At 41.8% G+C, this 72,089-nt stretch overlaps 3 protein-coding genes and 1 long non-coding RNA gene across 4 annotated transcripts; 2 read left to right on the top strand and 2 right to left on the bottom strand.

The window, feature by feature from the left end:
- Positions 1-22,634: 22,634 nt before the first annotated feature.
- c1qtnf12 (C1q and TNF related 12) lies at positions 22,635-52,812 on the bottom strand. The gene is made up of 8 exons (XM_049581437.1): positions 51,678-52,812; positions 33,897-34,001; positions 33,607-33,718; positions 33,237-33,421; positions 30,888-30,996; positions 29,397-29,490; positions 25,553-25,631; positions 22,635-25,463 (listed from the first exon to the last, which is right to left on the bottom strand). The coding sequence occupies exons 1-8, from the start codon at positions 51,855-51,857 to the stop codon at positions 25,365-25,367; spliced, it is 963 nt and encodes a 320-aa protein (XP_049437394.1). The 5' UTR covers positions 51,858-52,812; the 3' UTR covers positions 22,635-25,364.
- Positions 52,813-55,382: 2,570 nt separating this feature from the next.
- Positions 55,383-56,129, top strand: LOC125891888 (uncharacterized). Its single transcript, XR_007449663.1, has 3 exons — positions 55,383-55,568; positions 55,777-55,815; positions 56,029-56,129. It is a non-coding gene; the product is annotated as an uncharacterized LOC125891888 (long non-coding RNA).
- Positions 56,130-56,229: 100 nt separating this feature from the next.
- Positions 56,230-59,932, bottom strand: LOC125891834 (uncharacterized). Its single transcript, XM_049581385.1, has 3 exons — positions 56,795-59,932; positions 56,556-56,704; positions 56,230-56,350 (listed from the first exon to the last, which is right to left on the bottom strand). Exons 1-2 carry the CDS (start codon positions 58,859-58,861, stop codon positions 56,675-56,677), a joined length of 2,097 nt encoding a protein of 698 aa, XP_049437342.1. The 5' UTR covers positions 58,862-59,932; the 3' UTR covers positions 56,230-56,350; positions 56,556-56,674.
- Positions 59,933-60,117: 185 nt separating this feature from the next.
- Positions 60,118-70,733, top strand: sdf4 (stromal cell derived factor 4). Its single transcript, XM_049581425.1, has 7 exons — positions 60,118-60,397; positions 61,766-62,082; positions 63,744-63,880; positions 64,056-64,169; positions 64,283-64,441; positions 68,013-68,188; positions 69,237-70,733. The coding sequence occupies exons 2-7, from the start codon at positions 61,772-61,774 to the stop codon at positions 69,411-69,413; spliced, it is 1,074 nt and encodes a 357-aa protein (XP_049437382.1). The 5' UTR covers positions 60,118-60,397; positions 61,766-61,771; the 3' UTR covers positions 69,414-70,733.
- Positions 70,734-72,089: the final 1,356 nt, after the last annotated feature.

Genomic DNA, 72,089 nt, shown 5'->3' with positions numbered 1-72,089 from the left:
TTTGTGACGTGTGAACAAACCAGGAAATTATGAAGTTTCCCGGCGCTAAACTTAGGCCATGGTAACTTGGAGACGACACATCGTAAAGGCATGGATATTCTTCTCAGTGCTGAATCAGATCTGCCTCCAGGGCCTGGGTCCAAACGCAATGCGCTCCCCGTGATCATGTGGATGCCGCCATCGTTGTTGTTGCTTGCTGGCTTGTCCTCCTCACATTTCTTCCGTCCTCCTGCGTGCTGACGTGGGATGTATCCCGCCTCTCATTGGCTAATGCTCTTTGTAAGTCGTGTCAGACTTCTCCAGTTTTCTAGCATGCCAGATACCCAGTCCCAGTCGCAGACGAGGGGGCGGCTTCCTCATAGGCTTGTTCACACATGAGGACTTGTCATGGCAGACTATCTGCCAACTCACCTCCGGCCCAAGGTGGCTCTCAAGATCCTCTGTGACGTCAAAATCGGGGTGAAAATCGTGTAATGTGAACTAGGCTTTAAAGATACTTTCAGTGACTGCCTGGTGAACATAGTAAAGTATTTAGTAGCTAACGAACCAGGAATTTTCCCAAGGAGTTGGTGGAGCCCAAATGCAGAGCTAAAAGAGGCTGACTGATGGACTTGTATTCACTAGGTAGTCTTGCGTGACCAGCCTCCCTTACTTCGGAATGGGAGTCTGAGGACATTCGTCTTTTGTTTTGTAATAGAAATGAATGGGGATATCCAGACCACGTGACCGCATTGCCATAGGTACGGCATGTAAACGTCTGCTGTAAATCCTTAATTTCTCCAATCTTGTGGACGTTGCAGCTCTGCAATATAGCTGAATCAAATGAAATCATATGCATTTTAATCTCTTCTTGCGATGCACTGAACACTTCCTTTTCTGTTGTACTACGGACAACAATTCGGGGAACAGCAATTCCGGTGTAGGTGGGTGTAAGGCCAAGCTAATCAGCTGTTGGTCGAGGAAGTACGGAAGTCCACGGATTTGGATCCAATCACATCACTGCCACTGGGAGCCAGCGCTAGTTCTATTACAACTTTCCTATGGGAATGTCCACAGACGACAGAGTCAGCCAGCGTGCTGACGTCATCGGTGTCTGTGTAAGAGACTGCTCACTAGGTAGCCAGGAGCACAACTCCGAATAAATAATTGTGTCTCCATTACTGCTGGATTTAAATGATCAACTTCAAAGGTGATATGTCAATGTTGGGTTAACAACTTGTTTCAGATGCCCCCTAGTGGCCCAAAATCATCAGTTACTGCAAGTTCAAGTTGGCATGAGGCCTCTTTGTGTTTCCCTGGACAACACCGACATGGACTACGGTGCTAAAAAGACCAGAACTTCGGAAGATTTGCACTTGATTTGACTTACTTAGACTGCTGAAGCCTTATACTGTATTGTTTTCAAATAAAGGGAGGAATGAAGCTGAAAATACACCAGTGCCAGCATGGCGCAGCACGTCATGTGACAAGTGTCAAGTGCAGGTTGTTAACCAACGACCACATAAAGCTATTACTACTTTTACAGAAAGATCCGTCTTCCACCTCTGCATTAGTTTAAACTCATGTGTGGACATCCTTAAAAAAAGCTGATTTCTTCTTTTCTCCTGGAGACCCGATCTTCAGTATTCCGACTCACCAGGCAATATTTATTTGGTCATAGTCTTTATAATGTCAGGACTGTGAGTCGTTCAGCTAGGGACACTTCTTGACCTCAACAACTCTCCTCACCCAGTCTTCGTCACACACGAGACACAGCAACAGCTAAAGAATTCTCTTTGCATCAATGTTGAAGAGAGGAGTCAAGCTGCAATAGGAGCCGAGAGAAAGAGCTGCTACGGGAACGGGTATGTGCAAGTAGAAAACAAGTGGTGGGAAAGTGCATTTATTTCCAGGGGTGGCGAGGCTGGAAATAGGATAGTGCCTTGAAGGGCCGTGCATCTAAAAGGACCAAAATATTTTCTGCAATAATCAAAACTCCAATGGAAAAATCCAACTGACTTTTTGATATGGGAATCGGGGTGAAGCTAACATCTGCCTCGGCCTACGGAAAAACATCCATGACAGATAGTAACATTATTCTTAATATGATTGTAATTTGTTTTCCAGAATTCTATCAACATGATGACAGTTATCACGTTCAGTCTCGTGTATGTCACTCTTCTGGCCGGTGCCCAGGTGATTGCTCACGCCCACGGAGTGCGAGTGAGAGCAATAGTAAGGCTACTGGGGTCACCAGTAACAAGCCTTACATACAAATCTTTAAACACAGGCCTTTGTGGGAGTTACAAATGTGCTCTGTTAATTTCTGATCAGGTGTATTAGAGTTCCACAGCTGTCAGGACGTTTATTCAATACAACACAACCATGTGCCACATGAAAATCAGATTATATTGACAACGCTCCCCGCCAACCACTCCTCAAGCGCCACATGCGTCCTGAGCTTGTCTACATGACATGTTGCAGCATTGTTCTTGTTGCTGTTTCTGCCCCTGGAACTAAGTGAGGAAACATAGCAAGAGGCGGGCTCGTGCATACCATTATCTCACAAAGCACTCATTACAGGAGTATCTCCCATATCCTCTATACCAGCAAAACATGTCACCTCACGCTCTACGCCTCATCCTGAACACCGCAGCAGTCAAACCCAACACCTCTTTGGCACTCGGCTCCACTCAAACCATGACTCACTTGAGTGAAATGCCTCAAACATTACAGTTGCCAAATTATGAAGTGAACAAAAATGTATGCACGGGGCTTGGCCTCCTCTTCCTGTAAGTGCAGGGAGGGGGTTGGTTGACGCAGCCATTTGCAACCCCACCTGCAGGCCCCCCTTTCATCCAAACAAACACTCATGTTTTGCCACCATACATCATGAGTACATATGTTTTATTTACTGCCAACACCCAACCAATAAAAGTGAGGTAATACTCTGCCGATGAGAACATTAAATTACAGTTATAATCGCTTGAATTCATTATGTGGGCTCTGCGCAACATGCTCCAATACTGATTAGTGCGTTTACACCTGATCCCAGTACTTATGTTTGTGAAAATCACCACATTATCTGCCTTTACATTTTGTTGAATTATCTGAGTGCATGTAAATGAGGCATACTTCTTTTACAAAGGTAATTACATGTTCAGTGACTCCACGTCTGGATCAGCGAAAGTATGGATGCATCCTACCCTGAGATTTATCCATAGCTGCTCTGTAATTACCGCACAGCTCCTATAAGGAAAAAAAAAATCCATTGCATCATGTTAAGGTTAAAACCTGTGATCGCCCTGATAAGCAGCTGCAATTAGCTACAGCACGGTGCTGCAAGATGGAAACAATTTAGCAGTTCCTGGACTTCGGTTAAATTAAATCAACTGTTGGAGGAAGCCCATTAGGTATTTGTTTATCAGGCCGTCATCTTGAGGTATGTCCCGAGAGTACCTTATCCCAAAAACCGGTGTCACAATCGGAGCATCACAGCAGACTGGAGCGGGGCTCAGGAGAGATGGGCTTGTCAGCAGCTGTTTCAGTCCGTCGCACAGTGTGGAAAAGCTCTGTCATGGCCTACCTAATGGTAATTGTTTGGAGCGGTGAGAGTCCACCGTCCTGTCTGCATCCTGGTATCTGAGAGGTTTGGAGTGGTGGTGGAGAGGAAGGGTGGGTTGTTAGAGGGGAGATACTTCTCTTAGATTACTAATTTTTCCATTTTTATTCATTTGATGAAAACAAGTTCATGCTCTGGATATATTTTTGAAACAGGGGCAAGTAAGGGACTGTATGAAAATTATCAGAGGGGAGGTGGAGGTCAGAGAAGGGGCAGAGTGATGCACGGCAGAGGAGGAAAATAGGAAAAATGGAAATATAAAACAAAGTACGGGTAACTGAAAATTTTTACTTAATAACAGAACTTGACTAAATGTTCTTATTATATCGCACCACTAATGAACATTTTCTTTTTGCTAAAGGGAGGGAGGTCTAATTTTCTGTTCAGTATATGGGTATTGAGTTGGGAAATTTGGAAAAAATGCATGATGGAAAGGACCGATGGCACAACGTGATCGAACCTCTACTTGGGTCCGGCAGCCTTTTGGGTTGTACCTTGATGCAGGGATCAGCCGTTAGGTTTAGGCAACAAAACTTCACGGTAAGGGTTAGGAAAAGATCACGGTTGACATAAATCACGTCAGTCGACTCACGTGACATGACAAAATAACTGAACACTGACTTTAAGTTTCACCCAGGACACAAACACTAATCTCCTGGGTCAAAGTCCTGTGCTTGATGGACATGCCTCCCCCCCAACTTGCCCTAACAGGACTTTCTTGCTCTTTATACTACGTCTGTTGCGCTGTCTAATAATGACACAGATGGGTTTACATTGGAGTTGGTTGAAGGCATGATGCGTATCATTAAGATGCCAAAGCAATAGGGCTGCAACTAACAATTATTTTTTTAATTATTTTTTATTATTTTTATCATTATTTGTTGACTAATCTGTCAATTATTTCTTCGATTAGTCGACTAATCATTTCATCGAAAAATGTGTTAAAATGTTGAAAAATGTCAGTCTGTCGTTCCCAAATCCCAAAATTATGTCATCTAATGTCTTGTTTCATACTCACGCCAAAGGGTTTTAGTTCACCGTCATGGGAGAGTGTGTAAAGCTGCCAATATCTGAACGTAAGAAGCTGTGATAAGATTATTTTGGGGTACTGTTATAGTACCTTTCCATGAAAAATGACTCAAACCGATTAGTCGACTACTAAAATAGTCACCGATTATTTTAATAGTCGATTAGTCATCGATTAGTCAACTAATTGCTGCAGCCCTATGAAGCAAGCAGTGTTTTTTTGACGCCCTTGCTCTTAGAACTGATTTTAAGATTTTATTGATTACTAACAAAGCCCTGGAAGTTACACGACAGATCTTTTATTGCCTGATATTCCATCTCGCACCCTGAGATCCTCAGATGCATCTCTTCTTGTTGTACGGAGGACTAGATTAACTCCAAGAGGTGACAGAGCCTTTGCAGTCAGAGCTCCATGACTTTGAATGACCTGACTGAGGAGATCAGGGCTGCAAATTCTGTCTCATCTTTTAAATCACCTCTGAAAACCTACTTGTTTAAACTGCCTTTCAGTGATTTTAACTGCTATTTTACTCTGTTATGTGTATTCTGTTTTTATTGCTTTTATCTTGTTTTGTTTGCTTTGTCCTTTACTTGGTTCTGTAAAGCATTTTGTAACTTACGTTTTTATTATTATTATTATTATTATTATTATTATTATTATGTGTGGCCCATAGGAGGTGCACTAGAGACATCCAAAAACCCGAGCCAGCTACTTCCAGTTTGGCATTTTGCTAACTTGAATGGGGATAAAATGATAAGACTGTGCAGCTCGTCGAGACTTTCCAAATGTTATTTTAGTGGATGGATCAATTTCTACATTCTTCAGTAAAAACTAAACAAAAATGATCTCCCATTTCTTTAGTTTGTGAACAACAGTAACTCAGAGTGAGATTCAGATTCTGTTACAATATTAATAGTTCAACTAAATAAAATCTACCACAAATTACACATTTAAACAGCTCCCAAATACAAAAATATCCCCTGGGATCTATATATATAAATCAACATCTGATTTAGTTCTTTTAGTAAAATCCTAAATGATTGAGTTGTTTTTTTTTCCACCTGGACCTATATGCTCTGCCATTTCTCCTCTAATCATCACGCTGTAACCTGTGACAGGCTGTTATGATACCACAACTATCACACATTCACATATATGGAGTTTTTTGTCGAGCCGTGCATCATGACAAAATCACTTGATGGCATCGACTCCCGTGTGTGCACGGTGAGAGAGGAGAGACGCTGTGCTGCTGCCAGAGGAGCTGCTGAATGAGTTCCCTCTGAGCGGTAAGTCACTAAAAGAGTCTGAGAAGTCCGGAGCTGTTCATAAAACATTCAGGACGCCACAGTTTATTCCACACTACTGAGGCTGCTCATCTTTTTGGAACCACTGCGGAGTCCGTAATAATTTTACTTTCAGCCATGCTTGTTGTTGCCGTGGGTAACAGTATGATGTCAATATGTCAACAACAACTTTATATAAATCCCAAAGTTTTCAAAACAAAATACTGCTGCAGTGGATTCAAACTGGTCTTAATGTGTCTTTTTTATATAGACAGATGTACGCAGCATGTGCCTGCATACAGATGTGCAAACTGCAGTAAGCTGTATACGGTATAAGTTACAAAGATGTATTTCACCCTGCCAGAAGTTACAGAAATGTTAATGTGTCATTAAGACATTATTGTTTTAACTGGTGAACACCCTGTTTGTTAAATACCTTGTTCTTGGCCTCTTTTAGATATTAATGATCCAATTAATCAACTCATTACTGCTGCATTATTTTGACATGGTCAGGGAGGGTGTTGTTTCAGGGGAGGAAGACCAGGGGAGCATCCAAAGAAAATATTAATAACAACTCTGTGGAGTTTCAGCAGCACCTCCACACCCTTACAACTCTCATACATGTACAGCCCCAACAACAGGAAAGGTGAGGAAGGAGGAAAAAGTGGGAGACAAGGAGAAAGGGAGGGATAAGAAGTGTTGGGAAGAGAAAGAGAGAAAGAGAGATGGCGTCTCAGACAGACTGTCTGGCTGCAGCAGGATCTCCAGCACTCAGCGTCATATGATTCTGGGGTCAGAGGTTATCCCCACTGATGAATATCGGGCCGAGCCTTGTCTCCCTCACAAAAGAAAGGGAGTTGTTTTCACTCCCTGGGTCTGGAAAGTTTATTTCAGGAATCCATCCCGCCAGCACGAGACTGTAAACCTGTCTCAAGGCAGAAGAGTTACATCCTCAAATATTACTTCTTTTTTTTTTTACGGTTTTATTGGCCTGACAAAACATCTAGAGATGCTCTTTCTCATTCAGATGCACCTAATCGCAGCAGCGGCAGCAGCAGCAGTGGGAGAAACATACAGTGAGTGTGTATATTTACTAGTGAAACATACATCCCTGGGATTTTGACAGGATTTGGAAGATTATAGCTTGCAGTCTGTGAACTGTGTGAAAGTACACTGGTGTTTTGTGTTTATCCTTTCATACTGAACGCCTCATCTCACGAGCTGTCTCATTATATCCCCGCGCCTTAAGGTGGTAATACACCAGCTGCTCAGTCAACAGTCCCAGCGACAGGCAAAAAGACGCAGTTAAAATACACTTCTGATTATTTCCCTCTAAAAGAAAGTACAAGTTATTTCCGTCCATTCTGTGTATCCTCATCTTTCCCACAAATGTGTAAACTCTATAATGAATAATCACGGGGCTTTTCAAATAACACTGTCAGCGGGATTTCTACTAAAAGCTTCTGGGAGATTATAGCTGCCCAGGAGTGACAAGTGTGATATATGAGATCACACATGTGAACAAATGGATGGCAGACGCCTGGGCATTTATGAGCCTACTGGATCAGTCTCCGCCAGGATATACACAATCGTTTGACAGTCTTGATTTGAGTAATGAAAAACCACACCGGCTCTCCCTGCAGGGTGAGAAAGGGCTGGTCTGACACTAACTGAAGTGTTTCAGAGGGAGGAGGTTCAAAGACTTTTTTCAACAGGCCTGCAAGGGCAGAAACACCATCATCACCCCAAGAGCAGATTCACCAAAACCTGAAGGTGAGCTGATGGTGGTGGATGTTAGTGAGGCAGGGTGTGGCCACGTTTGAGGTTTTCATTTCATTAACGCGATAACAACAAGAGGAGCTAATGCTGCATGAAGGGTTCAAAAGGGACGACGTGAAAAGCTCCACAAAACTTTCTTTTGTTCACATCCTGCTCCCCATCAATCACAGAAAATAGATCAGTGACAGTTGTTACAAATTCTTGCTGCTTTCATGGTTGTTGAGTGATGATTCCCTCTTTCTTTGTGCCTCTCTAACTTTATATTTGATCACTTATATAACTAACAACTGTGGTGGAATTTTACAAAATGCATTTACTTAATGAGTAATATACACATTTCAGGTACTTGTACTTTACTAATATATTTTATTTCCATGCCACTTTCTACTGCTACTGAGTGTTTTGTAGTTTACACTCTAGTTACTTTAAAAATTAAAGTTGCTCTATGCTAAATTCAGAGCGTATGAGTTGTCTGCACACAGTGCTCTGAGCCGGCAGCTAGCAGCTAATGGTGCTAACTCCATAAACAGCGCTAAACAACAGCAACAGTGCTGACAGCAGGGTTTCCCTCACACATTCATTTATTTTTGGCGGACCGCTACGATTAAAACATCTGCAAAATCTCATTTTGTTTTAGTATTTTTGGAGCTGGGTCACTTGTGAAGTGCACTGTACATACACACACACCCTCCAATACTGTTGCTACACACACTCGCAGCACAGAGTGTGCAGAGCAGCAGAACATCAGGTGCAATGAAAGCGAAACTTAACCGCGCTGGGTGTAAAGGTTTGCCTTTTTCTCCATCCATCAATCTGACCTAATCAGCTCTGATTGCGTCTGATCAACTATCCACCCCACAGCTTAAAAATCCACAAACTGCTGCTGAGGTAAAAAATTGAAGTGTTGCATTCATGGACCCGCAGGTATAGAACAATATAAAGATATATAGAAAAGGGACACAACGGAAAGTTGGTCAGTACATTTACATGCAGAGTTAAGCTGAGCTACGGTTATTCTATAGCTCAACCAGGCCATTTAATTGGACTACTGTACTGAATCAATTGAATCAATTTATTGACCCAAATATGTCCAAGTCAGCAATAATAGGTGGCTATAGATGAATTCGGCGAGCGATTTGTGTATGCCACCATCTTGCGGCGGCGCCATTGCTGCAGTGACATGTGTCAGTCATCAATTCATAATGCTGTCAGTGTGAACTTAATCTCTGGCCTCCGGTAACTGATGAAGGTATCTTAAATGAGTACCGATATTAATATAGAGATTAATCATTTGTTTGAGCGATAAGCAGGAATGATTAGAGTAATAGGGAGATAATAGACTGTATCATTAAACACTGTGTAATATAACGTTAGCATACGTTACGTGTGCTGACGTTAGCAAGCTAGCAGCGTGACATTTAATCATTATGGACAGGCTACGTGACTTTTTTTTTTTTTTTTTTTTTTTAATTTTACTAAAAGGCGGTGTAAAATTTGCACTCAGGTAATTTTGACCCTCAATCAGAGACCTGTAATTGCCGTTTTTTTTGGTCATTGGAGGCCAGGCGATCAATAAAATATTCTTGAATACCTAAAACAAAACACAAACATGTGTTGTTGTTGTTTTTAGTCACGTAGCCTGTCCATAATGATTAAATGTCACGCTGCTAGCTTGCTAACGTCAGCACACGTAACGTATATACGTTATATTACACAGTGTTTAATGATACAGTCTATTATCTCACTATTACTCTAATCTTTCCTGCTTATCGCTCAAACAAATGATTAATCTCTATATTAATATCGGTACTCATTTAAGATACCTTCATCAGTTACCGGAGGCCACCGTCTAACATCATCAATCCAGCTATTCATGATGCTGTCACTGTAGAGAGTCAGTTCACAATGACAGCATGATGAATTGATGACTGACACATGTCACCACCTCAAGATGGCGACATACACAAATCGCTCGCCAAATCCGTCTATATGCCCCCTTTCTGCTTGTTAGTGTCGGACCTTTTCCAATACTAACAACTAAACAATTCACAACAAACAAGTTAGCTACGGTTAGCTATAGTGGCAAACTGGTACCATGGTGGACAACTTTACAGCTCTGTACATTCTGTCCGTCCAAAAACAAACAAACAGTTTTGGATGTAGACTTAGCCATGTTGTTACCGACTTCTTCTTCTGTAACGCATTTAATGCCATTCTACTTCCGCATCAAAGCCCGGGACAGAAACTGTGAGTGCCTCGGCCATTTTGGGTCTGATTGACTGTATACATGCAGGAGTAATTCAATTCCCAGTCGCATTATGTGGATGTGTTAGTCCCACTTTGAAAAATTTGATTTAGTATATTTTCAGTCGGACTAACATGTTTATGTGTATTTCACAAGTCTGGTTTTAGGCGTGCTAACACAATAAATTGATTTTCTCGTGTGATGTAATTGTACTGAGTGAGCTAACGCCACACACAGATTATAAATCTGTGGGAAACACTGGCATTAATCACAGTACAGGCACAGGGCATAGCTAGTAGTGGCAATGAGCTCGCTAGTTGGATGCACACATGGACTAACATGCACATGAAGCCGGACCAGCTTACCATAACAATCAGGGGGCAGGTTTGTCTAAAAGTTACCTACACTGGATCTACAGCCACTTTAAGGAAGACACTGATATACTGAATAAAACCAAAGCAAAGCAGATCAAGACAGGCCACTAAAATTAAATGCATTTCAACAAAATCTAGTGCTTTTATTAGATTAAAATATATATCCACTGTCAGTTTCCCATTTTCAGAGGATGAAAAATACGTCATATGAGCTGTAGTTGTGGATTAATCTGTCTGAACCCAAGTTTTTCCTGACTCTAATCAGACACTGCTGCTTCATCACTCTGGGGCCCCTCAGCTCTCCCTACTCAGGACCCTTATCACCACAAGGCCTTATCTTATCCACACCATCTACCTCAGACTTGCTACACCCTCAGACATGAGCTACTGGCCTGGACGCCTGAGTCGCCTCACCTGCACCCTCCCAGTGTCTCCTGCTATCACTCAGGGGAAAGATAATGAGGGATATTTGGCCTTATTAGTGTCAATAGTGCTATTTAAGGTCTAATCATCTGTCATATGGAGAGGCATGTATTACTCTGGATGTCTGACGTGTTTCCCATAACAACTGAACTTAGTGCTGCTGTTGCATAAAGACGCCTGAGAACATGCTGCTGTAACTGGAGGCTTGAGGGAAGTTTAAACAGATGGAAATTATAGTGGTAAAATGTTGGTAGATGAGGCAACAAAGATACTACATAGGGATAACTGACAGGTCCATGCAGGTGCTCTACAAACAACTAAGTCATTTCAGTTTGGCCTGCTCACCAAAACTATCAACAGTTGCAGCAGCAGCAGTGGCTGATAAACAGCTAAAGTTAATGGAGGATGGAATAAGGATAGGATAAGCTACTTGTATCAAAAATCTCACCTCTTCCCGGACTCATAACTCAGTCAAATCTGACCACACAGACAAGGAACACATACATTCAAATTAAGTAGGACTTACTCTCTCTGAGGATATCATTATCTCCGATGTCCATCATGAATACACCTCCATAAGTCCACTTGGAAATCAACAGAAAAAGACGCTGCTAAAGTCCAGAAGCTGCTTGAGAATCATCACATTTTTAAAGTTTCTTGGGTGTGAAAGTATTCCAGTTGTAGCTGACTGTATGTTCATGGTTTAGTTGCAAACAGAAACTGCTAATAGCTAATTTGTCATCATTTTAATAATGCCATTTTGCCAAAATGTGAACAAATATGGCCTAAAAATAAGGGACTCAAGTAGCTAAGAGTGCAACCAATTGGGACCGTGGCAATATTATGCCCCAGAGCATTATGGGAGCTGTAGTGCCAAACCTCAGAGTATGAATGTCCAATTAAGAGGTATTGTGACAGGTTGTCTCAAAATAGTTTGTCAAATTTTATCACAGTGACTGACTTTCGAAAACACCTGGTTTAATTGGTGCCAAAAATCCAGGTGTAAAAAATGAAAAGTTGGGCGGAGCCAGGCTACATGTTTCCCCATGTGTATGCTACGCTAAAGGCCCAAACACACTGAAAGCATTCCAGCCAACATTTGTATATGGGGCCCATGTGGGTAGCAAATGGGCTGAAATTGGCCCCTATACTGGGTTGTCCACATGTTCCATATTGGCCCCATACCAATTGCCCACATGGGTGGGTTTGCCCAAATGGGCTCCACATGGATCATGCTGGGGCTACCTGGGTACAAAGTGGACATGGGTCCAAAATGGGCATCTTAACTGAGGTCCACTTAGGTAAACCCACCCATGTGGGCCAATATGGAACCTGTGGACAGTCCCATTTGGGCCCATTTTTCAGCCCATTTACTACCCACATGGGCCCCACATACAAATGTTGGCCGGGATGTGATACACTTCCTGTTTTAAATGGCTGAATATGCACCAACAGCATTATAAGGTGTGTCAAACTGCTTTGCTCAGTGGCGCATGAAGCCAAAGAAGTTCAACTACCATGTATAAATTACCCAGATGATCAGCGCTGCACTGTCAGGCCAATAAAGCAGCCATTAACCGTCAGATGGCGGGGACGGTGAGGAATGGGCTGACTACGAGAGAATCGCCAAAGGACTGACCAGCCGCGGCTTCCCTCCCATGTCACTGTTTACGTCACACGCTGAGCTACAAGTTTTGTTTCTTGCTCACGCCCCTCATTGCCCCAAAAAAGATGCATTAAACAAAAGTAGGTAGGCGGAATTTTGCCGCACTCCCTGATTTCGTTTTTACACTGCCAATGCTGAAAAAACACTGATTGGGCTTTCCTGCAAATTTGCACAATTCCTATCTAAAAAGGGCTAACGATTGTTGGACCCATCCACCACCATACTGGCACTTTTCGCCACCTTAAATTACCTTGTTGTCCGACTTAATTCCCCCTGACACCATTGGGCGCCATTACACACTGAAAGCACCCGATCATGCCGATGTAAAAGGACAGCAATATTTTTTGTATCTGATATGGAGGTCACTGTTTTGCCACTATGAAAATTGGCTTCAAAGCCCAGCGTACTTCTTGGGGGCCTGTTAGCTCCATCAGCTTAGGTTAAAACTCTATGAACAAAACAACTGTAACTCTGCAATGCTAAATGAAGACAATTACTACTGCAAACTTTTACAGATATGAACTGCAGTGTTTCATGTCATATACTTAAAATAAGAAAAATAAACACTTCTATCATCTATCAAGAATATTTACTGACATCTGGTCATAAAACTTAACTTGCTACATAAACCTAACAACAGCGGTTAATTTGCATTGTATAAAGTCATGATTAGCTTTGCTTAAATTGACTTTCATTCACCTGGAAGAAAAAATAAAAGATGAAATGAGATAGAAAGCAGCAGCACCCACCCAAGATATATAAAATACTGCTGGTTCTGTGATGATCGCGTTTCAAATCGGATACCTGCAGTCCACCCAGAACATCAACTGACATGTGTCAAATGAGGTGACACTTTCAGTATGTTCGGGCCTGACTGTAGTCTCATGTTAAACAACAGGTATGAGAATGGTATTAATCTCCTCATCTGACTGCTGGCAAAACAAATCATAAATGCATTAAAAAAGTCCTCTGCTATTCCTTTATCATACATAAAGATAAGCAGTGAGGAGAGGCATGCAAGAAGTCAGACAAAACAGGTTCCAAATGAGCACAATAGGTCTTGGGTCTGCAATTGTCCCTAATTATGACAATGATTCAAGGGAGCTCCACATTCCAGTGCCTCTTATGGTTTTGCTGCTATGTATCTTGGAGTCTGTGGAGCCATTAACACGATACCAATCTCACCAATGGCTCCAGTTTGGGCCTCCCATGGGCTCCTGAATGCAACCTGTCCAGCCCGAGGGGATCCAAACATCCACCCTAACCCTCCCCTCCCCTCCCCACTCACACACTTTTCTCCCCGAGGAGGTGGGCATCAGGACAAACAATCAATGCCAATGACAGATCCACGTCAGACAGAGCATAATTATGGGAACAGCGTTCTGAGAGATACTGTGTCATTAAAACCCACCGTCTCCACTCCAACTGCAGCAGACTCTTTCCTGCTGCCTGTTCATGCTGCGAGGTGTGTGTGTATGAGAATGTCAAGCTGGACCAGTGTTTCTAATGTGTCCCTTGTCCTCATATAACTTTTTGTGTAATTGCACCAGAGGCTGCTGAGTGAACCTGTAAAAGGTGCAGCGATGTAGACATGACAGAGACATGAGACTAAAACCTTTTCAGGGGCCATGCATGACTGAGGGAAGCCTCAATTGCACTTGACAGCCGCAATTTGAGAAGTAAATTGCTGAAAAAACTTACATAGCTGCTGTCTGATTTCGAAACCGCCCAGACACCATTAATGCAAGATTATTCAGAGGAAGATATGACACATTCAGTTTGCATGGGCTGCAGAAAAGTAGTCTTGGCACTCAATTTGCACAGGTATATCAGGATAATGTCCTGCAGGCACTGCACAAAGACATGATCTGTGTTTGTGTTTCTCTTCTTCTTCTTCTTCTTCTTCTCCTTGTAGGCAGTAATTAAGCTGCTGAGCCAAACATCAAATCATGTAGAGACCGAAACAAAACCCAGGAACAAATGAATGTGATTTAAAATCTGTCTCTTTCAATTTAAAGCCCAGTGATGAATCAATGACATGACAGCTGAGCAATGAAATACAGCATCACAAGTGGTGGAAAAGATAATCTGATCTTTTACTTAAATAAATAGTAACAACACCACAGCACAGAAACACACAAGTAGAAGTCCTGCATTCAAAGTTTTACTTAAGTACAAAAGTGGCTTATAAGCATCAAAATATAGGCTACTTAAAGTATTGAAAGTAAAAGTACTCTGCATGAAGAATGTTACAGAGCGGATCCTGTGAGTTAATCTGTCTCCTTTAACTTTAGTTTATATTGGAGTTATGCTATGTAGCGTGTGAAATAGAGTATGGTGAATGTGCTAGGAAAGGTAGTATCAGCACTGTTTCTACCTGGAGCTCGCATGTACAGAGCCTGGGTTTGGTTGAAGGTGGCAGTGCTGTTTGGGCTGAGAAAGCCATGTGTAAGTAAGGTAAAGGAGGTTGTTGGGTTGGTGTGGGGAGCAGTGAGACCTGGCATTAGGGGAGCGTCTCTGGGACGCCAGAGATCACTGTCTAGCCTCCTGGAGGTGTCGTGAGACCAACTAGACGAAACACTGGTGAAAGGAGGTTCCCACCTGATGACCCCAAAGACATGTTAGTTATCACTACTCACTGGTCTGTATAGTTAAAAGGAAATTTCGGTTTATTTCAACCCGTCTCCTATCGTCCTAAATTTGTTTCAAGTCACTAGTGACATAGAAATAATAGTTAGCATGTTAGCTGTTAGCCTAGATACAGCCATAGCGTCAGACCTGTTAAAACGTAAGTAAGCGGGCATCCTTCAAGTGCAAAGTTAGTCCACTAAACAAGTTTTTCTCCACAAAGACCGCCTCATATCGTTAGGATAAATGTCAGAGAATGTATAGAAAACGACATGTAAACGTGTTGTCTTACCTTACTGGTGTGCTGCCATGTTTGTTGTTTACCATTTAGCTAAGGCTGCAACTGGTCCCATTCCTTGCAACAGAGGCATTCCTCTTCTGTGGGCACTGGGGCACAGCATTCACAGTTACACCACCAATCTCCAGAGCTACGCAGCCTTCCAGCAGCCATTCCTCCTCTCTCGTCCTCTACCTGTTGCGCCTCTCTCTCTCTCCTCCTCTGTTCTTCAATTTCATGAAGCTCTTCGTCAGTGTATTCTGACTCAAATAAATGACGGCCATCAAACTCTGCAAAATCAAATCCCTCCTCCACAAAGTCGAAGTCTGGCAAAAAGTCAGCCATTATTCTATAAATCTTTCATAAAATAAATGAATGAACTTTTCAGGCTACTGTCTGGTTCTGCCTTTCAGCTGCTGCTGCTGCTTGTTCTCGCGATATTTCAGGCACGGTATGAGATCGCTGCTTGTTCTCGCGATATTTTGGCCGCGCTTTGGGAAGCAGAAGTAAATGGTAAACACACTGTAAGGTAAGACAACAACTCTGAAGACCACCTAAATGTGGAATGTTAGTATATAGGCTTTCCACATCGAGAGTCGATGCCCGCCCTTATTTATTTGAGCCAGAATACACTGACGAAGAGCTTCGTGAAATTGAAGAACAGAGGAGGAGAGAGAGAGAGAGGCGCAACAGGTAGAGGATGACAGAGGAGGAATGGCTGCTGGAAGGCTTTAGCTCTGGAGATCGGTGGTGTAACATTACCTGTGAATGCTGTGCCCCAGTGCCCACAGAAGAGGAATGCCTCTGTTGCAAGGAATGGGACCGGTTGCAGCCTTAACTAAATGGTAAACAACAAACATGGCAGCACACCAGTAAGGTAAGACAACACATTTACATGTCGTTTTCTATATGTTGTCTCACATTTATCCTAACAATATGAGGCAGTCTTTGTGGAGACAAAGCTTGTTTAGTGGACTAACTTTGCACTTGAAAGGATGCCCGTTCAATTACGTTTTAACAGGTCTGACGCTACGGTTATATGTAGGCTAACGGCTAACATGCTAACTATTATTTCTATTTCACTAGTGACTTGAAACAAATTTAGGCCGATAGGAGACGGGTTGAAATAAACTGAAATTTCCCTTTAAGCCTTGCCATAATAGCTTATCATAGGGTTTAGGAGTGCTGATCCTTTCTTTAGAGCACAAACTTCTTGTGTTTATTTGAATGAATTATTACTCCAGAGGGAAATGAAGATACCCAGTAGCTTATTTTACTGCCAGGTAGCTTGTGAGTTTCACCAAAGGATCAATGAAGTTTTATCTGTATCCATAGAACATCATCTAGCCTATTAATTTCTTGTTTATATTTTGCATCCAAATCAACCCAATAACTAGTAAAGCTATCAAATACCTAATTAGCGGTTGGGGGGTTTGGTGCCTTGCTCCTGGGCACTGCCGAGGTGCCCCTGAGCAAACCCCCCAACCCCCCCTAGCAGGAAGACAATCTGTTCTACCCTTTTATTTGTTTAGTGGCTTTAAATCACATATTAAATGGCCTAAAAGTTTCATTTTGAAGCTACAGTGAGGTGCAGTTTGCACACTGGTTTACTATGCAGGGAAAGTCTTTCAACAGGCTGAAGCAAAGGGCTAAAAGTAGCCTACAGTGAGTCAGTGAATGTGAGATTGATAACAGCACCACTGCCCAAAGGGATAACTTGTCATTAGTGGCTTTGTTAATGTTTAATAAATCATTCTGGGTCATTTATAAGCCATTATGGAGAAGTACTTTTTGTTGCCAAGTTGTGGAAAATACTCCTCTTCATACCTGCGGTCACATGTCTATCTAAACTAATCTAATATATCTTTCTAATAAGTCATCATGTCTGCCAGTTTAAATGGTAAATCATTGATAAATGTCTGGTAAAGTTATACATCAAGTTTGCTGTTGTAAATGTTGGATACTTGGGGGCAGCAGAAACAAACTATGACCATCAACAGGGATGTATTTTTATATTTTAAGTTATGGTGAACTTCATATGGCAAACATGTGATGAATGTAAGTCTAACATTCATACTCACTGAGCTCTGTTTTAACTGGATCTTCAGCAGCTAAATAATCCTCCATGTTCACCAGATAGTTGCTTACCATGTTTTTTTGCCTTGTGGTGCTGTGCAGATTGTGAGCAGTTTGTTAAGAGAACTTTTTTTGGCCAAAATTGCAAAACAACAACATGAGAATCAAAACAGTAAAGGTGCCATCCAGAAAACAAGCTCAGAATAGCCAACATGAAGGTGATAGGTCACATCAAGTGACACCTTTCACATACTTACATAATCCATTATCCAATGTAAAAATATTGATTAGCGTTAAGCTGCTTTAAAGGTATGGTATATGCAGGAATTGTCGGTCACTGTTTGTAAATGTGCTCACCACAACATTTAGCTCCAAATCCACAAAACCAGCCTGGAAATGAGGGAAATCTGAAACGACTGCATTAGAGTCAATAGGCCCGTTTCCACTGCAGGAGCTTTGGGGTAATTTTACGGGGCCGGGGCTGTTGGTGCGTGTCTCCACCGCAGGAGCCACCCCCGAAGGACAGAGTTCCGGAACTTTTACAGGGGCTAAACAAGTCCCTGCCTCGGAGTAGGTACTCAGAACGGCCCTGAGAAACTCCTGGCTGGGGCTTGGGGTTTACTTGGTGCTGATTGGATATACTCAAGGCGGGATGTGACGTTTTGTAAATAACAACATGGTTATCGTAGATTAGCTGGGCTAACCGTTAGCCGTTAGCGGTGTCTGTAATAACTCAAAAAATGGTCCGTGAAATTTTTATATTTTTTTTTGGCAGCGGATATCTTAGTTACAACATGATTGAGCTAGCAAAGCAGTTTTGTGTTGCTATGTGTGGTATTTATTCAGTTTTGGGAAATCACGATGTCTAGAAAGCATCAGCTGACAGGGACAGCTAACAGCAGCAGCAAAGCTAACATCAGAATGTCATCTGTTAAAAGCCTCCCGTTGTCGGATACGACATGAAACTACTCCAGTTAGGTCAATCATGTTGTAACTAAGACATCCGCTGGAAAAAAATTTTTTTTTCACGGACTGTGACCAGAGTTATTACAGACACCGCTAACGGCTAACGGCGCCCCTACGTCGCCCTGGTCAAAATGGTCGTGCAACGATTACGTCACATACAGAGCCCTGTAACTTTACAGGAACCTTCCTCCTACTCCGCTCTCTCAGTGGAGACACGGTGGTTGAGAGGGCCGAGCAACAGGACGTTCCTGTAGTAGTTCCTGCCCCTCAAATAGTACCAGGAACTTCTTCAGTGGAAACAGGCCTAATGGAGCACAGCTGCGTTGTTGTCGGACCCTGGTCTGAGCCAGCCTGATGCTACGTTATGATTGGTCAGTCTGCGTCTGGGGGTGGGACTTAGCAAAGGGTCAGCTGCATTGCAGTGTGTTCTGGGTCTAGCCCAGGTAGCTGGGAGTGTCCAGAAAACCTCTGATGCTTGAACCACCTTAACTGGCCCCTTCTGACTCAAAGGAGTAGCGGCTCTACTCTGAGCTCCCTCTGGATCTCTGAACAGCTCAATGGCTAACAAATAATCTTACTTAATACAACAAGTTTGATTCAATCTCATCCTCTCTTGACTTAAGTCATTTGTTTGCTTTTCTCAATCCAGTTTCTCTACTTGTGTGCTGAGCTGAGCTGCCAGTCAAAGAGACTGTTCTCACCAATGGGCTGTGCCGCTGATTAAACATGCTGAAACAGCCAATGGTGTGGGACACATCACAATAATTACGGCGACAGATGCTCATCAATGGCCTGAACGCTGACCGACAGTTGACAGTCAGCCTGGTAAAGAGTTAACTATGAAAGGCAAAGCAAGTGTCATGCTAGAGGAGGATTTTCCACAACCCGAAAACCCAGAAGCTGTTCTTATTAATGACATATAACAGATGTATAAAACACTAGCATGACTTATTTAACATTATTACAGCCATTTGTTGCAGCTGATATCCTCCTCATAAAAGGTGTCTTATTAAAAACTGCTTCCTAAATACACAAGTACTTATAATATTATTGGTAAAGCCAGCAAGTAATGAGCTCCACTGCAGTGAAATTATCTCTCATCTTCCTCTCCACTTGGGATGGTATCACAGCAACAGGTTTGTTTAGGCCGGCCTCGGTATCAGCAGGACTTGGACTGCTCGGCTCTGTTTGGAGTAACTTAGGCTGCTGTGAAAAAATTCAAGGCATGCTAAAAACATAATATACAGGAGCCTGGCATCCCTAAGAGAGAGTCTCACTGTCTGTTCCTCTCCGCAGGTAGCCATGTTTGGAAGTGCTGACAAACAGAGAAGAAAGACAGAATGCATGGGGTCCGGGCCGGTGACTGGCCTCTCGCCAAAATGTCATGTCCTGCTCATATTTGGGCTCCAACTATGGTCACCTTTCATAACCACGCTTGATTGTGTGTGTTTGGAGTCAACAGCAGCACTTTTAATATTAAAGAGAAGTGGTTTTGCTGCTTTGTATGGATTTTGAGTTTGTAAAAAAAGCGTTAAGTATTAAAAATGCCACATTTAGCTCTTTGTTTTAGGGACGCCTGTGCACAGGGGGATTTGCTTAAAGCCGTCACCCAATGAGTCAGTCACTAAGGTAGAGGAATCTCATAATTAAGGCCTCATTAAAGCCACACAGCACAACTATGTTGGTTTACTGGGCAGACAGAAACCTCACAGATTCACAATGGGGCCATTCATAATACCTCACTCCTCTGAAGGAAAAGAGAAAAGGCAGTTGCTCTTAGCATTTCGGCAGATGTAATTGCAATCACTCAGCTTGTCTGATGCTGATAATGGGGCGATGGGAAATTCCTGTCAGAGTCGTGGCGCAGGGTGGTTTCGCAACCACTTTGGCAGGCTCCGTGTTCCACTGCAGGGCAGCGAATGCGTTACGGCATGCTCACATAGCTGTCATTAAACACATTTTGGAAAGAAAAAAAAAAACATAAGACAATCACAACTCACAAGTGTGTGCCGTTCGCTCTGCTTCTTGAGCAATGAAAAAGCAAATATTATGTAAACGTATATCGTCTGTCATCCCCGCACTGTTAAACATGTTGAAAGACTACAGCTTGTGAAAAAAAGGAAAGTGAATAGCGATCTCACTCACCTAACACACACTGTTAATTCTGTCTGGACTGTTTTCTTTATTTTCATTTGTCATTTTCAGAACATTTCTCCTGACTGGTAGTTTATGTGAAAAATAAGCTGTTGGGAAATAAGAACACACATTAACTGGTGCCTGAAAATGTGGCAAGTTCGTTTAAAAATGAAAAAAGTAATGTTTGTTTTCCAAATTTTGGCTTTTCAGCAAGCAGCCCATTCCTGTCTACAGTAGGTGGCTGAAATAGCACGTGGGTGCGACGTTCTTGTGGTTGCTTCTTGGGTACAGTATGTGACACTTGGCATTTCAGCAATGCTTCCATAAGAAGCCTCTATTATAAGGCATTCATGCAATGATGCTAACAAGCTCATTTTACTGTCTGGACAGGCATTTGTGCAATAAAGTCTTTCTTATTAGTGCTTTGTGAGACCACCCAAGAAACAATGTAGTGATATTACAGATTATCTAATAATCTCCAAAGAGCAGCAATAAAGGCCCATTAACTGGTCTGCAGCATGTTGTGATGGACAACAGCTATTCACTTTTAATTAAACTGGAAACTTGAGAAATATAAAATACATTAAAAACAGACTAGACAAATTAGAGTTAGCTCCCTGGACACATGATCCTAAATGACGTGCAGTGGGTCTCAAGATGTTTTAGTAATATTTTACAGGTAGTTATGAATTCGCTTGGTGCTCTGCCAGTGTTTGCAAAGGTATTTGAGGTATTTGGGGTGTTTTACAATTCAAATGATGCCACAGAGAAATGTTTTGCTGAGCTCCAGAGAACTTTTTTTCCTAAATAAATCAAAGATACTGAAGAAAAAGAAGAAATTCTGACAGTTTATATATTTCCCTGCCTTGAGCAAGTGATAATCATAAAGTGTTTAAAGGTATACAATGCAGGATGTTGGTTATGGTTTGTAAACATGGTCAACAGCAAAAGTGAAAGTAAAACCCCAAGTTCACTTTCATCTGGTGTTTCGCTCAAGCGGTAACCTGCAGGGCTGAAAAATGAAGACAATGCAAAAGTGCAAAAAAACTGCAGTTCCTTGAATGGCCACTTGAGGCTGGCTCCAAATGTGAGTCAATCCCTCCATGTTAAAATGCCCGACTTTACAGAAGAAAAAAATATGTTTACAGCCTGGTACAAAAACAGTTTTGGTCTGTGTAGCTAATTTCAACATTAATGACGACTGTAAGGGGACACATTTTCATAAAACTCACAGGCTTACATTTAATTAAGGCTAAAAGTTATGTTTCTTTTGGGTGCTTTCACACCTGCCTTGTTTGGTTCGGTTCAGTCAAACTCAAGTTCGTTTGCCCCCTAAGTGCAGTTCGTTTGGGCAGGTGTAACCTTAAAAGTGGGCAACTTTAAGTGACAGGCTATCTGCGAGGCATCTATGAGTCAAACCCACCCCTCGCTCCACCCTCTTGTCCAAATATGGTCACCTCTGGCTTGAAAAAAACAACACAATAGCAAAAATGCTGAACTTGAGGCTTCAAAATAGGAGTCAAAAATCAATGGGTGACGTCAGGGTGGCTACATCCATTTTTTTTTTTATTTTATTTATTTTTTTTACAGTCTATGGTTTTACCTTGGTATTGTCTTTTTTTTTCTCTTTGCATCTATTGAATGGCTACTGCCTACCGTCTGACACCTGGAAGCTACCTTTTAATGAAGCCTCAATCTGACCTGAGCGCTGTGGGGGCACACGCCCATAAACATCCCAGACACTCTGCAGTCTCTGCAGATAAAAACTAGGGCTGAGCAAATACATGATTATCTGTATCTCTATCTGTATCTGTAATTGGCTAACCAACTGAATTATCTGTATCTGTAAATGTACTTGAAATGGGCGTGGTTTAGACCAGAAGTAGGTGGAGTTTGGATTGAAACTGGGTGGGGCCAAAATGGAATTTTAAGCCTGAAATTGATATGGGTTGATCAGAAAACTATTTACATACAACAATCTCAGAACTGAACTTCAGATATTGATACATTTCCCTCATTTTGTACTCTTATTTGTATAAAGTACTACAGATTTTGCATAGTATACCTATAAATGAACGAACATCACTATTACCATCATTATTATGGGTGGAGAACGAATGGCATCATTTTTAAAAAGTTTAATTTCAAATTACAGCATAATATGGATAATAAAAAAATAGCAAAAAGATAAATTTTATTCTTGCAATAATCTGTGGTTTCAAGAGTCCACGAGTGTCAATCAACAAGTGATTCATACACATAAATACCATAGCAAATTTCAATGCTTTCCAATGTAACTGGTGTATTAGTTATTATAAATTACAAACATCTATATGTCAAGAAAATAATAAAATACAGTAAAAAATAAAAAAAAAGATGATGAATGATAACACAAAATAGACTGTAAAAATAATCTTAAGGTAAAAAAAACAGTTCTCTTACAGCTCTTAACAGTCGAAGTGAATCTCGATTTGTCTGACACATTTAAAAAAGGCGTATGCACATAGTCGTGGATAACCAGCTTTTTCTCCATTATTGTGTATGTGGTGTGTTGTGCTGACTTTGCGCAGACATCTGTGGTGCAAAGAGAATTCAAATTTGTTGAACTTTGACCTGAGCTGACATCTGTTGCTTTTCACCACTGCTTGAATTGAGAGATGGAATTACTTGTGTCTTTAAATTTCCATCAGTGTACAGTAATATAACCAGCCTCATATCGACACCACACAAATCAGATATTCGCTCTGTAAAATTTCAGCATGCAGATGCAGCTTTGCAATCTAATGCTAACAACAATGGCATTGTGCTAAGGTGGTGTTGTCTAGTAAAACGCCACTGGGTGTCCGGTAGTGGTAAACACTGCACCAATCAATTCGGAGAGCACAGCGCAAAACCCTTCTTTTCCCGCTGTAATGTGAAAAGGCTTTAAGAGTCTACAGCCATGCTAACAGCTCTATGAGGCTGTATGTTGGGCAAAATGACTGTTTGAGCTAAACGCTAACATCAGCATGCTAACCTTGTCACTATGGCAATGCTAACATTTAGTGGGTACGATGCTAAACATGTTTACCATCTTAGCGTGTTAGCATGCTAACATTGGTTACAAATTCTTCCTGAGGGGATCAGATTTAATGCCAATCCATCCAACAGTTGTTGCAATATTTTACTCAAAACAACAAATGTCAGCCTCATGGCGAGGCTACCATGGATGTATAAAGAGAATGGGATACAGCTTTGGAGACGGGGCACCATTCACTCCCATGAAAGTTGCTCACTGGAGCAAAAAGTCAAAGAAGGCCGAACTCTGTGCACAAAATAACCTGAATCTTTACTAGACTTTCAAAACATTTTTGGACTGAATACATCAAATCCTTATAGTGAAATAAGTTATCTCTCAAGGGTTTTGATGCTCAAAAAATCCAATGATTTACAGACGTCTCTTTTACAATGTAAGTCTATAGGAAAAGGTCTTTGGGGGCCCAGTGGCATTATGTAACAGACCCAAAAGTTGTAATGCCACTGTTTGGCCACTATAAACTTGGCCTCAAAGCTTGGCGCTCCTCCTCGGGGCTTGGACGCTACATGAAAAGTCAAAGGACCACCAAAAACAGTAGGATTCATTCTCTTGGGACCACAAATGTCTGTGCAAAATCTCATGGAAATACATCCAACTGTTGTTGAAATATTTTGGCATGGACCGAACAACCGACACTGCCACACTGCTAGAATGGCTAAAAATGCAGTTATAGTAATATTACAGAAGATGTCATTACTAGGGCTGTAAAGCGATTAAAAAAAAAAAAAATTGAATTTTGGCAGGTGTGTCATAGTAAGGCTGCTGGATTTTGGAAACAACTGTCCCGTGTTTTAGTCAGTCATAAGTAGACGTACTCAATTTGTGTCTGAACACCTGGTCGACTGTGGTTTGATGAGGCTGGCTGCTAGCTCTAGCATTAGAGGCTGTGCTAGCTCTGACCTCCGGGTTCGCTGCTAATTGCTTTGCGTTAAGGTGATATTTTTGACTATAAGTACTCCGATAGTACGAAAATTTCTCCCTGCAGAAATTGCAGAGAACGATGCTCCTATCAACAGTTCCATTGGGTGTTTTTAAATGTAATTTTCTGCTCACAGGGCCAAGCAGCATTGTCTCATCTGCCTCCATCATGTGACAAAGCCACTGTGGCTTTCAGTGAAGCACCTTGTCAAAGGGTACCATGAAACGCGATCAATTGCGTTGTTGTTAATTAATGAAAATGAACGCATTATTCTGACAGCCCTTGTAATTACATATGTGGGACAAGGTCTCGTGAGGCCGTATTCTGTCTATGGAGCATGTTTCCATTGTCCAGTGTACTCACAGTCTATGTACCATATTACATATATAAGTGTGAGACTTAATCCATGATAAACAATAACTATAGTTCTTGAGTGTGTACATAATAGATCATGTAGACAACAAACATTAACATGTCAGTACACATTTAACACAAATGTACTTTCTCATGTTCTCCAGCTCTTCCAATATCTTTCCAGAGAACATCAAAAAACATTGATATTTGGTTTACCGCAAAGGTCTTCAACAACCAGGAAAAGTATACTGTAACAGACGTACTTTATTTTCAGGTTATTTTTATTGGTGAAGCGACAGGCATCCAAGTTCCTCGGGGAAGTGGCAGTGGTGCGCTGTGAAAAACAACCTCAGTCCTTGAGTTCTTCACACTGTCCTTTCACCATCTGACAAGCAGTCAAGTCCATGTCAGCCTCGCTTCCTTCCTTCAAACCTCCCCTGTGGTTTGGTACCAAGCAGTCCATTGAAAAAAACACACAAAACAAAAAAAAGGCAGCAGTGGATGGTTGGATGATGCCTTGTTCATGTCGTGAGGCTATACACCGAGCAGCATGCCCATAAAATCGGACCCATTCTGTATTGTGATGGAGGCGCCTGCTGCATTATCCACAAATATGGAGGTGTACTGCCCGGCCTGCGGAGGAAATACACAATAATGATGCAGGAAAGATTCGCACCAATACAGATGTTTCATGTTTGTGTGTTTCTCAGCGTGGTGCTCACCTGTAGCTCCAGCAGCCCCTGCACACTGACAGTGAATATCTTGCTGTTACTTTCTAATCCAACAATCATCTCCAGTGAACTGCGATGATATCAAAACAAGAACATTTCAGAATAAATATTGTGTTTTCAACAATTTGTGCCAAATTACCATTCTTTCAGACATCGTTAAAGTGCAAAATGCCTTATCTTTTAAGGAATCATTCTATATCTTCTTACCGAAAGTTAGATGAGAAACTCACTCACATGTGTATGTACAAATATGATGCTACCACCAGCAGCTAGCTAAATTAGCTTAGCACAAAGACAGGTCACGAAGGAAACAGCTAGCCTGGCTCAGTCTAAACCTGCATACCCAACACATTCTCATTCCCAACTCGCCAAATGCGTATGATTAGTCATTGGCCTTACACGTTAAAATATGACTTGCTAGGTACCCCTCCAGTGTCAGTTTTGGATGCTCAAAGACGGCATGTCATAGAACTATAGTTGGACAGAACCAGGCTAAGCTAAGCTAAGCTAAGCTAAGCATCTCCTGGCTGTAGCTTTGTATTTACTGTACAGGTAAGAAATCTATTTGTAAGAACAACAATTCACCTTCTGTTAACTTCGGACAATGCTACACTAGCTGCTTCCTCCTGTTTCCAGTCTTTATGCTAAGCTAAGCAAAGCTAAACTGAACATCTCCTCATCTCCTGGCTGTAGCTTCATATTTACTGTACAGGTAAGTAAGTTATGTGTAAAAACAACAATCCACCTTTTATTACCTTCAGACAGAGCTACGCTAGCTGTTTGCTCCTGTTTCCAGTCTTTATGCTGAGCTAAGCTAACCAGGTGCAGCTTCATACTTAGCGTACAAACATGACAGTGGTATTAAATTTTCTTATCTAACTCTGAGCCAGAAAGCAAACAAGCGTATTTCCCAAAATGTCAAGCTTTTCCTTTAACAACTCCGTGCCCTGAGAGTCTGTGTAGATGGCTGTAACATCGCTGCAGGCTCTAACCACACACAGAGAGCACTGGCTCCTGTTAAGTGGAAAATGCTACATTTTTATGGCAAATCAATCATGTTTGTCTTCACTCCAACTGCCATCACAATGAGCCTCATTTCACATTCTCTGCATTTTCATGTGTGGGAGGACGAGACTGGCTGGGGCTTTGGCTCGAAAGAATCAAAAGCCAAGGACTCTTTTGGGTTAGGTAACCCATCTTAATAATGTTATTTATACGTTCTCCTCATTGTACCAAGCTAGAAGGGAGGCTGCGGAGCTCTGCGCAGTCCGGGGGAGACTTGAGGGAGCAATTCATTCTGCAGTTTTCACTGACTTTATGTAAATAGAGATTTTGAAATATTGGAAAGAACTCAAAACCTTCCCCGACTGGATTTGTAATTTCTCGTCATGTAGAAACGCTGTATCAGATACTTCATTATCTGGCTCCCACATCCCAAACAAGGGCATTTCACTGCTGTGCTGCTGAGTGTAACAGGCTGCCTGAAGTGTCAAAGGTGAGTCTATAAAGATTAGTTCGGCGACAGGGACGAGGGCTCCGAGTGAGACGACATTTCCTTTAAAGACCTGCTCTGCTTTTATACAGGAAATGCCAAACTGGTTCCACACAAACAGTAACAGACAACACCTTCAACAGCTCGTAAATTCTGTTGACAGTTCAGGCAGCATTAAACACCAATAAAATATCACTGTTACACAGGGAAAGTAAACAATTTGTCAAAACAAGAATATCAAGAATGCAACGTGATGGTTGTTGTTGTTAGAGTAATTGCTCCCTAGATCAGTTTCATTAACTCTTATTGGTGATAGGTGGTATGACTGACCTGCATGGGTTTTAACCATGTAAATAAAAACCACATAGATACAATCTATTGAGGTAACAGAGTTTTCGGCAGAGTGAATTCGATTTGGATTCAAGGAGTGAGTTCTCCAGCATATTTAAACATACATATTTTCCTATTACCTGTAGTGCTATTTGTCATCCTGGATTGTTTTGGTGTGAGTTGCAGAGTGTTGGAGATACCGGCCATCAAGATGTCCGTCTTCTCTCCAGTATAATGGAACTTGATTTCATTCAGTTTGTGGTCCTCAAAGCAGCAAAAAATATATTTGAAAAATTCAACAGCAATGTCTCTTTCCAGAAACTATGACCGGGTTACTCAAGATAATCCACAGACCTTGTTGTGAGCAGTTTCATGTAGCAGGGTTTCCCCCACATTTATTTCTTTGTGGCAGTCCGCCACAGTATCAGCATTGTCCACCACTTATTGATTTTTTATTTTTGGAGCTGGACCATTAATTCGGAGTGCTGTTGGATTATATTTAGTGTCTGTTTATTCAAAGCACAATACCTCCAGAGTGTATCGTGTACTCTGGGCACAGACAAAGCAGCACAGTGCCAGGCACAATGAAAATGAGACTTAAGCCCTATTTGGACGGGATTAGTTTTATATAGGGACGAGGGGTAAAGTAATAATTACCAGAGATTTTAGTCCCGTCCGAATGTGCCATGTCAGTAATCATTACCGCACAATGTCAGTAAAGATTACCGCAACTTTTACCTTCTGTAAAAGGGTCCCGGACAATTGTCCGGGACCCTTTTACAGAAGGTAAAAAATCGAAGTTAGAAATATATTCGAATATATATATTTTTTTATAAGTTCGAACCTATATTTGATCATTTGAATAACTTTAATAATTAATTAATACTATCAATAATGTTGTACATCATGGCGAATCCTGTTCGGGACGCAGCGGGATGGAGAGGCGCCGACAGAGGAGCCCACTGCGCCAACACCACCCACTGCGCTGTCCACGATGTGTGACCTGTTCGGGGAGACATACAGGGAGAGTGTTGCACCTGCTGCCTCCCTGCCTACCCTTTTTAAAGAAGAGATGAACACCTTAAACTGAACACACAGATCAATTCTCCACCCCACGACACTCTGGGCTTTGTTTACGGACCCACAATGCAGAGAGGGGACATGGAAAGATCACGAGGACACGCACACACAAAGAGACAAACAACAAACGACAAAACTTTGTCAGCTACCGCCACACATAACTTTTAAGTCTGTGGGAAACACTTTATTTTCTTTCTACCAAACTACACCTGTTAACAATAACATGGCACAAAAGAAAGTGTGCATGTACTGCTAGCTCACCTACCACCACTGAGCTAGCTAGCTGACACCATTAAGGTTTTCATCTCACACTGTCACAAGCACTTTTGTCCATGAGTAGATGCACACTTCCTTCTGCGCAGTGATATAGTTGCCAGGTGAAGAAAATAGTTCCTACATGAACTGCTCAAAACAAGGTCTGTGGATTATCTTGAGTAACTGGGTCATGACTTCTGTAAAGAGACAGTGCTGCCACTTTGAGCACCACAAGCTGAGTGATATCTCCAACACTCTGCAACTGACACCAAAACAGTCTGAACTGATAATTAGCACTACAGGTAAGAGGAAAAATATGTAATTTTGATTTGGGGGTGAACTGTCCCTTTAACAACAAGGGCATTTACTGTCCATGCAAATGCAGGATATGCTTCCTGAAGTACTCCAAAAGAAAAAACAGAATACTGTGGCATGTGGAGATCTTATCCATGTTTCTGAACATGCTCTGTTGGTACAGAAAGTAGAGGCTGAGACATCTAGGAGTCACGACAAAAATGCACACACACGATCAAAACCTGATACTGTGCATTCATGAGTAATCAGGTTTATCCATTTCCATGTTAACATCAAATCTGGGATAAGATTTAAACCAGAATAAGACTCAAAACTGAGATGCGAGTGCGCATGTTAGCACACTTAATAATACAGAATACCTACGTGTATCTGTGGCAGAGTGATTCGATGCAGATCAGCACCCGAACATTATCCCTGGCCTTGAGCTGACTCTTGCTCCTCTTCACCTCATTGTGGTCTGTAAGGAGGCAAAATGTTCACAATCAACATGCGGATACTGACTCAGCCATTGCTCACAAATACATATATATTCCCCTTGAAGTGAACAAAACTCAACAGGCCTGTCAGACTATGGATTTCTCCACACCCTGAAGCTGTCTGTATACATGAGGCTGTAATGAGAGAGATAGTCTGTTTATAAAGAGTTTGGATGATGGAATTTTTTAGTCTTTCCAACTCCAAAACCAAAAACACAAGAGCAAAAGTGTAAGTAATGGATTAAACTGTGTGTTAGTGGTTCGTTCCTGGTCTTTATTGGATTTGGTGCAGTTTACACTCCAGCAATCCCAGCTCACATTACCTGAGATAGCATTAAGTTTGTTAAATACATCAGTCGTCATCCTGAAAGACTTTTATCTTGTAACAAAAAAGGTGAAAATATGAACAAATATGTGAGCTAAGCAGCCAAAAAGGGTAATATTAGAACACATGAATAGTCTGATCTTTCGTTTTTCCATAACATACTTTTAATACTTGGTCTTACTAGCTCTACACTGTAATACAAAAACACTGCTAGGAAAAAGAGATGACTGGTTGCTCTGTATAATCAAGCATAGATCATAATATCGGGTGCTTGTGGAGAGTGGAAAACAACTGGATACACAGGACGGCAATCCAAACACTGCAAAAAATTATCAATGAGGACGGAAAACTATTTAAAAAACATTTTGGCTCTTTTAATGATTTAACCACTACAATAAAAGCTTTTAATATCTCCTTCCTTATTGATATCATTTTTGAGTGTCTGGATTACCTGTGTACAAGAACAGAGCTCAGTAAACAGTCAGTCAAAACATTAAGGCCTAGAACACATCGTGTCTTTTAATGCCTGGAAAATGTGAGGTCAGGCACTGGGTGCTATGCCTACTTCTAAGGGCAGGGTTGTGCCTGATGTTGCACAGTGATGGAGCTGACCTTCTTTCAGGCGTTGTATTTTAAAACATCGTTTGTGGGACAGATGTAAAGCCCAACACTAAGATGATCAATTTCTCGTCCTTATTTACCACAGGCTGATAGTTACCGAATAAATGAAAGATATCTGCCTGTGATTAGTTCCATGAGCTGAACTATGTTTATCTCAGGGTTCAGCTGTCACGCCCTGAAAAAAAGTCACTTGGGAAAGTTTGAAGGGCACGACATGGTTGTCGCTTTTGAGCTCGTCTTCAGTCGTCTACGTTGAAAACAATGGATTTCAAGGTGTAAAAAAATGCAACATGTGTCGTGGCCCTGAAGTGCTTAATCAATTATGTACAAAATTTAGAGGATCCAGGACTGCTCCTTGACTGTTTGAAACTCTTAAGGCCTCAGTATATTATATGTACTGTGATACCATATAAAACAGTGACTGTGATTTACCGATGTGGACGTTAGCAGAGAACTGGTAGATCCCAGTGATGGGAGCAGTGAATCTCCCAGTAGACTGGTCCATTCCTGACCCTCTGAGGAAGGCTCCTTTAGCTGGTGGCTGAAAGCACAGAACCTTATATTAGTACATTTTAGAGTGATAATGAATTCTCTGGGAGGTAGTCAGAGTTCAGCTCTCAACAAAAGAGGAAGGGTATACAAACACTCACAGTCTTTTGAATAAACTGGTCCTTTAGCGACCAAGATACCTCGCCTGCTGTCTAACATTTAGCAAGTTCATTAGCTTGGAGAGCTTCTTTTATCTCCCCATTAACTCTGTATTGAATGACACGATGTACAATCCTGAGAACAAAATGTCAGGGGACAGTAAATGGCACAGTAAGGACAAAGCAGAAGGAACGTCAGAGAGCTAGCGCAAGCTAGGCTGTGTTAGCGGTTAGCTCACTGGCTAAAGTTTACCCACTAGACCTGCAAGTTGTCACAGTGTCACTAGGCTCATAGAATTCGGCCTGTCATGATAACGTCTTTGGCTCGACGACATATTGTCCCAGAAAAAGAAATGTGATAATTAGGGATGCACAATATTGGATTTTTTTTGCCGATATATGATATGCCGATATCTAACAACTCATTTGTCGATAACCAATACCGATATCAATATATCCACTTTTTTCCCCACCTAATTTTAGTGATCATCAAGTCTCTTCTGTAGTGGAATTAACATCATAATATACATACATACTCTTATCATGATGGCCTGCCAGCAGATGGAGACATGAAATACAAAACTTTTGAATGTATGTAATACTTATTAATTGTGCAAGTTAATAAAAAGAATGTTGGCCATTTCTGATATTTCATTTTAAGGCCAATATCAGATGATATGAATGACCTGTCGATATTATCGTAAATCCCTAGTTATAAACAATATTACCCATGTTGAGACCATCTTACGCTACTGATATAATGATAATATAATGGCATAATAATACAAGAAAACCATTTAAAAGAGCAATGAACTTTTATGTCTTGAGACTATTCAGACACTAGAAATGGAATTTGGAATAAAATGTTTAAAAAAGTCATTAAAAGTAATTAATGCCTGTAAATATATACAAGAAAGTATATATAAAATTGTAGTACCTTCTTAGAAGTAGCCCAAAAATACTCAGTTGGAGACTTCATACAGAATTTAACCAACAAACTAAGTGATGAATCTTGCAACTAACAGACAAACTTAGAGAAGCTCCTGGAACACCGCAGTTACCTCCATAATCCGTCCGGTGTGCTGCAGTCGGCTCACGTGCATGGACGGTCTGAGAACCAGAGGGTTTGATGGTGGATTTACGGAGTAGGGGATAAAGTTGTTGGAGGGTATAACAACAAATGACAGATTTGTTGGCTTGTTGCCAGGGACTGGTAAGCTAACAACCATCAGGACTGTGCCTTTTTCACTCCATACGTGCAGCCGCAGGCTATTGGTAAGCTACGCTGTGTCGTCTCTGAAGTTTGGTTTTAGTCTTCTTAGGAATCGGGCAAGCAATGGATGGGGATTGATGCGCTAAAATGTTGGTGATAAGCTGATGACATAACTATCATGACAGGCCTATATGGAGCCACATATTTCATGAAGACATGTGGACGAATTTCACTGTTCCACTTTCTGGTGTGACGAGGCTTAAAGGCCCCTGAAGACATGTTAATTTTAATCCTCTGTTGCCTTGTGTTCTATTTTTGTTGCCTTGTGTTCTATTTTTGTCTGTCTATTTACTTCTGACTCTGCAAAAACATGTACAACATCTTCTCCAAAGCCATAGTAACACGCCTATTCTAACATAGTGCTGTGTTAGCATGTTAAATAGTTCAGCAAAGCTTAATCCTCCCTCCTCCAGCCTTGTCAGCCCATCCCAACAGGGCATAGTTCTTCCACTACAGCATGCTGTTTCAAACAGTGTCTATTTCTGTCCTCTCCACACTTTATTCCAAGTCAGAGACAGAGTGCCTTTTGTATGCCGCCCAGAGAGTGATGTGTAGAATTGAAAAAGTAGATATTTTTGACGAAAGAGCCAGTCTGAGTCTCAGAGTGGCAGCGCATGCTTTGCCAGTGCCAGTTACCAGCGAGGGGATGATCCTCTCTTAATTCCCCCACATGCAAACTAAGCGATGATTACCAAACACTCGCTCTTTCAAACACAGTTAAGACAGAGAAGCAAATGGGTCAGAAACAAAGCGTGTAACCATGCAGAGGAGGATTAGCCAAAACTTTTTCTTTTTCAGCCATGCACTGGGAGCAAAGCCGAACCAGTTCATAAACATTTACTCAGTTTCAAACAAACATACTGTCTGAAAGTTCTGGAGCTCCACCAGAGTCTTCTTGTCGACCACCACAGGTCCCTTGAGCTTGCAGTGGAAAGCCTCCTCTATTCGCCGGTAGGAGGTCATCCCCTCCAGGGTGAGGAGAGCAGTAGGTAGCTGGCTGGGGCTGGTTTGTCTGTCCAGTGCTGCTGCTCTCCTCTCTGTAGCCTCTGACAGAGAAACATCCAGGTCATAACAGTGCAGATTGAGTAAGCATTGATTTTCAAACTATTTTCTCATGATAATGTGTGTGTGTGTGTGTGCATATCCAAATGTTAACTGTAGGTTATCTCTGCAAAAAGAAAAGAATGGGGAGCTGAAATGTGTCTGGGCTGGAAAACCAACATGTTTCTACCTTTAATCATGTCTTTGAACTCCTGCAAAAGAACTTCCTGGGTCACTTCAGCCCCAGGAGAGCCAGGAGGTCCCTGAGGGCCAGGAGGACCTGGAGGACCAGGTGGGCCCGGCTTGCAGAGAAAAGATATACAAAACATTGTCATGCATCAAACTTGATCTGAAAATCATTATGCAAGTTTGTCTTATTCACCAGTTGCTGTAGTAAACAAAGAAAACGTGTCAATTATCATAAATCAAGTGCAATTGTTTGAAGAACTGCAAGACACACAGTCCATCTACTGGGTTTACCAGGGGTCGTTTGCGTTTGCGACATTTTCCAGGGAAGTTGCCAACAGGTCTTTTGACAAAGTCCATCCATGATCCCAGTGGATCCACTCGCTGGTTGTCTGAAATCTGCAGCAGAAGCAAAGACACAGACAAAGAATTTATTATGAATTAATGGACCAATGTGAGCATTAACCTATTCGAAATAAAGGCTATCAAGGAAAATTACATTATAATTAATAATAAGTGGCTTTTCAGAATGGTTTACAGACTGCATAGTAAAATAAACAGCATTACAAAAAATGTATATGCCAAGCGGCAACCTCCTGGGCAGAAAAATTAAGCCAATGCTGAGGTGCCTAAAACTGCAGTTCCTCTAATGGCCACTTGAGGCTGGCTCCAAGAGCGAGTCAATCCCCATAGACTCCCATGTTAAAATGTCCAAATTTACAGAAGAAAGAAACATGTTTACAGCCTGGTACAAAAAACAGTTTTGGTCTGTGTAGCTAATTTCAACATTCATGACAACTGTATGGGGGTGATTTTTTTTTTTATAAACCTTGACTGTTTACATTTTATTTAGGCTTAAAGGTGCATGTATTTAAGGGCAGGCCGCTTTGAGTGACAGGCTGTCTGCTGGCCAATAACAGTTTTGGTCTCTTTAGCTGATTTCCTTGGTGTGACAACTGTACAGAGGTGAATCTTTATATGACTCACCTGCTTAAATGTTAAGATGGCTTAATGTTGTGCATAATTAAGGTTGGGGCCATTCTGAGCGACAGGTGGGTGCCATCCGTTGACACCACTGGTTAGGTAATGTAACCATGTTGTTACCCCAGATTCAAGGAGTACAGGCGTAACCCTAGCTATCGCTATTTCTGTGTGTTTTAAATTCATGAAAGTTGTTGGATAGGTATACAGACTAGGATAGAGCCTTCTTCATTTCGTCAGTATTTGTGTATGTTTTCTGAAAGCTAACAGATACGGACAAAATAGAGTAGCACCATCAGAGATCGGGGGGCAGTGTAGCATAGTTCAAGCATGATACGACGGTAGGAAATAATGAAGACATAAAAAAATGGCGGAATGGAGGGAAACCACATCATAGTGAAAAGAATTCTCCGTTAAAGTACATCATTACAACCTCCTCCCCGTCACCTCGTTCGTCATCGTGTGAAACTTTTGACTCTGCCCTCTAGTGCCATCTATTGGTTGTATGTATGCCATCATAAAAGATAAATGGAAGTATTTGGGCAGTGACATTTACAACGTTTGAAACGGACATATCCATTTTGGTACATAAAGGGTGTATAAATGAGCCCTAAAAATTCTTCAGTGTTTGGTTGTACTACAAGACCCTCTAAGGAGTTAAACATTCAGTTTTTCTGGTAAGTACAGTTTGTTTTAATGGTTTTAAGCCTATTTTTTTGCTAGCAAAAATTAGCATTAGTATTATAACAATTAACCATAGCTGCAAATGTACGATGCTAACCAAGCCAGCAGCTAGTTTAAGGCCTTTATATACTCCGCAAGAGCAGAGAAATTTGTTCTCTCTCTCAGGGCTGCATTTTTTTCTTGCAGCCCTGGTTTGGGAGTTCTTGGAGCTTGTTCTTGACACATCATCTGGGCAGAACTTTTTTCTTGTGTGGTGTCCGAGAACTATTTTGTGATTGGTCAGAAATTTGAAGTGGGCATGGATAATGCGGAAAAGCGTGTGACGTATGCAGCAGTGGTAGGGGCCTATGAGGACCTCCCAGGAGTTCTGCACTTGCGTTTCTCTTGAAGTATGAAATGTCCTGGCCAGAAAGAACTTTGCTCTTGTTCTTGCCACCTCGAGAAAAAGAACAAATTTCTCTGTTCTTGCGGAGTACGTACAGGGCTTTGGGGTCACCTCCACCCTCTCATTCAAGTATGGTGACTTCTGGCTCCAAAAATCCAAGATGGCGACGGCCAAGATGCCAGACTCAAGCCTTCAAAACCATAGATGTAAAAAGAGAACTGGAGATAGCATTGTAGGTGGGGCCTTGTTCACATTGATACATTAAGCCAAAAGAAGGTTAACTTCCAGGGTGTAAAATTACCCAAATCTTCCGCATCACTGGGCCCATAAAGCAAGTGTACTACAGACTTCCACCGGCCGAACCAGTTTAATGCTCTGCTAACTTGAATGGGAATAACATGATTAATCGTGTGTCTCTTCAAGACTTTAAAATGCTATCAGACTGAATGAATCAAATCAAGGTGGTGGAACGAGTCATTTCAAGGGGGTTGTGACACTCAAAAAATGTATCCACTAATTTACAGATGTCTCTTTCCCAATGTATGTCTATGGGAAAAGTCTGTTTGGGCCCAGTGACATCAAATGACAGACCCGGAAGTTGTAATTCCATGGTCTGACCACTACTAAATGGGCCTCATTATTTTATACATTTTATAAAATACACGTCCCACTACGGGAAGGCAAGATTTTAATGACAAGGAACATTTTTAACAGATGCAGACTTTTCTCTAAAGCCGCTGTGTTCTCACTCAGTAATTACAGCCTATAAAAAAATACTATTTACCAGTTTATTTCTAAATAATTTTTGCCCAATTGAGGCATGATGCAAAAGACCGTACCTACGACGCTAAATCCAATGAGTCATTATTTCTTCCTTTAAAACCATCGTTGGAAAATCCTGCCCTAAGATACAATTAAATGGTGCCAGACACCAAGGAAGGTCACACAGGGAAACCTCTCTCTTTCTGTCTCTCCTGCCCAGTCGACTGCAATTCCTCAAAAGAGGCTCTTTCAATCTGCCATCTAAGTTTAGTCACCATTCTCCTCCAAAAGCCTCACCTCATGCTTATTTCTTCATTCCAGATAATTCACTCAGGTGCCACGTCAGTTCTTATTTGCCCAATGTGCTCAGATGAATGTAAACAAACCTTGATTTTTTTCAGCACATGAAAATTTCCATGAGCACTGCGGTGAAAAATGAGTCTGCCCCGTGTACGTGTGATGTAGATTCTGTGGATTGCAGTCCTCAATTACTGTAGTTTAAAACAACACGTCAAAATGGCCAACACTTTCTCCGTCACCAAAAGACATACTTGTATTTTCTTTTATTAATACTGCTTGTTTGAGTAATGTAATGATGGAAAATTTAATAAACGAGATAACACATGTATATACAGTATGTGTACCAGGGCGAGTGATGATTTAAGATTGTTAGTCTGTTTCCTAATCGTGTGTACGCTCGATCTGCTTATCTGAAATTTATAATAAATTACTGTATAGGAGACTGGGATCTGTTAGGAGATAAGAAACGCTCCAAGAAGCGTTTTTATGCACAGTGTTACAACTGATGTGTTTTCATTTTGGTAAAAATGTGAAGCTGAACGAATTCCAGCTTGAATCTTACTCTAACCCTTCCCCAAATGTCAAGTGCCTTCAGTTGAGATAGAAGAGGAGATAAAGACGAGCCATAGAGGTGAGCTGCCTGAAATGGAATTTGTTTAGGGTTGGCAGCGGGACACGGATCACTTATCTACAAAACCAACATGACCCTTTCTTCACTGTTAAAGACTTGCCTCTAGTTCCACCACAACAAAGTTACTCCTTGTTTGTCTTTTACAATATACTGGAATAAAAACTGTTTTTTTATGTTTGGGATTTGCAGCAGCCTCTCCCTGTTTCCCCCCCTCTCTCTGACTTTCTCTTCTCTCTGACAGCAGACAAAATAAACAACTTAACAGGCCCTGCGCCGGCTGCGTGTTGGATCATTCTGTGTTTTTGTTGTGATTTTGAGGTTTGGAAACAGATAAAAGCATGACTGATTTGGTCAAGACAAGAATACTTTTACGCTACTCAATACTGTTTCCATAAGACTGGGAGCCTGTTGGATAAACTGCTTTTTCCTTTGACATGTCAATTTTTCATTTTCATTAACATACTAGTTATGTAAGCTTTATAGGAATAGTGTGATACTTTGAGAAAAACTTAAACCTCAAATTACTGTTTTTTTTTTTTTTTTTGTGGTAACTTGGGGGCAGCAGAAATAAGTTGGTAAGGAGAACCTGGACTCAAACAGCTTATTTACTAGGGCTAGACATTGTTAAAATTATGATACTGGTACCAATACCAGTACTTTTAAAGTGACAATTAGATTCCCATAATGTGAACAGAGTAGGGTGTAATAAAGCCATAATTTTGATCGTTTTGGTGGCATTTTGCCACACCAAAATGTCTACTCTCTGAAATACATCGTGCTCAACTTTGCCACTCCACAGACTATATGGGTTGTAGCTGTGGCTGCTGCAGGAGTGTGAGCTCTGCACTGGGCACAGAGAGCTGCCCGCACACACACAATGACAGGGCTAACTTTAAGCATCACACACAGCTAATTTTATCCAACAGTTATTAACCGGTGTAACGACAGAGCCAAGCCATTCTGGTGCTGGTGTGAGTGTGTTCGGACCGTTCAGTGACTTGGTGTTGGATGTTAGTGGCTGCTCATGTTAGCTTGCATTACCAGGCAGTTGTTGAACTAACCATTTGCCAGAGGGAGTGGCTCTAGACACGGCAGCAACAAAAAGTTTGCTGATCCAGAAGGGAACTGGGATCCGAAGCCCGGCGCAAAAAGCATCAAATGCAGGTATTGTTTGACTTCACATATTTCAGTACTACCTTGTGGTGGGTTATTTCAGTGATACCCAGCCCTATTATTTACACATCCAGCATTTACTGAGCAACCTTATCTTGTTTCTGGCCACCTGGCGAATTAAATCTTTTAGCTTCACTTTTGGTCGCCACCAAATCCTGAAGGAAATACCTGGCTCTAGCTATTAAATGTTGTTAAAAGCTGCTTTAAACTTAATTGCTTTTGTACCAAGAGTTATGCTGAAAACACACTGCCAGCCTAGTGCAGCTCATCAATAGATGACCATACAAAGTTATTACTACTTTTACTTAAGATCCGCACCTCTTCCACCTATGCATTAGCTTAAAATCATGTGTGCTTGATTTCTCACCTGGAGAGCCCATCTCCAGAGCTATGACTTGCCAGGAACTATTTTTGGGGCAACTGTCTTCATAATGACAGAAATGTGGGTCGTGTAGCTCAGGATATTTTTTGACCTCAACAACGAGTTTCTCCTCAGCCATTCTTCGTCACACATGAAACAAGGCAACAGCAACAGAGTTCCCTTTATGCATAAGTGGTGAGGAGAGGAGTCGAACTGCTATAGGAGCAGAAAAAAAGAGCTGCTACAGGAGCTGGTATGTACAAGCAGATGGCAAGTGGGGGGAAATGCATTTCATTTCAGGGGCGACAAGGCTGGAAATAAGACATTGGCATGAAGTGCCGTGGGGCGGCACATCCAGGGACGCCGCCGTGTGTCTAGCCGCTGCTGATGCGGGGTTATACATTGAAAATAATAGGGACGTATTTTTTTATGGGTGTCGTTTGCCGTCGTTGTGTTTTGGCCTTTAATTAAGGAAATCAACACCACTCTCATATTTGTCCGTTCAATTTAAAGCTATAGCTAGAAGCTAGTTAGCTCAGCTTAGCATAAAGACTGGAAACAGGAGGAGTTAGCTCGCCTGGCTCTGCTCAAAGGAAACAAAATCTGCCAACCAGCACTTCCAAACTCACAAATTAACTTACTCTATCTTATTTTCAAAATCTGTGCATTAACTGAAGAGTAAAAATGTCAAATTGTGGGTTTTGTTTTGGACTTTGGGACTATTTCTTCAGTTGGGTGCAGTGACTTCCTGGAGTTCATGTCAACATCTAAGTCGTAATGACGACTGGGAAAGCTCGGATATATCCAGCTTTACTTAGAACATAGAAGTGACTGAAAAACAAGCCAACATAGACCAAACAAAGTCTGTTCAATGTAAACTCAATGCAGAGTAATTGTTTGTTTGTTCACACAACCAGCCCGAGCCAAGTTGTCAGGTGACGTGAAAGCAGGCACTTATCCCCAGTAAAATCAAAACATGTTGTCTTTACACTTTGGTTTTTGCACGGATTAAACAAACAAGTTATGTGTTAATAAGTGGGTGCTGGTAGACAGATGTTAGACAGAGCCAGGCTAACAGTTTCCCTGTTTTCAGTCTTCATGCTAAGATAAGCTAGCTTAGCTTCATAGTTACTGTACAGACATGAAATTTTCCAAAATATTGAACCATTCCTTTGACATACCAGTCCTGTACGCTTGAACAAATATTAACATGTTGATGACTTGAGGTTGCGGTGGCGCTGGGGTTGTACTAGTGTTACCTGCCTGTGGCAGTTTGAGTATATTTCCACTGGGATTGATTGTTAAACTGTGAATCATCACCTCAAACAGCTCAGTGCGATAGAAAAAAACACTCACCCTATTATGCGAGCCAGTGGGCGCTAATTTTTTTTTTTTTTTTTTTTTTAAAAAGTCAAAGCTTCACATTAGTTCTTGTGTTTATATCCGTGTCATAGATCATTGTCTCACTTCTTCGGAGAAAAGACGCAGTGCAGGTTGGCCCACACATGTGACTTATAATTACACATCTTAGCTATTCCGTACATAATAATAAAAAAGACAGCATATCATTGCCAGGAAATCAGCCATACTCTGAGCTTGTTATCCTCTTTAACACACGCCATTGTAATTAAACCATTAAAACCTTGCCCTCAAGGATTTTCTGTGCTCAAGGAAGAAAGGCTTTGACCAAGGTAATTATTACCTTCATTTTTGAGCTAAAAACTAACAGCAAATCACTGTATAAATAATCCAATCATCAGCTTAAGGAATGCTCAGCTCTTTCCATTAAACAGATTGTGTTTTTATTTTAAGCATGTGCACTGTCAGAGCGTAACATACACTATAAAGTGACGGCTGGGATAGCTCACACAACTTGCCAAAAGAAAATCTGATTCATTGTGTGCAGGTGAGTCTCTGTCTCGACTGAGAACATCAAAGACTCCACACATGCAGACATGAAAACCATATTGCTTGACGACACAGAAAGATCTGTCAGAAGCGTTCAATCTCTCACTCGCTGCTATTGACTGCGGCGTAAAGTAAACTACGGATTCCCTCGCATAGCTCTGTATCAGCACATACAACTCGTGAACAAAGTGGGGAGGGAGCAGATCCAGGTATCAGTCTGAGAGCTGATGAAGAACACCAGGGCTCTGGCTTTGATCACCGCTGATGTGTGAGTGCACCAAAGTGGCCTCGTCTGTCAGCAGGTGTGAGCGCACACCTTTCCAGCACGGACCGAGAGAATGCGTCAGGTATTCTGTCTGAAGGTGAGAAACTTTAAGACCTCTAGACAGTGTTTATTCTTGTTGATGGGGCTCTAAAACATGACACATTACTGAGGCTTCAAATCTTAAGAATGGGACGCATTGTGTCCAGGGTTTGGAAGACACATTCACACCCTAGTTACGCATAAATACACAACAATTGAAAGAAACTCCACCACAAGCACAAGCTCTGCATTCAACATTTTACAATAGTATTACCAGCAAAATGTACGTAAAGCTACAGTAATTTTTAAAATAAAAACAACAACTTTTTGTTACATTTATTTTAATTGTCATTATGTCCTAATCATCGTACATAGGACAGATAATCTCTAAAAAAAAAAATCATGTTCCTCTGAGTGCTCCTATAATGGCATTTGCAAGAATCCACCATGCCTGAATAAAAACAGCCAGTCAGAGCCAGGAGTCGTCATGTTGTGCAGCTCAAGCCCCCAGGAACAGCACCAGGCTTTGAAGCAAATTTTTTGTAGTGGCCAAATGTGGAATTACAATGCCATGTGATGTCATGGGGCCTAGACTTTTTCCCTTAATCAGGATTTATACTTGTGCAGTGGTGTGTCTGTGTCACTCTGGAGTTACACCTCAAAACACTAGTCAGCTGCAGGGCTTCTGTGAAGTGCTGTAAAGTTTAGTTGATTCAAAACACACACACATTAAACACACATTAAACGTGGCTTAAAAGAGACAGTTTCAAACACAAGTACATGAATCAGCTTCACTATAACTCACAGCATTCACAGACAAACACTTGTCTTTATGTGGACACATTTTACCCACAAATACAACATGCTAATGTTATTAGCACAAGCCTATGGCATTTTACATTGTCTAAATTAGCCTAGCGGCTAACAAACTTTTCGTCTTCTCATATGAAGTCAGGGACAACAGCAACATTACAGACAGGTAACATTACAAAATTCGGCTCCATTACAACTCACAAGGTTCACTGACAAAACAACTGTCTTATACTAACATGTTTTCCAAAAAAAAAAATATAACATGCTAACGTTATTAGCACAAGCCTACGGCATTTTACATTGTATAAATTAGCCTAGTGGGTAGCGGAGATTTCCTCTACCCATATGAAGCCAGGATAAATCACACACATGACTTAAAGTGCTATTTTGTGGAGGCTTTATTGTCTTCACAATTTATTGTTTCTTATCTGTGAAATTAAAATAAATAAAAGCTTTGTTTCCACTGAGGGAAATGGTTTCAGCTTACAGAAACAGACAAGAGGTCTGCAACGTTTAGTTACATTTCTGGGGAGGTGCACGTCAGGCTACGGCGTAAGCTCTACGTCGATGCCGAGCCTACGTAATAGGAACGGTGTCGATTCAACACAGAAGTAAATTCCGCCTTAGACTTAGACATGTGCTTAGACATCATGAGAGAGACATCTATTAAAACATTTTTAAGCTTCACAAACACCTACAAAATGACTAATTTCTCTGTCAAGATTTGATCCATGTCCAATAATATTTCGAAAGAGCCTCACGATTAAATCATTTTATTCCCACTCAAGTTAGCGTAGCACGGTGGCAGTTAGCCATTCTGCCACTGTAAGTCTTTGGTGCACGTGCTTTTTTAAAGATATTTTTTAGGGCATTTTTGCCTTTAATTGATAGGACAGTCAAGTGTGAAAGGGGGAGAGAGAGAGGGAGTGACATGCAGCAAAGGGCCACGGGCTGGAGTCGAACCCGGGCCGCTGCGGCAACGGCCTTGTACATGGGGCGCCTGCTCTACCACTAATCCACCAACGCCCCCTGCCCGTACTTTTTAACTACACACTGCTGATTTATGCCTTTTATTATTCTACTTCTTTTCTTATCCTGACTGTTCAATGCATTGAGCCTGTTTTTATTTTATGTTACTGTATTTTATTATTATCACTATCATTCTCAATTTCTATTTCCCTTTTTAATCGACTGTTTTTATTGTTTTAAACTGTGTCTTGTTGCTTTTAATGTCTCTGTAAAGCACTTTGAATTACCTTGTGTTGAACTGTGCTATACAATGATGCCTGGTGACATCAAGAAAAAATTGGCTTTAAAGCCTGGCGCTGTTCTTGGGGGCTTTGGCTGCACAGCTCTGATTGGTTGCTTTCATTCAGGTGTGGTGGATTCTTGCAAATGCCATTAGGAGCACTAGGAAAAGCAACTGGAATGAGTTTTCGCAGATTATCTGTCTCTTGTACTACTGTCAAAATATATATGGACAGTTTCTGCAAATATAACAAAATTGTATTTTTTATCAAAGTGTAGGTCGACACTTTACCACAGAACAGCTAGTTTGTGTCATGTAGGCTACATCTGTCTCTATTTATTTTGCGACCAGTGTAATAACTCTGTTGACACTCGCTTTGATGGCATACGTGTGACACCAACAAGTTCACAGCTTAATCAGTGCGTTGTGTCATCTTCTGATGTCATATGAGCAAACCTGGAGATTTGCAGTGAAGTATTCAGGCTTCTTTGTCCCTTTCTGACCATTCATTATTTAACTCAAATGTTATTTGTGGCGACATGTGTCATTTTACGGTGCAAAGTTTGTTATGATGACTCTTAATGTTGGCATTTTAAGAATTAACATATTTAACAGGTCAGAATACCCATCTGGGTGTCTGATCCCGGACTGTTCTGAATCCCCGCTGGATTAGCAAACTTTCTGTTGCTGCCGTCTCTGAAGTCATCCCCCTCCAACAAACTGTTAGTTCAACAACTGCCTGGTCAACATGAGCTAACACAGCAGCAGCAGCGAACATTCATAGTTAAAAGTCCCAGTGCAGACCCTTTTAGGGCCGATGTCACAATGACGTTGTTAGCTAGAGGCAAAAACACGACTCGACACTGAAAGCTGAGAGTCTGTTCTCTATCGTCTTGTTATAGCGACCCGAATAGAAATCATGGCTCAAAACTTAAATTTTATCACATACTAGCCGCCACTGCCTGTCAACAAAAACAAAGACAACAAAACTATCTGATCAAAATGCTCGGTCGGAACTAACTGTTGTATATATTATAATAAATTACATTATCATCTTGGCATTTTACTGTTATAGCCGGGAGAGGGGGGGCTAAATTTAAAGGAATAGGTCAAAATTTTTGGAAATACGTTTATTTGTTTACTAGCATAGAGATGTAAGACAAAAAGTGACACCAGCAGTCAGTTTGCTGAGCTTAGCAATAAGACCTGAACTTGCCTAGTTCTGTTCAGCAGTTACAAAGTCCTCTAAGTGGTTCCTAGGCAAGAAACAGTCCATCACATAGCCCCTCATAAAATAAGACGTGTTAACTACTGAGCTTTAGAGGTGTTGGCAGCTTGATTTTGTTACTGCTGGATAATGCCAGGCTAGCTGTTCCCCTCTGTTTCCAGTATATATGCTAAGCTAACATGCAAATGTCAGAGTGGTATCTTTATTCTCATTAAACTCTCTGCCTTTAAGCAAATATGTATATTTACTCAAATGCCAAACTATTCCTTTAACTTCTCTCTATTAGATAGTTTAGTCCAGAGGCTTCCAACCTGCAGGTCAGGCCCCTCCAAAGGGTCACAAGATGAATCTGAGGGGTCATGAGATGATTAATGAGGTAGGAGAAAAGAAAAAACAAAGTTCTAAAACAGAAAGTTGTATACATTCTTTTTGACTTGTCTGTAATATTTGCTTTGTTGTGAAATATTGTATAACTTTATCTCTTTGGTCCAGTTCTCACTGACCGTGAAGAGCTCATAGAAACGTGACAAGTGGCCCCAACTAGTTGCTACTTTTTTAAAAAGGGCCACAAGCCAGAAAGTTTGGGAGCCACTGGTTTAATCTTCAACAATGCATTGTACTTTTATCTTTGAAGTGAAATAAAAAGTAACTAGCTACTACAACTAGAAAGCAGCTGTAACTGACAAATAAACATAGTTGAGTAAGAAGTACTTTGTTGCTTCTGAACTGTAGATGAGTTGAAGTATAAGGTGGCAGAGCATGTAAACACTCAAATACCTTAAAAGATTGTGCTTAAGTACAGTATACTGAGTTACCCTCCTCAACATATAGTGCCTAGTTCTTGTAGTACACAATAAAAGTGCACAGTTTGTTTTATGAACCTCCGGCACAGTGGGTTTGGAGGTTTTTTGGATCAATTAGTGAATCAGTTGTTGATCATTCGCAGAGACCTTATGAGATTTTATTACCCCCCCAAAAAAAGAATAATTTAGGACTGCATGGATGATTCTTTTTACGTGCTCTGCTTTAAGTGTGTTTGTCATGTAGTTTGAGGAAAATTAGGTTGAATTTATTTGAGGCAATAAAATGGAAAATATTTCCCTGGGGCAGCATGCCACCAAAAACACAAACACAACTGTTAAAACATGTCTCTGGAGCCGCAACCAGATACTGAAACTCTACTCCATCGCAGGCAGCTCCTGAATACCTCCATGTGTACAGCTGAACTTATCTTATTTTCTTTTGTGTGTTATCTGTTTTTCTACCTGCTTGCACACACTGGACGACATGAAACTTTTTGCCACTGATAAAAAATGTTGCACAGGCAGGTTTAAAGGTGGGACAGGATGATGGAGAGGCTGCTTTAATCCCTTGTTTTTACATCCCCGTACTGCTCCCTGTGCAGTCATCCATGCATGGGTGGACGGGCCTAACGCTGGGCCGATCCCACCCCGGCAGCGCAGGGATCCCCGGGCTGTGTGGGACGAGGGGATCCTAACCTGTGTGCATCCCAGCCGTCATGCACCCACCCCCGTGTTCCCCACTGCTGCACTTCACAGAAACAGATTGCCTTGAGGATTTATCGCCGAGAAGCTAAATACAGTTAGGCATGCAATGTTGACTCTGTTCTCTTCGCACTGTGTTATTACTCAATTGGCAAGCACTGTGAGCAAAACATAATTACTCTATCACACCATGAGGATGCTGTTATTAGTTCAACAAATGCTGAAGAAACACTTTTTGGAAGTGTAAATGTAATATAGTTTTCATATAATCATATAGCTGAACATGCTACTTATAATATGGGCTGATTTAAACATCACTGTTGTCCCAACAAAAGGTGTGTATACATTTATTATGTGTGAGAGAAAGTGAATAAATTTGTGTTTATGCTTAAGAGATCACCCCAAGACAATCTTGGCTTGGTCTTGATATAAAAAAGCAATATAAGCTGAAGGAGACTTTGAACGCTGTGTGACATCTGTTTTGTGTACGAATTATAGCTTTGAAATTGGAGTGAGTGCTCATTTTCCCTGTGGGAGGTAAAATGAGCCGATGAAAAGCACCAGCGATCCAGATCCATCTCAGGTGCACAGCTCTGCCCTGTGGCCCGACTGTGGGCAGAACATTTCAGGTAAGGAGTCATTAGATCCCCCTCCTTTTATACGATTCATTTGTGGCTCTGCGTTATGTTACAGTACATAAATACACACACTGTAATGATTCATTTCTTCTTTTCCCAATTTTATTATGCAACCAATTTGCCCTCTGTCGTGTTGGATTACAACTGTGGAGTAGCTGGAGAAATATGATAAGTGGTGACACTAACAGGAGTGCAGGTTAACTGAAACTGCAGAACTGTTAGGTGCTTTATAACATACATTTTATTGTTTTTTGGTTTCTATTATGAAAAGGATAAGTCAGCGTTTTGGAAAATATGCCCTCTCGCTTTCTTGCCAAGAGTTAGATGGGGAAATTGACACCACACGTCTATACCATAAATACGAAGCTACAGCCAGGACACAGTTAGCTTAGCTTAGCTTAGCTTAGTGTAAAAACTGGAAACAGGGGGTAACAGCTAGCTGGCAAAAACTGTATTTTTCAACCTGGACTCTATTTTCCCATGTTTCTGAGTCAGAAGCCCCTTTTACACTGCCTCCCCAGGATGGGAATTTCACACCGTTATTCCACCTTGCCGTTCTGTATACAAGGTACAATTGCGAAATGAGGGGACAGAGTTGTCTCGTCTTTTAAGCCGGTATCAGAGGTAGTAACAGCACCAATACGTCTGTGTGAAAGGGACAGGAAGCAGGACGGGATCATAGGGGGCACAAGTGTGACATTTTCACAATGTGTCATGTGTGCAACTCACTGCGGTAGATTTAAAAAGTAGCTAATAGCAGTTAGCGGCTAACTCAAAGAAGAAGAACAGTGGCTGAAAATGTCTGCAAACTGGGAAAACAGTGAGGTCCATTAACTTCTTAACTTCTGAGTAGAAAATGAGATCAGGTCTTGATGTCAATATGATGCTGCTGTTGTTTGGTTCGTGTAAAAATGGAAAGCCTGGTTAAAGACGGCACATCAAGCGGCACTTCGTAGCGGCCCTAACGCGTGATCGCTGTTTAAAAATGGCTTCAACAGTAATGTGAACAACAGTTTTTGAAACTGGCCCAGCACTGACTGAGGGCTGCAGACAGCTGCAGTGAAACAGGCTACAACGTAATGTACGTCCACAGAAAGTGCTTGTTTTTGCTACTGATAGGCTCATTTTAAGTATCTGACAACATTGTGTAAAGGATCCCTAGAGGTTGACCTGAGATCCTTTTTGTTTCACCAGAAACAGCCCAGAAATCGCCATCGCCAAACCCACCAGACTCCATTTAAATGAGCAGTAATTGTATCATCGTAAATCACACTTAATTCAAAGTTGACAGGAACACAATAAAGCTCATACAAAGAGTCTTAGTTCATCGTTCCACTGTTCCAACAATCATTAACTCTGATTTGGTTGAAATAAATCCTTAATTCACCCAGTTAGATGTGAAAATATGCTGGCTCTTAACTCACTAAAATGACTGTTCATTTATCTTGTGGGTTTGGCGATGGCGATTTCGGGGCTGTTTCTGGTTAAACTGAAAGAATCTTACTCTTTAACAAAAAGGTCGACCTGTAGGGCTCCTTTGCATAATGTTGTCAGACACCTACAATAACAATCTGAGCCTGTCAGTGACAAAAACAAGCACTTTTAGTGGACGTAAATTGACGGCTACAGTGGCTACGTTGAAGCCTGTTTCACCGCTGCCAACCTTCTCACTCAATACTGGACCAGTTTCAAAAACTGTTGTTCCCATTAGTCATTTACGCACAGAAACATGGGGAAATACGGTCCAGGTTAAAAAAAATACCTGAGTTACCCTTTGACACGTTATATCTTATTTGTTAAAGCCGAACAAATTCAGCACACAACCCCTTGGGATTTTGTTACCTTCAGACAGAGCCAGCTAGCTGCTTCCACCTGTTTCCAGTCTTTATGCTAAGCTAAGCTAACTGTCTCCTGGCTGTAGCTTCATATTTACAAAACAGATGAGACCCTGGTGTCAATTTTCTCATCTAACTCTTGCCAAGGAAGTGAGTAATATCCGGAAATGTCAACCTTCTTCATTAACAGTAAATACCATTGTTTTTTTGGCATCTGTTTCACTGATGCACAGTAAATTTTTAACACTCTCTAATGTGGTATTAATGTGATTTTCTTAATACAACTGCACATCAAATGCATCTCCAGACAAATCTGAAATATCATCCTCCATTGTTAACAAAATAAAATGGCCATCTAATGTAGTCTAATCGTTTTATCTTGAAGCCATAGCTGACCAATGTTCTGTTAAGTGTGTAATTCTGAAATCATGGTTTTGGGAATATGACCAGCACATGATAAGAATCAGGCAAGATTAAGGGATTTCTATCAATCTGGCATCAATCTGAAGCTATTACAAATGAAACTAAATCCAAATAAAACAGCCGCTCAGTGTCTGTGCGGTGAAAGCACAACACTGCACGGTTTATTTTACTTGCAGATTTCAGATGTAATGACAAAAGAGTTTATTACATGTTTATCTTTTGCTCACTCTCAGATGACTTCATTAGGTAATTTCAAAGTTAAATAACCTTTTTAGTGGTCTGACATGTTGAAAGCAGAGTTCACTATCATGCAGCACAGACTGTAGGTAGTTCACACCATCAGTGGTGTACGAGAGGTGTGTGCTCTCACAGTGGCGCTGTTTCCTGTGGGACTCACTCTTGTCTCTTGTGCGTATGTTGGTCCAAAAGGTCCCACACACTGCTGCATTAATCATCACTGGGGATGAGAGAGAGGAAACAAAAACCCTCGCCTCAGGCTAAACCCAGCCATTACTCAACACGCCAGGCGTGATGTTTGACTTGACTCCCTCAATTACAGCCATCACAGATCCCTCACCTCGCTCAACAGTGACAGATTCCTCTCATCTTTAGAGAGCGGGGCAATAAGGCTTAAATATGTGCAGCTTTTGCCCTAAAAATTGCACAACATGATGGTTCACAGAGATCACAGTTGTTTGAAATGTACTTCACTTATCATCTCATTAAAAAAATTCCACTCACAGCACAACTCCACACCTCACTATTGTGATCACTTTCAAATGGAAAATCTCCCGAGGAATGCAGTGTACGACTGCACGCTGCCAGCAGCCCACACACGGGATTGGTCAGATAGAAAGCGAATGCCATCATAAGAACTGTTTCCACTGTTTCCACTGGGCACAAGGGAAAAACATGTAAATGTGGAGTGTAAATGTTTGGCTTGTTTGAGAACACAAATTTCTTGCCAAGGCAGCTCCAATGGACGTGTTGTTTTCTCTGGGACCTAACAGATGTGTAATAGGATAAACTTACAAACTACCCAAGAAAAGCAAGTTTACCGCTCTTCACTGTGTGTGGCACGCTTTTTTTTTCTTTCCTTGAACAGAAACCCGTATAGGGTGGCACCAACAAATGCGACCTTGAATACAACCACTTCTACAGATGTCAAGCTTAAAGCTCAGGTTCTCATCAGAGGTGACAATGTTTGGCAAAGACACTATCTGGCATAACACTGCGTCTTAAGAGTGATTATGTCATTACCCTCTGATTGTGGGAGATGAGATGAAAAGAATGTTAGAGAGGGAGGCACAGGGGGCTAATCCTCACCGAGGTGTTCTCTTTCAGGACCCTTTCTATGGGGCTTTGTGAGGGGCTTACACGGCATGCTGCCCCAGTTTTCGGGGCCGCACCGCCCCTATCGGATGTCCCAGACACAGCGGAGTCAGACTAGGCCTGTGAATGACAGAATCAATGGGCTGGGATCTGCCCACCTAACTTTCCCAGGAGTTACATCATGGCAGCGGGCCTGTAAGGGACCTCAGGGGAAACAGTGTTTGTGAAGACACAACACCGGCTCCTGTGGGATGAGACGGAGGAGTGAAACCCCAGTGGGGTGCAATCTTCAGCAGGCTTGAGGGTTGACACAAGGTCATCCTTCATAGCCTCTGCTTTTACAGGGCAAACCAAGTCAAATAAACACCACCGGGCCACAACCACCTACAATGTGTTCTTAAAGATACAAAGGAGACCTCACTGCTTGGTTTCAAGGAGGGGAAAAAAAGGCGGTGAAGGTTACGGTTAGGATTCCAGTGACTGGCGGCTGGTAGGAGGCGAAGGCTGGTATATAGGGCAGTGAGAGTTATATGAGAATGCCAACATAATGGGTGGGCTGAAAGCAAAACAAATAGGCTGTTGGAAACCTTCGCAAATATGCAACACCAGCAATAAACCAATAAATAACAGAGTCAAGGGCCAACTGTTGCTCCTGAAGATTGAATTGTACCACTGTGATGCAGTTTAGCTGGAGAAAGACGTCTGTAGTAAAAACAACACCGGTCTTCAGTTACAGCTCACTATTTTCCTCACGTATCATTGACACAACTCTCTAGAAAACAGCAAAATGTCTTAATTTTACTCTTCATTTATTCTGTTCATACCTTAATTTCCTGCTGCAGGTACAGTGCTCATAAATACCTTATCTTATATCACTTTATCAGGGCAGCAGCTAATGATTATTTTCATTTGTTGCATTTGTGAATGGGTCGAAAAAGATGTCTTGTTTCATCCACAACCCAAAGATAGTCAGTTTACTGTCACAGAGGAGTGCAGAAACCAGAAAATATTCACATTTAATCAACTGGAATATGAGAATTTAGACTTTTTTCCTTTAAAAAATTACTGAAACTGACTAATCGGTTATCATATTCGCTGACAAATAATCAGTTAATTGTTGCAGCTCAACACTGTTGTATCTCATCATCTTATCTCCTTCTGCCTGAAACATTAAACTTCTCTTCATCCTGATTTTTTCACTTAGGCCGGAAAATTGGTGGCAGACACCCAGAGCGAGCACTAATTGATGCATTGATCAGCCTTTAGATGTTCACATTCCTTGCATACCTCCGGAAGTCATCCATTTAGTGTTTCACACATTTTGGTCCGTCTCACTGTCTGAAGCTTGACCTGGTGGGGCACACCTGTCCTGTCCCAGCTTCTACCTTTGCCACAATTTATTTTCCCCAGCATATTGCCTGTGCTGACAAGAAACCTGCACATATCTCACATATCTGCAAGTTGACTTCAAACTTCAATCTGCACTGCTCTGTTTCTGTATGCACTGTCATCATAAGGAAGCAGCTCATGAAGGAATTTTGGCATTTGATTTTATAATTTTACCTTGATGTTTCCTCCGACCTCCTCACTGTTGGAAATGGTAGCATTGTAGGTCTCTGTGTGTTGTGGGGTGGCCTCCTTTGGCCTCTTTCTCTCCTTCTTGGCATCCACCCCATCCAGAAGGACACACTGAGTCCAAAACACTGCAGCCACCACGGCCAGAGGCCCAGCCCCACACCACATCTTCACACTATTCTTCAATCAGCACCAGAATCTCTGCAGAAACAGTTTGAGTCTTCTGTGGAGGACTCAGCCGTGTGATCAGACAGGAGCTGAGGATGCCCACGAGGCTGACAAACACAAAGTCCCAACGGGGGGAAGGAGACCAGAGGAATGCAGCTTCAGGGACTCCCTGTCCAAGAGACTGTCAGACTGACTGCTGCCGCCGCTGCTCCCCTCTTGATGAGCTCTCAGCCAGCACAACGTTGCAGGGGCACTGTTAACTCTAGCCAGAAAGCTAGGAGGCTTACTCAACTATGAAATGTGTCAAGCAGAATGGTCCAAGGGAATGACAGATCGGCGCAGATCTGACAGCAAATAAACCCATTAGTGAGATTTTTCACGCTTTCTGCTCTGTTGGGGGGTGAGGTGTGGAGAGGGGGGGGGATACAGGGGGCAAAAGAAGAGGCAGAGAGGAGGGGCGTCCAAATCTGAGGGTGGGCTGTGGGGGCTAGAGATGGATGGCAATATTCTCTTTTTCCCCCCGCTCTCTCCTGCTGTTTCTCACACTGAGCAGTGGATCCAGTCTCCAGCAAAGTTGTGTGGTGGCTGGAAAAGCTGCAAGATCCAGAAAAGTTGGGCTTTCATCAGAAGGTGCAGTTCAGTGTTCAAATCAATCTGTCTGTCTGCACACCATACACCCTGCGGGGGGGATGCAGAGGGAACAAAGCCCGAGAGGAGACAGATGAGGTCCAGGTTTGATCTTTGCCCAGCCTTCTTCTCTTCTCCTCGCCGCTGTCACAAAGCTTCACAGGTAACAGGTAGCTCTTCTGCTTCTGTCTGACACAACTCAGGTGTTCCCCGCTAACTCTCCCAACAAGTCATCAAGGCCACGTGCAAGTCTCACAGCAGAGAGTGGCGGGTCCCGTTTTGCCGTTGCACTCCCTGTCCCTCTGGTCTCAGTTGCTCCTTTGCTCTGACTGAGCTTACAGGAGGGCTCACAGTGGAGTTTTATCATCACCCTTTCTCCCTCCCGCTTCTCTTTCTCCCCCTCTCCCACTCCCTCTCCCTCACACTGTTTCTCTCTGTTTCTCTCCCTTGCCTCTATTGGCAACCTTACGAGCTTATTCAGCTCTGTTTTATCTCATAGATGAAATGTTCAAGCTGAAGAGGTTCTTTGGCAGACAAGTTGTGTGTGTAGAGTTGTGTATCTGTCTGAGAGTGTCTGTCATTTTGGCTCAATATTAGTCTACTCTACCAAAGCCCTGTGTTTACATCCAAGCAAGAAATAGAAGTGTACTTTTTTTGTGACCCCGAGGCATTATCTTGTGTAATCTGCTGCCTGAAAGCCTGCCAAACAATACTGACGGTGCCATATACAAGAGTGCATACCTGTTTGATTTATTCTGCGCTGATGTTCAGCGAAATGTCTCACTTTGCTGACTGCTCTATTAGGAAAACATTTGAGGTAATACTTATATTTCAAGTACTGTAAATTGCAGGTTTCAGTAAATAATATATGACTGATGCGGATAAATTGTTGGTCTTGGTATTCCTACAATCAGCTCATTTGTCTAAAAGGAATTCAGCCCTCTCGTACTCTTATTAGAATAAATAACATGTTTGCTCATGAGTGCCAACCAGATCTTTTTTTTTTTTTTTTACTTCACAACTTTCATGGTGAGACTGCTTTTTCCTCTACTTGATATTATTACATTTAACACAGTGCCACCCAGAGGCAGCGGGCTGCAGTACAAACAACTCACCAGTACCTTTCCAGTATGGCTTCATACTGGTGTCATCCTACTTCCTGTATGTGCTGGCACGTCTGTCTGAAAACGTAGCAGGCAGCAGAGGCAGCCAGCAGGGTCAAGCTCAGCACGGGGAAACAGACCAAAACCAGAAACTGGGAAATGTTGTCTTTTGAAATAAAAGAGAAAATCAGATGGTTTGTACTGACATACAACAATTAAAATAAAAGTTTGTAAAAGAATAACACAATAAAACCATTCCATGTCTGCTTTTCTGGCTCATGCTTATTTTGTGCACCCCAGTTTGAGTGTTTTATACCATTTATTACTAAAGCTGGGTATTTCAAACATATATCCACACATTTAGCTGACTATTTTGCTACTTTGCTAATACAGCTAACTACATTTGGCCATTAGTTTTCAGTTAGTTCACCTTTTTATTCATTACTTTTAGCTGTTTCACTATGTATCCATTTCATTTAGCCACCTTTAAGAACCTTTCATTCATTATACCATTATACCAAATAAAAATAATAAATAAAACATCCACCAATATGCAAGTCAAAGCGTGCAAACAGCAACATCAGGGTATGAGAAATCCCTCAGAAAATCTGATACAGTCCTTCAAATAATTATACATGCTTTCTTCCTAATCATCAATTTTTAAAAAGCTGAAACAAAACAAGCATCATTTTAGTACAAAACCACCACCTTTCACCTTCTTTTGACACCCTTGAGAAAAAGGATGTTTTGACAAATTTACGTATTTAAAATGACTGTCAACATTTTTTTATACCATTTATCCATTACTTTTTGCTAACTATTTCAACTGTATGTCTATCACTTTGAAATATTCCAAACACAATCCATTACCTTGATCTATATTTTAAAGGAGACATATTATACCCCTTTTTCAAGAATAAAAATACACACCAGTAGGACATGTCTGTGAAGTTTCTTGGTCAAACTCCACTCTGATCCTGTATTTTAGCCTTCCTCAAAAAAACCTCTTTTCAGCCTTCATTCACAACAGGCTGTTTAGTGCCTGTAGCTTTAAAAGTGCAATGAGTTGTATGTGACGCCGCCCCTCCCTGGTGCGTCACCCACCGGAAATACTTTGTCCGTCCTACCGCCGCCATTTTGGACTGTCAGCAGACCGCAGCAGACCCGCTTGCACACAAAAACACACAGACAAACTTAAGTATATCGCTATTAAGTATGCTTACAATGCTGCTCACCTCGTGATAGCTTGGTCACAGCTGCTTTTTCACGTTTTTGAAAAGCAAAATATAGACTTAAAAAAAAAAAAAAACGAAGAAAAACGGCCTAGATGGCATCTCTACATATTACAGCCACTTATGAGAAGATTAACTTGATTACTCCTTCAAAATCACCCCATAAGCCAAATTACCAAAAAAAAAAAAAAAAAAATTAACTAGAAACACATTAATGGTGATGTCACATAGTCAGGAATAAAGATTTATTTTAATCATGGACACTAAGTTATTCCCATTACTACTGCATTCTGCTGTCCCCCACATTGTTATTTGCACATTTAATATGAAATGTTTTAATATTAATTAATATTAATGTTATTAATATTAAATGTTTTAAATACTATTATTAAATACTAAATATGTTCACTTAAATCCATTGCTCACTTTTTTTTATCCACTGCTCCATTATTATTATTTATTGCTGTTTCTTGTATCTTTTGTACTCTTCTCTGCATGCCTAGTTTTTTAAGTTTTTAAATATTAAAATCTTTAATTTGACTCTTTACCCTTGACTGCTGTAACTTTGGAATTTCTCAATTGTGGGATCAATAAAGGTGTATCTTCTCTTCTCTTATTACTAATAAAACAAATTCCATTAAACATTTTTTAACATTGTTTTCACCTATAACTTTTACAGGTGTTCCTGTGGCAATTGCAGAACAATGCCTACAGAGGAAGAAAATATGCACTGCCTTGAAACACCAAAGGTAGTGTGAACACTGGAAATTCTTACATGGAAGTTGTCATTTCTGTCATCCTCTGTAACTGGATACTGTAAGTCACTACAAAATTTACTAGGTTATAAGAAGACTCCATCAACTCCTGGAACCGCCATCATGTATGGTGAATCATCCTGGTACTCGAACTTGTGTGTTTGAATGTGTTCTCACTGCAGAATGTCTTCAACCTTTGTAGAGCCGACTACGGACCCATACGTCTGAGAGGAATAGAGCAGTGAGTTCTTTGGCATATTTACTCTAATGTAACAAAAACACTAAGTGTGAAAAGTACATTAAAATACTCCATATACTGTATCTTACAATGCTAACAATAATGTTTAGTGTATTTTACTTGAGAAACTTGAATATCAAACACTGAAACAATACAAAACAGTTTGTATATCCTTTTTATTGTGACAAACATTTATGAATAATAATCTGTCTACAGCCGTTACAGATATTTGGCATACAGGAGCTTTGTCAGCTGGTGTTGGGGATTTTTGGGCTGCAGAGTCCGAGTGGTACTGCCTGCCTGTGTGGTGCTGAGAATACGGCAAGAGTTTCCCGATGAAGAAGGACACTATGTGGGTTTCAGACCAGCCCTCCAATGAACCGCGAGACGTAGCCGGCGATGATTTCCAGCTTGTCAGGTTGGTCAAATCCGGCACAGAGGTCCTGAGGGACAGGTATTTGCTGCATCTCTTCAGTGTACAGTGCAGGGTCCTGGAAAACCTCTTCAAAGATGAGGTCCATCAGTTTATCCACGTAAACTGCAATTCCAAAAATGAAAATAAATAAAAATTCATATGAACAAGTCACTGCATAAACCAAACCTGTGCAATATTAGTAAAGTGTGTGTTTTGATTGTTTTTTTGAATGTGTAAAGAGTAATTTATTTTATTTTTCACGATTTTGTGTTATGTTTGTTTGGTACTTTTTAAATTTGTCTTTCAGATAAACTTTTATGGAACTTACGGAACGTTGGCTCTGCTTTCACTGGTTTTGCTGTGCACTCTCCCTTCTTGGACTTGGGAAAACTCACTCGAAACAGTGGCTCACCATCCGATGATGTTGCTTGGGGTCGACCAGCATTCTCACTGAAGTGCAGGACAGCCAGGTAGAGTCTTGTGACCAAAGAAAAAATAGTGGTTAAAATGTTATGGAGAGTACACATATTGTTACTGAACACATAGGTACACTGATGGCTTATTCACCTGCACAACATTCCAATGGAAGGGAAGACCACATTCTTGGGTGCAAACCGCAAAAATCACACTGTGGAAAGACTCCAGTGACGAGGTCTGGAAGTGAGGGCTCAGCTTCTCCACAGCTTTCAGGACCCTTTTGTTCGTCAACACTTTCTCCAATTTATGGAATGCAGGTGTTCCTGCAAAGCCGCCGTCCTTCTTTGGAACAAGAAAATAAGTTGAATAGAACCCTCTCATTTGGTCCAAACTTTCTACACTCTCGATGGCGCCTTTCTCCAGAAGCACTGAAATCTCCCGCTTTAGAGCCAGAGACCTGAGGGGGTCCTTGACAACAGTCATTCTGACCCCGTTGAACTTGGGGGGTCGACGCCTGAACTGAATACTGTATCCCTTGGAAAGAGTTAACAACACCCAAGGGTCCGAAGTCAGGGCCTCCCACTGGCCTAGATGTTGTGGGGAGAAACGGCCAGCGCCTGGGTCTAGGTAGTCAGGTCCGACTCCCACGACCTTTGGGCGGCTTGGGGTGTCGGTCGGCAGGTGGTCCGTATCTGGGTGCCCTATCCTTAGGCGCCCGAAAGGCAGGCTGCCGAGGGGTCCTATGGAAACGGCCCTGCTGGAACAAGGGGCGGCTGGCTCTTGAGTCACCCTGAGCATTGGCTGCAGAGCGCTAGTGTGCCTTGGTCTAGGCAGTGGGGCCTGGCGTAAGTCAGCAAACTGTTGCTTAACTTTATTCACCTGTACACTGCGCTCTAAAGCCTGTTGGGCTGCAGGTCCAAACATCTGGCCTGGAATAACAGGTAGCGTGCGAAGTGTCTTTCTACATGCCTCTGACAATGGGGACTGGGCAAGCCACACTTGGCGCCGGGCCAAGGTCAAGGTGGACATCAGTCTCCCAAGCTCTCTGGTCAAGAAAGCAAACACCTGGAGTGAAGCATCACTGAGGCCCTGTGCCTGGGCATCTGCTCCAGCAGTCTGGAGAGTCTGGGATTGAGCCAGAACCAGGTGGGAAAGGGAGTTGCCAATACGCCCCATCTGAGCCGCTATATCATAGCTCTTGTTAAGGAGGTCATCAGTGACCCTACACTGTGGGCGTGGACAACGAGCATCAGGTCTAAGGGCTTCATCCGGAGACACTATCAGAGAAGCGATGGAAGCATCAATGGCAGGCACCTGATCCAGACCATATTGGACGGCATCCTTCATGGCAGCCAAAGCATTGCAGTCACTCGGCAGGTAAAGGAAAGCCTTGGGGTCCGGCCAACACCTCTGAAGTTCAGTGATGTATGGCTCAGAGGGTGGAACCCCGAAGGAAGATGGTTGAGGGGCATGTTTGAAAAAAGCATTAGAGGGAGCAGCCTCTACAGGGGCAGCATCCAACCCAAGCCGTGAGACGGCTAATTGGACGGCCTGTTGAACTGTAGAAAGACTGGCCTCAGCATCCCTCAACGAGTCTGCACCCGATCCATGAGAGTCTGTCACGGAGGGAAGGGGGGACCCCCCCTCGGGTTCTTTCTGTCCCCTTGCGTCATCATCGGTAAAGAGATTCCCAGAGGCTGCAATAGATAGTGTGTCCTCGTCTGGCTGGCTAGCAAGAAGGGGTGAGGAAGCTAGGCTATCAGTCCCATCATAGCTCTGTGGTGGTTTTCCGAGTGGTGGCTCTGAAGCAGCAGTGCCAGCAGTAGCTGAGGGACAACCAGGCTGCAGATTAAGAAGAAGGACCTTAATCTGGGCAAACTCAGAGGCCAAAGTGTCCACTTCAAGGGCTAAAGGTTCAACACCCCTCCGTCTCTTCTTAGCGACGGAAGCATCATCCTGAGTGTGTCCGCGACGCTTGGGGCCGGGAGGATGGCTGTATGCAGGTGTCCCGGAAGGGGGTAACCCAGCCTCAGCAAAGCTACTAGCAAATTTAACCAACCTCGCTGTCCTCTCTGCTAATGGAATGCAGGTGCAATTAATGCAAGCATTTTCAGTCAGCGCCTGCCTGAGGTGTTCAATGCCAAGGCACGAAGGGCATCTGTCATGGCCATCCTCTGGGCTGAGAGGAGCCATGCAGGAGATACAAACAGACAACATAGTCACAGAGGCTGTCAGTTGAGCGGGAACACTTGTACAATCCAACAAAAACCAGCAAGTGACGCCAAAAGGCGAGCGGTGTAGCAGCAGGGCGAGAAACACCCAGCTACAGCCAACCCAGCACCGTGTCACAATAAAAGCACCGGCGACGTTGCAGCAGAGCGAGAGAACACTCGGCTACAAATAAGCTAACAATGTAGCAACAGAGCGAGAAACACTCGGCTACAAATAAGCTAACGATATATTGTTTGCTAAGCCCCAATACAGCCGTCAGAGAGGCGAAGCACCCCACGAGGGCAGTCAGTAGCAGGAAGGCTCCGGCTAGCAAATGCAGTAATCAACCCGGCTGAGCGGAGGCGCTTAGCGGGGATGAGGCACGCCCACCGGCGATGAAAAACAAGCTACTTACCTGTCGCAGTTTGAGCTGTGGTCAAATATGCACAGCAGGGATGAGCGCCGGCTACGCAGCCTCTGGAGGACGAATTCGTAGCTCCAACCGGTGGTTTCGAGGCTACTAGCGTAGGCGGCAAGTTAATACAAACAACGACCTGTGCGCTAAGGCGAGAAGATGAAAAGGAGACGATCGCTGGGTGCCTGCCTCCTTTATGAGGTCGCCTGCGTCCCCCAGGTTACGTGACGTTGTTGGTATTATGTCTTGATCTGAGCATGCACGTGATGCTTATCCAGGTATTTCATACCGTCTCTGGCGGTCAGGAAGAATGAAATAGAACTGTGTATCCATTGCTTTTAGTTATATTTTAACCATTTTATCCATTGGATTTAGCTACTATTTCATCTCTGTGTCCATTAATTTTAACATTAGTTGTATTAAACTATATGTTAACCCTAAAACTGAACCTTTTACATGATCCATTAACGTTAATATTTTTTTTAGCAAAAATGTAATTAACACACTTTTAGCTAACGTTAACGTAATTCTTTAAACTTAAAGCACGGCTAGCTAACGTTACCTATGCTTACTGCACTTGCTGTTCAGGTGTTACACTCTGACTGAGTATGTGTGTGTATACGATAATTTCCGTATTTTTTAATTAGTTGAGTTACCCCAATATATTTTCACATACCTCTAGCACCTGTACAAGTAAGCTACCATTTAATTCATAAGGTCAACAACACACATTACTCTACACGGGTTTTACTTTGAAAGTCCCGCCCGGAAGTCATACTTGTGAAAGTGATTAGCTTCACAAAACTGTACCACAGCAACATTAGCATTTAGCTGGGAACCAGTTCATCTGACAGCTGGAGTGAATCAGCGCCAACTTGGACATCAGAAAGGACTCTTACAGCCGAGTCACATCTCTTCAGTGGCGTTTTCACACTGAGCCGTCCCACATTTAGGAGTGGGGTGTTGTGGGGGAGCCACGTGTACAGGAACTGGAGTCTGACAGTTGCCTGACTGGAACCACTGCACTGTTTTACTAGGAAGTCCATCCCCGCAGCTAGCCGTCTCTCGTTATCCAAAGTCGTTTGAACTTCTCACACAGCGTCACTTTCAGTCGTTGTGCTTGACAGGTAGGTCGCATTGTCCTCATTATACTATTCACTTACACCAGCTCGCGCTAACCTTTAATGATTTATTAGCTTGCTTGTGTTAGCCGCTTAGCCTGCTAACATAGTCAACTGCGGTATATAATAATTCGTATGACGTGACGAAGCTAAATTTACGAGCTAGCCGTTATTTGCGTTAATGAACCGTTTGTTTATTTCCAATAATACAATTCCGTGCTGGTAAATAATATTAAAGTGGATAATGTGAACATTAACGGTAAGAAACGACAAGGTTTGAGGAAGCTAAATTATCGTTATAACCTCATGTAGCGTTCACAATACACTTCATACCACCGTACAACGGAGAACTCTAGGTGTCTTAAATGTGTTTTAACAGTGAGTGTGCATTTCCGTAGTTTATTTTGCTGTTAGTTGCTTATGCTAGTGTATTTCTGTATAACTTATCACTATAGGTGATTTAATGTTGCAAACAAATCCTCCGTCGTGAGTCCTCCACAAGTATTCCTACATTGAGGGCGACATAAACGGGATTTTCCAGTGGGCGTGTTGTAATTGTGAAATATCAGATAGGACCTGAACGCGGCATTAAAGTTGAGCCAGCAGCAGTGTTGTAAGAAGTAATCTGACCTTGTACTTCATGGAAAGTTACCACAGTGTAGAAGTACTCTGTTACTTACAAGTAAACGTCCTGCATTTAAAATCATACTGAAGTAAAAGCATACTGTATTAGCATCCACTATATTCAAAGTACAAAAAGTAGAAGTACGCATCATGCAAAATGTCCCATTATACAATAATATATACTATATATTCCATTATGGGATTAAAATTATTGATGCATTAATGTTCGTATCACTTAAGTGTTGCAGCTGCTAAAGTTGAACCTGTAATAATAATTTTACATCATAGTGTAATTGTTGATGTGAATTTTATATCATTATATGAATCTGCAAAGTGATAAAGTAATAAGTAATAAATGTAGTGCAAGAAAAAGCACGATATTTGCCTCCAAATTGTTGTGGAGTAGAAGTTAAAGTAGCATAAAATGGAAGTACTCAACTGTAAGAGCCACAATGTGTGAATATACAAAATTAAGCTCCAGACATTGTATAAAACCTATGTATAAAAATGTAAAAGGACTAAAAAGCATGTATGTTGAATTTTGATGATGATGCTCTCTTTAGTTTTGTCATGTGCGGGTTAGTTGAGCAGACAACTGCTTTAGGCGCAGGAGCGTTGAGTTTCTTTTAGCATGTGAACCTTTTTTACTCTTTCAGTAAACGTGTGCTTGATGATGTCTATTAGCATTATCTTCTCTTAGCTGTATTTCCAGAGTTAGTTCACGTAACTAAATTGTTTCTCTTTCTAAAGGCAATCATGGCTGTTTGGAGAAAACTGTGGTGCAGAAACCTCCTTGCTGTGTCCCTGCTCTTCTGCATCCTGCTCCACACCATGGATGTGCACGCACGGCCAGCCAACATGTCAGCTGCTAAAGAGAAGTCTCCAGCCTCCAAGGATGACAACGAGATTCTCCCCCCTGACCACCTGAATGGGGTGAAGATGGAGATGGATGGCCACCTCAACAAGGACTTCCATCAGGAGGTTTTCCTGGGTAAAGAGATCGAGGAGTTTGAGGAGGACTCGGAGCCGAGGAGGAACAGAAAGAAGCTGATTGAGATTTTCACCAAGTAAGACTTGTCATCCTTTAAATCTCAGTCTGGAGTGACAGCATTCCTGAACTGAGTGTAGCTGCTGATCAGGTTTTTCAGAGGTCACCAGTATAAAGGCCAAGTCTACAGATTATCAAAGAGAGGTGTAACCTTTCGCTTCATGTTGTGATGACTATACTTAACAGTGTTATGACTCAAGGTGTGCTGCGTCTAGATGCACTTGGGGTGTCACAATAACTTGGTGTTATGAAACACATGAAATGAGACAGTGAACTGAGACTTGGAAACCCCAATATTATGTACTACAAGTCATTTATCTGAACATGGAGATGTGAAAGAAAAACTTTCACCTAAAAGGACCAGTGTGCAAGATTTAGGAGGATTTATCCACTTTTTATTTAACCCATTTTTAACCAGGTTAAGTGACTAGTGGCATCTAGTGGTGAGGACTGCAGATTGCAACCAGCTGAAACTTCTTCTTCTTCTTCGTTAGAATTCCTTCAGTAAGCGACACAATGCGTCTTGATGCGTCCCAATGTGTTCGCGTCTGCGTGCCTTTACGTCAACTATGAAGCGGCCCTAACTCTGTAGGACCGCGATACGGTGAAACCACAATGTTTTCTGAGACGGTTATTGTGCCGTGAAAATCTCATGCCATTGCAACCCAAGAGCCAAACTATCCGCAGTGGGGTCTCCTTTATAAATGCGCGGGATCCATACTAAAAATGTAGGTACGGACAAAAGCCAAAAATATCTGATGATTTCTACAATCAGGCGTCCACCTCACCATGTGCGTTGCCAGTTTCCTGTCTCCAAAATGTTCGTAAGCATGGGTCAAAGTTTCTCCCATCAAGTCTGTTTTTATACATCACAACGTTTGCGTGGGAAGTGGCGTACGCCTCTTTCAGGACTCGTTTTGTGCAGTGTTTATAAATGAGACCCCAGGTGATTTTAACCATTAAAAAACACTGCCTAAAGGAATTCCTTGGAAAAAAAAAAAAAAGGTTTTTCCGACGCTCTCACGATGGAGGGGCTCCTAGCTACAGTGGCTGATACAAATCCTGAATGGCCCTATCTAGAGCCAGTGTTTGGTTTGTCCATTCTGGGCTGCTGTAGAAACATGGTGGACTCCATGGACGAGGACCTGCTCCCTATGTAGATATAAACCGTTCGTTCGAGTTGACAAAAGCAGGTGATTATAAACTAAAGTCAACATACCTATCATATTATATTCCATGTCTGCCAATATATCCCCCTCAATCATACACACTGGACCTTTTAAGAACAAACACGAGGCAATATATTAGAGCACCTGGATTCAAAGGAGTAAACAAAACAAGCTGTGCAAATATTTGCCTATTGTCCACATTCACCAGGCAAGGTGCCATTGTTATAACAGATGGTGACAAGAGAGGACAAAGGCCATTCTGTATTTTTTAATTAAACCACCATGACTGGACAACTATCCCTCACCCCTTCCATCTTCCTTGATTTTACTTTAAATGGGAAAGAAATGTCAATGTTAAAGGTTTTACTGCTCAGCCAGTATAAACAGAAGTACTAGACACAAGCCAGACAGGTCACATGGTCGTTACAGCTGACGATATATACAGTGTTAATGTCCAGTAACTTGAGCTGAATTAGCAACCAATTTATTCTTGTTAATTCTCTCCTCACAGAGTTGATTTCAACAAGGACAGGAGTGTTAGCGCCAAGGAGATGCAGCGCTGGATTATGGAGAAGACGGAGGAGCACTTTCAGGAGGCCATGGTGGAGAACAAGAACAGTTTCCGTGCCGTTGACCCGGACGGTGATGGTGAGAGAAAAAAAAAAAAAAATCACATCCACTTGTAATTCAGAGCACGCTGACTGTTTTCAAACCCTGTCAGGTTTGTGGTCTGTGTGGGCCACGTTTCAACAGCTGTCGTAAGCTAATGAATAATTTCTGTTTAAACCCAGTCTAACCTTCTCAATACACGCTCTCTTCTCAGGTCACGTGACATGGGATGAATACAGAGTCAAATTTCTGGCCAGCAAAGGTTTCAATGAAAAGGAGATCGCTGAGAAAATAAAGAACAATGAAGATCTGAAACTGGATGAGGAAAGTAAGTGTCGAATTATAAGGACTATGGCGTAATATTTTCAAGAGTATCCCAGAACACGTGCTGCAGAGATCACAGTAACAATCTAATTGAGCTGAATTTTCTCATGGTTGCAGCTCAGGAGGTTTTGGAGAGCCTGAAGGACCGTTGGTTTCAGGCCGACAACCCCCCAGCTGACCAGCTGCTGAACGAGCAGGAGTTCCTGTCTTTCCTTCATCCTGAGCACAGCAGAGGCATGCTCAAGTACATGGTCAAGGAGATTGTGCGCGACTTAGGTACACTTTACTGCCACCCTATACCTGAATCATGAGCTTCATCGTCTTAAACCTGTGTAAACCGTTTATTTAACCACCTGTATGAAGCAGGAAGTAATTGCTGACACTGACATGTTTACTTGCTTACTTACTATGGGGAACTTGTTAGCAAACAGCGGCTTAATTACACATCCAGCAGTCACATCCGCAATATTAGCTTTGAGAGTCATGTTCTTATCAGGTGATAAATGCAAGTCCAATACTGACAGGCCTGGTAGCTTGGTGGTGAAGTAAAGTGTCATATTCACCAGCTTGCTCAAAACTAGTCTCACACACTGATGCACTTACTTGTGTTTGACACTAGAGGCATCATCTGCGTATTCACAGATCTGAGGTGATAAAAATTAGTTGAACCGTAAGTTAGTAATGCCACCAGACAAAGCCCAAGCAAGTACAGCAGCACAAACTGTATGCATTGTGTCGCCACGGAAACCCACATGCATTCAGTTGTTGATGCAGAAAATCTGAGGAAAGGCTTTTGCACTCGGAGTCCGTTTTTTTCACAATACATGACAAAATGAAAAGACACATTTCCTCCTCTGCCTCTCTCCTCTGGAGTAACCTATCTGTCTGTCACTTCCTCCCTGTCTTGCATTTGGTACCGTAGCTGCATGAAGGGGAGGAGCTGTCCTCCACATTCTGTGTGTGTTCCACATCCTCCTCCTCCTCTTCCTCTTCATCATCATCCACCTGAATATTACTATCTGACCTGTTGAACATGAGCTATCTGAGTTATGAAATGATTCTCTGCGTTAGGGCTGCAATGATTAGTCGACTAATCTATCGACTAAAATAGTCACTAATTATTTTAATAATTGACTAATCGGTTGGAGTCATTTTTCATAGAAAAGTACTATAAAGTACCCCAAAATACTCTTATTGCAGCTTCTTGTGTTCAAATATTGGCAGCTTTACACACTCTCCCATGACGGTGAACTAAAACCCTTTGGCGTGAGTACGAAACAAGACATTAAATGACATAATTTTGGGGTTTGGGAGAGACAGACTGACATTATTCAACATTTTAACACATTTTTCGATGAAATTATTAATCGACTAATCGAAGAAATAATTGACAGATTAGTCAACAATGAAAATAATCGTTAGTTGCAGCCCTACTCTGCGCCCTGTTCCTCTGTCTTGTCACAGCTGTGTCCAGCTGCCACATTTTCGTCACTGATTATTGGTCAGGCGTCTCTAAAGACTGACGGATGTGACAAACGCAGAAAATCAGCCCTGTTCAGAAAACTTAAATGATGCACAAAAGTTTCGGTCTCAGTGTGCGAACATGATTGACACAATGTGAAGACGTATTTATTTTTAGATGTGTGAAATTTTTGGATGAAAAAAATGGACTCAGTGCACAAATGTATGCTTCTGTATGCAAGTCTGTTCTTGCTCTCAGTGAGCAACTCAATATGTTTGTAGCCTCTCCTCCTATAAAAGTCTTTCATGAAATCATACATTAAAGCCCCGTTTCCACCGAACACTTTTGGTATGGTACCTTTGGAACCTAAAGTACCCTTCAGACATGGTACCTAACCCGTTTCCACTGCAAACAGTATCCTTAAATATGGGCGTGGTTGTTGTCACTGCTCCGTCCAGCACTCACTGTATTTCCTCATTACCGGTGACACAGATAGAAGTCTGCACCTTGTTTATCGTCCACAGAACGAGGCTGCACGCCGACATTTTCAGAACAAAATAAAACAGGCTGCAGTGAGTCTCTCTCCATGGGATATTTAAAAATAACGGGTTTGTGCATTTAGTCCTTCTCAGGCAAGCTCAGGGGTTTAGTGTTGAGTGAGGGTTAGAATATATGCAGTTCACTTAACCCGGTCGAAATGAATACATATTAACACTTGAAGATCCACTCGTTACTAAAAGTGACTGTCATAAAAAAAAACTAAAGTAATGGTCAAAGTTGTCATATGGAAAATTTAAGGTGTGTTGATGGATTCACGTCATCAACTCATGCATTGAGTAACATTACAAGTGAACGTTCCACCTTAAAAGTCGCCGGCAGTCGGCCCAGTGAATTATTTTTCTCAGACTCCAGCTGCTGTGAGAGGCAGCAAAACATCCTTTCATTTTATAGTTACAGTTTACTAATAAAACTCTCCACAGTATGAACAGTGGTTACATGAGCCTCAAAACCAGACACAACTCAGCCCTGAGCAGAGTGACCGTCCTCTACTGACCAATCAGACTGCAGTGTTCACAGCTCCACCTTTTAGTACCAGATCTGTGTGCTAGGTACCCCAACAGAGGGGGACCAAACATGGGGACGGTACAGAACGGTTCTATTGGTACCATCCACAACTTTTCACAGTGGAAACAGAAAGAAAGCGTACCAAACTGAACTGACTGCTCCATGGAACGTAGGCAGAAGTAGGCGGCATGTAATCGGTCAGTTTTGTGTGGGACAAGAGTCAAATGACACCGAACTCGTTCTATGGGGACACATACAGAGCTTGAAGGAGACAACTTGGGTTAACAAAGACAGTTAATAAGCACCGTCACAGTAGCCATTATCTCTAATTAAGGATGTAAGCTTTGGTGAGCCAGCTAAGGCAAAGAAAGCCTGGCTTTGATGAAGCTGCTTTGTGGTACACCTCTCTGATCTGAAGCATGTTGCTGATCAGGTAGCGTACAGCTGATGCTGATGAGAGGGAACCAAAGCGGACTGTAAAACCAAAACACATACACATAGTTATTTGGTCTTTTGTTAATATAAAAAATAGATTATTGCAGCTGTAATGTACATCCTTTAAAAATATTTAAGATGGTGCTTTATGTTTTTAAATATCTCAGCAGACCTGTTAACGTTACATTCATACCATGACAGGCTGATAAAGCTTGTTCAACTGGTATTAAACAGGGAACTTGGTTATGCAAACAACTTCCTGCTCACTGTTGGGTCACACTTTCTGCACCAACAGGCTCTGCACAGTGTTGTAACTCCCTGTTGGCATTTAGCCTCAGAGGACACAGTGGAGAGTGGCAGGAACATTTAAGTTAAATGGTACACAGCGTAAAGGCTGCAGCTAACAATTTTTGTTATCAATTAATCTGCAAAATGCCGTTCATCACAAGTTCCCAGAGCTCAAAGGGCATTTTTAAATTGCGTTTTTATATGAACAACAGTTCTAAACCCAAAGATTACAAGTTTACTATTTTATAAAACAAAGAAAAGCAGAAAAAATGTCACATTTTGTGGCAGGAACCAGCTAATCATCAGCATTTCTCCTTTAAAAATGACTTAAATCATCATCAGAGTTGTGCAGTTAATTAAACAAAACTCCCTCATTAGCACATTTCCATTAAAACAGCGAGAAGCAGCGCTAGATCTGTTTCTATCTGCAAATATCTCATCTGTTTATCTAACAAATATAATATTAGGTCTGTATATTTGATGTACCTTACATCAGTGTATTTGAATAAGCATTGCTCTGTGATGACGCCCATTATGGAAATGTGTTTTAACACACACGGGGCACAGATGTGACGTTCACTGTCGCTGTGTTTGTAGATCAGGATGGCGATAAGAAACTGACCCTGTCAGAGTTCATCTCTCTACCTGTGGGCACCGTGGAGAACCAGCAGGCTCAGGACATCGATGACGACTGGGTGCGAGAGAGGAAGAAGGAGTTTGAGGACGTCATTGATGCAAACCGTGATGGGATTGTGACCATGGAGGAGCTGGAGGTGAGAGATGGAAAAGTAGAAGTCACGTTTGAGTCGTCTCTTCGTTAATATCATATATTTTTGATAGTTTGTATTTGTTGATTGACGTTTTAGAGTCAAAATATACTGAAGTATTTTAAGCTGGTCAACAAGGACTCCTAAAATATTATAATATTTTAATCACTGTGCAGTTGACCATATCATAAATGCAAATAAATGTTTCTTTTTTTTTTTCTTTTTTTTTCAAAATGTGAGACTAAATTGAAACTTTGGTTCAGTTAAATCAAACTCAAGTTCATTTGCCCCCTAAGTACGGTTCATTTGGGCAGGTGTGAACACTGCAGTCACACTCAGGTGTGCACCAAAACAACCGGACCGAGACCTTCTTGAAGAGGTGGTCTCAGTCTGGTTACAGACAAACTCTGGTGCGGTTTGTTTGTGGTGAGAAGGTGTTCCGACCTGGATGTGAAGCAACTGCAGTCACATGACACATTGTTTGGGTTAAACATGAGCATGTTACAGTCCTGGAGGATTATTAATGTGCACCTCCTCCTGTACTGCCTTAATATGCACATTCAGCACATCCAATGCATCAAAACATTGTTTTCTAGTTGGAGCCGCGCCTCGTTTTCAAACTGTATGCTTTGACTAAAATGAACAATGACAGCAATATAGTCCACGATGAGCAGCGCTAAAATCAACCTGCGTAGTTGTCCCTCCATTGTGACATTAGAAAGTGTCACATTTATCTTGCAAGTGTACTCTTCTTCAACGTTTTGTTTACTTCCTGGATTTTTCCCACATGGAAATTCTGACCAATCAAGAGCAGCTTTCTCACACAAGACATTTCATCTGGTCCGCTTGTAAATGCTGCTCATAAAAGTTATATTCTGATTAAATGCTTTGGGGCATGTAAACGCACATCTTATCGGATCACTTTTAGTTTCCATGTACATAGTTAAGTTGGAATCTCTAATCTGAAGGAGAAAGAAAGAAATAATGTCTGTGTAAACGCAGCTACTGACTGTTCCTCCCTCCTCCTTCTCCTGTCTTCCTGTGTGGCGTACAGGAGTACATGGACCCAATGAACGAGCACAACGCCTTGAACGAGGCCAAGCAGATGATCGCCGTCGCAGACGAGAACCAGAATCATAACCTGGAGCTGGACGAGATTCTCAAGTACAGCGAATACTTCACGGGCAGCAAGCTCATGGATTACGCCAGAAATGTTCACGAGGAGTTCTGAAGACCCCCCCCCCCCAGCCTGCTCAGCAAAGCGGGCGACATCCTACATGTGCTTCAGGGACAAGCCTGAGGAGAGGGGCAACGTAACGATAGGATGTTCTAGTGTGCAATTCTGTGTTTCAAAGCCTAGCCCCAACGGCCTCTTTCACTGCTGACTACGATCGACAAATCCTCCCTTCAGCCCTGGACTGTCTGCCAGCCGTCATTAACATGGTCTGCCTTTCCGTGTGCCATTGAACTTTAAAACGTTGGGCTGCTTGACTCCAAATTTATTTGTGTGATATTGTGAAATGTGTGTATATGAGGAATTTTAACCCCGACTAGATATTTCCGTTCTTGGTGCAGTGGTGAGGGAGACTGCGCAGCTAGGCGTTATCACTATTCGTTCTGCAGGATCTGTCGTTTTAGCTTGCGTGTCTGTACAGAGTGTAAATATTCATTGTCACGTACCGATGCCTCTGTCAGAGGGAAGAGCTGAGAAAATAAATATAATGCTGCTACGAAGTAAAATCCCTCATAGAGATATCATTATAAGAAGAGTTTGTAGGTGATGTACACCAGATTTCCCCAAATTTAAAGGTGATTTTTGCCATTAGACTATGGATAGCTTCCGTCCTTCTACTTACAAACAGGGTAAAAAATAGAAGTATAACTTTTAAAAAATCCACCTCAGTAACGCACAGCAATCTGACTTAGCACAGACTTTCATTAACATTTATTATCAGAGTAATATATGAGAACAATGTGACTTTTCCCAGCAGACATTTTGACTTACTGAAGGAAAAGCAGGCGTCACTGATAACCTTAACACTATTATTAACAGCATTAGTTTCACCTGTGTGTGTGTCGGGTCAAAATGTCTCCTGTGTGTAAAGGCCTGTTGTACAATTAAAACTAATCTAATTCATGCTCTTGTTAAGATGCAGATAAAGAGAAATGTATTTATTTGACCAGTATAATTTGGATCAGCTGCCTCCTTGAACATCTCACAGGTTTGTTCTTATTCACAGTAGGAGTCAGGTCCTGGTGTCTTTGTTCACTCTTCATCACATTTACCTGTTCACTAAATTCTGAATGCTTTTAGTTAATGCGTACATTTCCACCTTGTTTTCGAATGCATGGACAAACAAACAGCATTACATTCCTGGTTTTTGTTTCCCAGTAACCTGTGGAGTGTTTGGATCCTGCTACAGGCTTCTCTGTCCTTGGTCCTGTTTCGATTGTAAGATAAGATTTATGATGACAGAATGTGACACAGCTTTATAAAAAAAAAAGTACTGCAAATATACTGGTAAACAATAAATATTTCTTATCAATTAAATAGCACCTGGCATTCTTTAGTGGTTTAGTTTTGTAAGGTTGTGAGTTAGGATTACTTTCATTACAAGTTTACGTTGGCGACAAGTTGTCCACCACAGTTTTGTCTTTACAAAGGATCCAAAATCTCCCAGAATATTCACTTTACGATGATGTTACTTGACAAAAGTTCGGTAGCTCACAAGATTTATTATGATCGACCCACTCTAGATCATAAATGTCTGAACAAAATATTACAGCAATTTTATTTTTCACCACAGAGGTGGAGCGACTGACGATCTCTGTCCTGTGGCTAAAAATGAGGATTCATTGATTAGAAAAAGTAGTTATTGAATTTTTTTGTCTATGAAGTAATCCATCAGTCAACTAATTGTTTCAGCTGTCGTTTTTTGGTGCTAAACAGCAAGACAAGTACAAAGTACAAAAGCAAAGCATCTGCGTACGTAATGTTCTGCTCCACCTCTATCTTACTATATAATGACGAAAACTCTGTCTGTGTGTGTGTTCCACGTTTTTCTCCTCACTGACTTGGTCAATCCATGTGAAATTTGGCACAGTGGTAGAGGGTCATGGGAGGATGTGAATGAAGCAATATTACATCAATTGGCCAAAGGGGGGCGCTATAGCAACTGATTGAAATTGCAAACTTTGAATGGGCATATCTCATGCCCCGTATGTCATAGAGACATGAAACTTTGCACAGAGATGCCTCTCCTCATGAGAAACAAATTTGCCTAAGAACCCATAACTTCTGCTTATATAGATTTGCCGCCATTTTGAATTTTTTGAAAAACACTTCAAATCGATCTCTTCCTAGGAAGTTTGAGCGATCTGGATGAAACTGGGTGAACATAATCTAGGGACCAATATCTAAAGTTCCCTCTTGGCAAAAGTTGGAAAACTTACTAAAACTGAGCTTCTATAAGGCAATGAATATTGATGAATATAGGACGCCTCAAGGTGACTGGAGAAATTTAACTCTAATTGGCAACTGTTCAATCACAGTACAAATGTACAAAGGGAGTTTACCCAGTGTGGCTTTATAAATGAACAAATACAGGGAGCCTACAAAAGGTCAAAGACGGCCGACCAGCCCTGGAATAAACCGTACAGTGATGAGTAAGAGCTTTACAGTTTGTAACAAATCTCAGTGCACTATGATGTGCAGTTTCTAACACGCAGATGCCTTCATGTACAACAAATCACCAGAATCCAGAGCCGGTATTTAATAACTTAACTCTCGTCACTTTGCAAATTAAGATTTCTGCAAACAAAAGACACACACAGAAATAAATAGTATAAATTAATAAATTAAAATCAGTCAAATCAAATTGTTAATCAAAGTCTCTCAATCACAAAA

This window comes from Epinephelus fuscoguttatus, linkage group LG7 (genome assembly GCF_011397635.1).
Source record: "Epinephelus fuscoguttatus linkage group LG7, E.fuscoguttatus.final_Chr_v1".
Taxonomy (NCBI): domain Eukaryota; kingdom Metazoa; phylum Chordata; class Actinopteri; order Perciformes; family Serranidae; genus Epinephelus; species Epinephelus fuscoguttatus.
Note: the sequence above shows the minus strand (reverse complement) of the source record. Positions and strands in the feature narration are given on the sequence as shown.

Bases quoted from the DNA above. Each gene is read 5' to 3' on its own strand.
- sdf4 (XM_049581425.1), top strand. From the start codon at position 61,772: ATGGCTGTTTGGAGAAAACTGTGGTGCAGAAACCTCCTTGCTGTGTCC. The intron at 62,083-63,743 runs GTAAGACTTGTC...CTCTCCTCACAG, and splicing joins CTGATTGAGATTTTCACCAA to AGTTGATTTCAACAAGGACA. The intron at 68,189-69,236 runs GTGAGAGATGGA...TGTGGCGTACAG, and splicing joins TGACCATGGAGGAGCTGGAG to GAGTACATGGACCCAATGAA.
- c1qtnf12 (XM_049581437.1), bottom strand. From the start codon at position 51,857: ATGTGGTGTGGGGCTGGGCCTCTGGCCGTGGTGGCTGCAGTGTTTTGG. The intron at 33,422-33,606 runs GTAGAAACATGT...TTTCTCTGTCAG, and splicing joins GTTCAAAGACATGATTAAAG to AGGCTACAGAGAGGAGAGCA. The intron at 30,997-33,236 runs GTATGTTTGTTT...CTGTGCTTTCAG, and splicing joins AGCTCCAGAACTTTCAGACA to CCACCAGCTAAAGGAGCCTT.
- LOC125891834 (XM_049581385.1), bottom strand. From the start codon at position 58,861: ATGTTGTCTGTTTGTATCTCCTGCATGGCTCCTCTCAGCCCAGAGGAT. The intron at 56,705-56,794 runs GTGAATAAGCCA...TTTGGTCACAAG, and splicing joins TCCATTGGAATGTTGTGCAG to ACTCTACCTGGCTGTCCTGC.